We start from the raw sequence: 60,948 nt of genomic DNA, 5'->3' as shown, positions 1-60,948 counted from the left end.
GGCAGTGCTACCCACTGCACCATCCGTGCCGCCCCCTAGACTTGTATATAAGTTTATTTGTTTGTGTGTGTTAGTACAAAATAAAACATTTGAGATTTCCAAATATTCATTTTCCAAAAAATTTAATTTTAAGATGAGACATTTTTGTATTTCATTTTTAAAAGTAACATATTACTGTGAGCAATTGGCAATTTTTTTTTACATAAAAACTTGATCGAGGCTGTCTGAGATCAGAAGCAAGGAGCCAACCGAAGTCAAACATGCATGGAACAACCTCCCTGCTGATTGTCTTATAGAACTGCGGGACAGCGTTGGCAATCTCAGAGAAGTGATTCAGTTTTGACGCCTAAGGGTGGTCACAAGAAATATTGATCTCATTTAATTATTTTTGAAATAATCTTATCTATACAGAATGTCATACAGGTGCCTGAGACTTTTGCACAGTACTGTCTAGCTATCATGACAACATACACACAATCTGCCACCTACCTACTATTTCAATACCTGATACCCTTCTCATGCATCTCATAAAGACAAGGGTTCATTATTTGTTTGTTTATTTTGGTAGTTTGTGAGGGTTACCTGCTGTGGCATGTACAGTACATGTGAGAACAGAATTTACATATGACTGATAACAATTTCAGTGATTTTGATACAGACGCCATTTTATAATACTGTCAAATGCAATGATGTGTACACTACATGGCAAATAATCATTGTTAGTACATTTCATATACCTCAAGAAATTCTTCAAACAGAAAGTGAAGACTATCACAAAGAAGACAAATTATGAAATGCCAAATTCTTAGAGTACAAAGTCAACTCTACAAAAAGTGATATTATGTACAGAATCCAACAAGGTTGCTACATTCAAACTGCAATATCTGACATCTCTTAGCTTAGTTTGCAGAAATGTATGTCTTTCAAAAAGTGCATCTTGACAAAAAGGTAACGCATGGTGGAACGCGAATAGGCTTTTAAGAGACACAATACAGTCAAAATAGTACCAGCAAAATGTTCTCCAATGATTTACCATTGAGGCAGAAACCTTAGCCCAAGCAGGGGAGAAATAATTGATTTTCTTAAATTAACAGTAAAATAAAATGCACATAGAGCCACATCTGTCCTATGCATGGAGGATACAGGACACGCACATGGACAAAGACACATGCACACACACAGATACAATCAAACACACAGACACACACACCAATAACGGCGGCAGAAAAGTAGCTTCTTGACAGGATACAAAAAGAGGCCTCTCTCATTAACCTAATGTCCACATCATTTATGTTTAATAACAGGTAAAAATGAGCTGTAGAGCTACTGTGGCACTGAGCACTAATGGTTTAGGGCATCTCTTATTATAATCTCCAATGCAATACTCATCAAAACAAGATTCATTGCCTGATCAGTTGAGGTGTAATATATCCATTTAATTATGTATGCCAATTTGTATCAAATTTAAACATATGTTGGTATTCACATCTATTAAAATCAGTTACATATGCATTCCTATGGAAACGGCTGTATAAATGCATGTTATTGAAATCATACCGTTTATCATCACTGCATCTTAGATTCAGTCTAAAATCTGACTGAAATTCGACATCTGCTATTGGCTTGGAATCACTCGATAAATTACGTGCCAAAGAAAGCCTTTTGTCCCAAGAGCCATCTCTTCTTCCTGCTGAAACCTTGAAGTAGTAATGATTTTTATTTGACCCAGAATTGCCTTATGTAATCTGACAACACATACACTGTAGTTTATTGACATTGACATTTGCAGATTCAAGATCAGCAGAAAAGTCTTTGGTAGTGTATTTTTTGGGCTAGGCAAGTGACTGTGACACAATTATATGCCCACAAGCTGACGTTCACAGCAGATGAACGTAACAGAAATATCAAAACAATGACATCACGCTCCAGCATGTACATATGCTGTCCAGTCAGAAATATCCAAAACATATGGCTTGCTTCAGTGTGACCCCAAAGGCCTCAATCCAATCCTCCCACATTGATATATAGGCTAACCCTAGCTAGCTGTAAACACAAGGGAAGATATTCTTTAATGCTGAGATCTTTCTCAATTTCACTGTTGCACATTTGCATTCGTGGTCTTTAAGAAGGACGCTAGCTACTGTTTAGAGGGCTCAACCCATTTCCCAATAAACTGCTAAGCTGCTAACTATCTGCCAAAACACCCCCACATCCAAGCATTGGGAATATATGAAGCCTGATACTTTAATGAGCTAATATTGCTAATCAATGTACTCGGCTGGACTGCTCAAATCCCCCCCATTTCCCATGAAAACTTAAAAACGGATGAAGATCAGAAGTTTTGTCACATTATTGAACCAAATTTTACAAATGTGGCAGACTGTATGGAGTTGTATACTTGTCTGTTTTCTGTTTTATTCCCCCATTACTTCCCAATGTGTGATAGCTAATACTATAATTCCACAATAAAAAAATAATTCTCTCTTTTTTAAAGTTGTTAGGGGGTAAAAATGTTTAATGTCTTTTTTTTCTTTTCAGGGTGCCGTGGAGACTTGTCTGGAAAAGAGGACCGATCAATTTTAGCAACTCTTGATTTAAAATTCTAAAGTAGTCCTAGATATTAAAATTCCCTTGGTCATTTGTTCTCATTAAAATTTTACAAGCACACTCAGAGCCAACCTATAATCTTAAAAACTGTCTCATGACTTTCAGGAAATGTCCAGGTGCAAAAGTCAGGTGAAGGATTAAACTTCTTTGCAGATTACTTGGACCCTTGCTGCTATACATGTCAATGTCTCTTCAATAACCTGTGTTAGCCACATTATGGGTCAATTAGTATGTGCCAGGAGTGCAGTGTGGACCACAGCTTCTCTGAAAATGCACATTACACATACGTTAAGTTATGCTCTGTGCTATAAATCTGTTTGCAGAAATAGATAGAGTTTAAGTACATAAAAAAATATACAAATCGTGAAAGTTAGATAACACCATATAGACAAAATAAGATGCTCTTTTTTTTTTTACCATTGGAATTAGTTACAGGTGCAAATCCATTAAGAAGAAATACCGTCATATTATGTGCACAAGGGAATATATAAAGCCATTTTCTGAACTGAACACCTTACAGTAAAAGGAAATAGGATTGGTGGCTTAATCCTGAATTGTGATTGGACAAATAGTGGTCCAGTCCGTTGTTCAGAAACAGTCAGGATGGCCTCATTTCAATGGCCGCCCCTTTTTCCGGTGCGTCTTTTATTTCACCCGAAATGGAGTAAAATCTGTGGAAAACAAATAAATACACAACATTAACATACCATACCGCACAATGACAAATGCAACAAGTAGATACACTCAGTGAACACTTTTTTTTAAAGATATTTATTAGACTTGTCTTTTACACTTATTAAGTCTTATGCTGCTGTAGCCTATGCACTCAGAGGTTTGAAATGTTGTGTGTTCAGCGATGCTCTTCTGCATACCACTGTGGTAACATGTGGATAATCGCGTTAGTGTCACCTTTCTGTCAGCTTTGGCCAGTCTAGCCCTCTGACCTCTCTCATTAACTACTCGTTTTTGCCCACAGAACTGCTGCTCACCGGATGTTTATAATTTTTCACACCATTCTCTGCAAACCCTAGAAACGATTGTGTGTAAAAGAGATCAGCAGTTTCTGAGATGCTCAAACAACAATCATTCCACGGTCAAAGTCACTTTTCTTCCCCATTCTGATGGTTGATGTGAACATTAACTGAAGCTCACAAATTATGTGTGCATGGATCTTTCAGCTATGGAAATGAGAACAGCATAAATTTATTTTTGGTGTTTGCCCAAAAATGTAAATGCTAAACACTTGCCATAGCCAGACCCTTAACATGTTAATGCATCTACATACAGGGTAGAATGCAATCTATATGTAAAGTTGCTAAGCTAATGTTGAATAATTCATTTGATTTTTTTTCCGGTTATTTTGATATTTATAGTCTCATATTAGTTTCATTGACTGCTGAGCTCTCTGAAGGTATATAAGGATATACAGTATGTAACAGCATCTCCAAAATTCTAATAATTAGTGGAATATCATTTGATTTTCATATTTTGCTGCCGTTCACAATAACTGATGAGATTCCTCAAGGCCCAGATCTATTAATATCACATTGGAACAGCAATTAAGACTTTGCACAGGATGTTGACCTTTTGGCCTTGTCAACGTGTATTGTAAGGACAACGGACAAAATGTGGTTTAAATTAGCCGGAATGTTGTTCCGTTCGTACAGTGGCGGAATTGTTTTGAAATGTCTGCGTGAACTGCATTCTCAATGGAGAACCAGCCATATGTAAATACAGCATTCCCTTTTCATGCTAGCGTCAAAACAGCTACAGTAAATATGCATTAAAGATTAATAGTTCTTGGTGTAGACTTGTTTCAGACGCCAGTGTACAGTGCAAAGCAGATTTAACTATATATATCCTACAGGACACGTCTACAAGAATATAACTTAAAAGTAATAAGTTAATAAGCTTGAACCAGTATAATAGCACATTTTCCCGTCTTTTTTATCCCTACATACAAATGGCATTTAATCGTACTGTAATTTACCTTAATGTTTACTTTAGCACTTTAGAAAGCTTAGCACTTCGGGAAATAGCAGATACTGAGCGTGACTGAACGCGGTACCTTGAACTGTTGTAGTGCTTCCGTTTCTCCAAAGCTTTGAAACAGGAGGTTTTCATACACGAGTTTTTGCAGTCGGTGACCTGGTATATGATGGGGTTGTACATGGCGGAGGACTTGGCCAACAGGGTGGGTATTACAGACACCGGAATCGGGACCGAGTCGTGCTCCCCAAACGCAGACCACACCGACACCACCGCGTACGGGATCCAGGCTATTAAAAACCCAGCACATATCAACATTGTCACCTGCAGGACAGAATGAGAATTACACCATGAGAAACACAGCATTACTGTAATGCATCTTTGACACCTCGTATTGCACTGTATCTATTATTAAATACAGACAATGAAATACACACCGAATCATTGTTTAAACAATGTGTGTATTTGAAATGCTTTTTGTTCAGAACATTTCTGCTTAAGTTCGAAGAATACTGTACGTTGGGCCAGTTTCACAGTCCCAGACTAAATTAGATTTTAAATGGAGATTGTGCATATAAAACTGAATTTAGTCCAGGTCCATGCTTAATCTGCATCTGTAAAACTGTGCCATTGTGCTCTCATATCAGCCCACGATTTTGGTCATAATCCTAGTATCGGGCCGAGAGCAATATGGTTGTCGTAAGCCATTATCGATCGATTCAGCCTCGAAAGTATCATGCACCCATGATATATAGATCATGGATTGTTTTAGAACAAACACTGAACAATACAACAGACAATTTCCAGCCATTCATAGTTGTACTTATTGGAGGAATATTCTGTCTGCGCCTTAAAGTCTGTATAGATCTCCCTTTCATACCCAGCAGGACATATTGATCAAGTAAAGACAGATTAAACTGTCTAAATGCTCTTTAAAACACCATTTCTTTTGGAACAGATCTGTTTGGCCTGTCACGCTCAAAACCTGGGGATGTGCAAGTGATTGGCTCGCCTGTGAACTTTTGAATATTTAATTTATTCCATAAAAAACGGACTAATGGCTTAATCGATTTTAAAATTGAACCGAGTTTCTTCAGTTCTGCAAGACGGCTTGAAGGGGAAAAAAATGCTGCCACGCGAAATACAATTCAGAGGAAGGGAATTACCTGTCAGTGCGTAATTAGCCCGCTAATTAGCATGCTTGTTAATCAGGTAGTAAACACAAACAGTCTGAGGGCAACATTCAGTTTAAGGGCAAGGCTTCAGACTGCTTTATATCCAGCTCACAAACTGCCAACACACACACACATGCATGCACTCACACACACTCACACACACACCCTCACATACTGTACACACACACACACTCACATACCTTCACACGCACACACTCACACACTCACACATACTGTACACACACACACACTCACATACCTTCACACGCATACACACTCACACACGCGCAAACACACACACACACTCACTCACACACACAGATGCACACTCACACACTCTCACTCACACACTCACACACACACTCACATGCCTTCACACGCATACACACACACTCACACACACACAGATGCACACTCACATACTCTCACTCACACACTCACACACACTCACATGCCTTCACACGCATACACGCACTCACACACACTCACAAACACACTCACAAACACACACAGATACACACTCTCACACATACAGACACACACTCACACACTCTCACACAGACGCACACTCAAACAATCACACACACACAGATGCACACTCACACTCACAAATACTCACACACACTCACACACACGTACACTCACACACACACTCACACAGATGCACACTCACACACTCTCACTCACAAATACTCACACACTCACACCCACACACTCACACACACGTACACTCACTCACACACACACACACGTACACTCACACACATACACACACACTCACACACACGTACACTCATACACACACTCACACAGATGCACACTCACACACTCTCACTCACAAATACTCACACACACTCACAAACACACACAGATACACACTCTCACACATACAGACACACACTCTCACACAAATGCACACTCAAACAATCACACACACACACAGATGCACACTCACACTCTCACTCACAAATACTCACGCACACTCACACCCACACACACACACTCACACACACATACACTCACACACACACTCATACAGATGCACACTCACACACTCTCACTCACAAATACTCACACACTCACACCCACACACTCACAAACACGTACACTCACACACACACACACGTACACTCACACACATACACACACTCACACACACGTACACTCACACACACACTCACACAGATGCACACTCACACACTCTCACTCACAAATACCCACATACTCACACACACGTACACTCACACACACACTCACACAGATGCACACTCACACGCACTCACACACACACACACACACTCACACACACATTTACAAAAATGCAGTTATACACACACCTTGGTTAATTTCATCTCCAGACTATGGCTGCATTTCCTGGTATCGTAGTGGGAGACCTCCTTGGCAGAGGACTTGACCTTGCAGATGATCTTGACGTAGGAGAAGACGATGATGATGGTGGGGAAGACGAGGCAGAAGAAGAGGATGCTCAGGACGAAGGACTGCCCTGACACGGACGCCTGCGCCAGCCACCAGTCCAAAGTGCAGGAGGTGCCGAACGGCTCTGGGGCGTAGTTACCCCAGCCCACCAGGGGCATGGTGGCCCAAAAGGCTGCATACAGCCAGACGAACACCATGGCCAGGAACGTGTGATGCCTCTTCAGCCAAGTCCCTGCAACAACCGGTCCGAGAATCCCAAAATTACTCCTGAGCTTTCAGTATTTCAGGACTTCAAACTTTCAACCTTTCAAGAACAACATCCTATCAGGAATAATGTATCACCCTCTAGTGGTCAAATAATGCTACTGCCATTACTTTAGAGGAGAAAGATAATATAACACACACATTAGAAATTCGCTACAGAAGTATACATATTGCACTCATTTTTTGGCATTAGAACCAACTAATTTCCATGTATTATACATGAACAGCCGAAATCCTATTCACAGTAATTAGAAATGATTCTGCCACATCTGCTAGCTTAATTACGAGTTCTGCGGTACTTATGTCCAATTCTCATTTCTCCCGGAAGTTGAGAAATTGTGCCACCCCACAGTCCCACAGCATGTGATGACTGAAAGCACATGTTTGTTTTAAGTGTCACCACAGAGCTCATTACATTAGACTACATGTTACTTAGCAAACGCTTGTATCCAAAGGGACTTACAGTTGATTTGACTAAGCAGGGGACAATCTCCCCAGGAGCAATGTGGGGTTAAGGGCCTAACAGCCGTGCAGATTTTATCATGGCTACACCGGGGCTTGAACCACAAACCTTGTTGTCCACTACACTACAGGCTGCCCCACTGTCTCACGTCTGAAAGAACAGTCTAAGGTTTAGCAGAGGAATACAGTGGTGTGCAGTGGCTTCACAGAAAGGTAATCCTGGGTTTGAATCCGGGCCTGGGCCTTTCTGTATGGAGTTAGCATGTTCTCCCCGTGTCCATGTGGGTTTCCTCTGGGTACTCCAGTTTCCTCCCACAGTCCAAAGACTTGCAGGTTAGGTTAATCGGCGGATGTAAATTCCCCCGAGGTATGAGTGTGTGAGTGTGTGTGCCCTGCAATGGAGCGGCGACCTGTACAGGATACATTCCTACCTCTCGCCCCAATGCATGCTGGGATAGCCTCCCCCCCAGGTAGGACCCAGGCAGGTGAGATAATTGACGGGCGGCTGGACATGGCAAGCTCACCGTATCTCAGGTGGCAGATCTTCAGGTAGCGGTCCAGGCTCACGAGGGTCATGGTGATCAGGCTGCCACACCCGAAGAAGAAGCCTGCCCAGCCGTAAAAGCGACAGCCCTCCCAGCCAAAGAGCCATCTGTGGGAGAAGCTGGAGATCACGAAGAAGGGCTTCCCCGTGACTGCACAGACAGAGGGACATGACCGTTCAGTTCAGACCTCCCGGCACGCCATTTCACGCGAGATTCCTGTTTCACAGCTCTCAAAACTTTAGTTCTAAGCAGAGACGGCTAAAAGGGATTCCCTTACTTCAAGATTTACACGTATGTGAAAGGGTCCTCTCCCTGGTGTAAAATCCAACTAAGACCAGCTCGAAAAACCAGCTGCCAGTTATTTCAAAACATAGCTTGAGCTGGTCAAACCATATTGAGTATAGAGCTAGTCTAACTGGTCAACCAGTTACAAGTTATTTTGTCCAGCAGGGTTGTGCAGTGGTTCATGACTTGGGAGGACTGAAAATAAAAACTGGAAGACCAGACTGGCCTTGCCATGTTTGCACCACGGATGTACACAGCAAAATGTTCAGTGTTAAATCAACCCGTACAGTGCATATGGTCCTGCTCTGGTCCCTATTGGACTCTGTTAGATTTGAAGTTGTACCCAATTTGCTGCACTCCAAACAAGTGAACAAATCAAAGAACTGGGCCTAGTTTAGCTCTGATAGAAAAGTGCACTGGGAAACATCTGGGTGACACCATCAAACGGACTTTCTGAGTCTCACGGAAATCTCGACTCCTGGCCATTTCCCAAAGCAATGATGAAAGATAACGATTTCTACCATGCCGCAAAAACAAGCTTTGATTCACGCCCAGAGACTAATTTGGTGCAGTCTCACCCTCACTGATAATAAATGCAATGTGCCAGTTTTACAAATACAAAAATCTCATAGAATGCGAAAACAGCAATGGCCCAATAGGACTAGCTTCCAATTAGGGACTAATAAAGTGCTGTAGGGTACCAGTCCGATTGGGCTACAAAGGATAATTGCTACACCCCCTGATGGTTCGATCCTGAAAGAATCTTCTGGCCCTGCAATTACAGGAAAATGCATTTCCACACCGTTAGACCTCCAGTCATGGCAGCGTGGAGAATAGTGCCTGGAGAGCTGATATCGAACTGGTAAAGTGACAAAAGGCCATTTTCTAAAGCAAAAAAAATAAAAAATAAACAACAAAAAAACAAACAAATTGCGAATGAGACTGTGACCTTTTGAAACCTTCTGAAGTTCTGAAGTTCTGAAATGAGCACCCTCTTTCCCTTTCTCTCTGATCCAGTGTTTCAGAAGAGTCATGGAGTTCAATTACTCATAGACTTGCTGGATTTCCAGAACTCATATACAAAGAGAGAGAGAGAGAGAGAGAGAGAGAGAGAGAGAGAGAGAGAGAGAGAGAGAGAGAGAGAGAGAGAAAATGTGTATGTGGTAAAGTATGAAGACAATTACATACATACTTGGTAAATGGCAGGTATATATTAGGTAACTATTTTGATTTCAGATGTAAGTACTATGACGAATGTATACAATACAATGTATTTGCAAAGGTACATAGTACCTATGATAGTACAAAGGATCATAGTACTTGAAATCAAAGTGGTCATCTAATAATTACACAAGTACCTGTGTATTTACTCAGTAAGCACTAGGTAATTAATGGGCTGTAAAATAAAGTGCTGCCGACAAATTTGATTACATGAATGTGCACTTATTATTAACACCTTCTGACGAAAAGGGCCACCTCTTCCCCATAGTTCTCTGGGTAAGCCTCAATCCATCCACTAGGTGGCAGCACAGTACAAGATGGACTGTGAAACGGTGTAAAGAGTGGGAGTGCTTACTTAAAATGGGCTTTCCTCTGTCCAAAGCCTAACCTTCCTCTGTGAGCTAAGAGTTACAGCTCATCCTAAATTAGCACTCCAACTCTGAGATACTTTATGACCACTGAGTCAGATTTAAAGAAAGAGAAAGGAAAATGATGAACAAATGCAAACATCTGCATTCTCGGTGTAAATAAATTACAACAATATCTGCATTCCAGTTTCAGACAAAAACTTTAGGCAACGGACGAGCCTTAGTATACATTTTTCATCCAATTCTCCAATGATACTTTTTAAGAAGCTGACACAGCTAACAAAATAGATTTTTAAAAACGGTCTTACCTGTGATGCCAAAGTCAAAGAGGGCCAAATTCACTGTCATGAGTTCAGGGGGCTTTAGCTTGGTCTTCCGTTTGAAGGACGTGTAAAGGACAAACCCATTCCCGGTGGCGGACAAGACCCCTACGAGACACAAGGCACGTAAAAGCAATAAGAGATGAGTGAATGCTGACACAGGCTGAATGCCGCTAAAGGTTTTACAGTGACTTAGCTATGTAACCGCAAACATTTTATTTAGCAGACGCTTTTATCCAAAGCGACGTACAAAACAGTGCATAACAAGGTCATATGACAAACAACCGCCAGATAAAGTACAATTAATTTAGAATCAGTTGTAAGGCCATGAACATATGTCCAGTGCACAAGGTAGAGAGGCCAAGTCAGACTACCAAACCAAGACAACTGCAACTTGGGGAACTACAGTACCAAGACAAAAGTCCTAGATTAAGGTATAAAGTACAAGGGGGTAAAGATAGACATGTGAAAAACAAGTGACAATAGGTTAGGGTACTCCTGCCGAGGAAAGTCTGACCTTCATGAGTTTGTGTGTGATTTTCTATAGCATGTGAGGCTTGGGTTAGTCAGGTTGAATTGTATGGCAGCGGGGTGAATAGATTAATCCCCCTACCCATTGAACTCCAGACTCTACATCCCTCCATATGGGCTTTCTAGTTTACCTACTAGTTTAATACATCAAAGATACATCTCAACCTATAGGCCAGCGGAGGATGGGCAGCCCCCTATAGCCGAGCTACTCCTGCGATTTCTCGCCACTGAGGGAGTTTCCCCCCATTAGGGGGAGAGTTTACCTGATGCGCTATTTGGGGGCTTAGGCTGGGGGCTGATATTTCTTATTCTCTGTAACTATGTAAAGGGAGTGGCTTCTGCGAAAAGTGCTATACAAATTACATTAATGGCATTTGGCAGATGCTCTTATCCAGACATCACAAGATATCAGGCATGACTCATAGCATACGATGTCGATGAACTGATTAAACCTATGTCAGTCTGTAAGAACAAGATAAGACCTCACAGATAAGATGTGCATATGCATCAATGCCTCCGATGGTGTTTAAGCTAAGCCATACGCCCAGTGTGTGGAAGGTTGCTGTTCTGCAGACTTGTTTTGTTTCAGTGATCTGCCTGCTGGGCTGGTGTGACATTCAATAAACTTTTACTTTTCTCCAATAAAGTGTTGGGTGAGTTCCTGCATTGGCCTTGACTTTGATTCCAACTGAGAGAAGCTGGGTCCTTACAGAAGGTGCGAAAGTAATCCCCAAATTCACTCCAGTGGTTTGGCATTGTTGTCACAGTACCTTCAGAAGGGATCGTCATCTAGCATCGTCAGGTGAATGCTCAATAATGCGCGTGAGATGAATACAAAATGGTGTACGGAAGGGTTCTGACACTGCAGACCACGGCCTGGAACCATGACAGAAGGGCTAGACTACATACATCTCACTGAGTCAACAGTTATTTCCATACATAGTGCAGCTCATTTTTAAGCTTATGGGATGTATAAATATCTCATATATACTTGTAAGGGAATATTTCCTATTCATATGGCACTTAAATATTCCATGAAAAGAAAAGATATTGCTTTCCTAATAATTTTGAGCTTTTGAGAACATAAAACATTCATCAGCCAACATCTAACAAGTCCACACTGTACCCCGACAAGATCTCAAACCGTCCACCTTCTGGTTAGAAAAATTCAGTTCTCATGACAACAACGTACATATTTCTAGAGATGTTATCACTTGGGCATTAACTAGATGGGGTTTTATAGTGCTTAGCAAATGCAGTGAGTCCTCTAGGCTCTTAGAAACTATACATTTGTGCAAAGAATATCGATGTGTACAAAAATGACTGTGGATGGGGTCAGGAGTTCATATTATTGATTTCTCACATACTGCTCACTTTTAATCTAGGGTTCTCAAAGTGCGGCCAACTCAGTTTCCATAAATTCAGGGGGATTTTGCCAGATAAACTAGACTTTTAACATTGGAAATGGTGGTACATTGGTGCATGAGTACAGCACTGCATCTGCAAAGCAAGTGACAGGATGTATTTATCATTGATGGACCAGAAACTACAGTAATCTTTTTGACAAGGACAGAAAATGGATGGTTTCAGGGTGCATGATGCATGGGATTCAATCTGTTTAGCAAGCAACCAATACTAAAATGGTAATTTCATCTGAATCCCAGCATAGTTTTAGGTTCTTCCTTAGTACATCTCTCTGTTCTATTCTGGATCTACTCAAGGTTATTCATGACCATTGGAGTGAAACTGTAATCTTTTTTCTTTAATATTATTCGTATATAACTGTCACATTATCAAAAGAGCCACTCTACATTCAAAACCAGTCTGTATTTGACTTTTTTTTTTTTTTCAGAGCAGGTATATACCAACAGTAATGCTGTATTCAGAATTATGTACATTTTTGCAAACTCATCATAATCTTCCTGTTGCATTATAAAGGAATGCAAAGAGATGGCCTCTTTGCACTGATGCCATTTCATGCTGGCTTGCATTCAAAGAATAAAACACATTCTGAGCTTACATTTAAAATTGAAGTATTCATTACACATGCTTTTATGACAGAGCTTGCAAATCATCCCCATCATCTACATATGAATCCACCTGTCTGTCTTTGCCTCATGAATATTTAAATATTTAAATATGCAGGCATGAAAGCACGCAGAGCCTCCATAACCCATAACAAGACAGGATTACAGGTATACATATGATAGACATACATATGACGCAAATGTAACCTGAATTGTGTTATACATGGATGGTTTCAGTTCAGTACTGTCATCTGCTAAGAACCAGAAATAGCATCTCTCATTTGCAACTGCAGATATGACTCATTTTTAACACAATTAATGAACAAAGAGCAGATAGTTAAAAGGAAAATAAAGAAATCGGGCAAATTAAACCATAATCGAATAATGATGACTCTGTGCATGTGGCTAATTACATATTTCCTTTTTAAAATATATCTTTTTTACGTTAAAGAGCTGCAGTTATAGACTGCACATTTTTTCTAGTGAAAAAAAAATCTGCATATTTCTCAAGATACGTATGTGCACTTTAACCCCATTCAACAAAATATGGGCTCTCCTTCCTCCTCCCATGCTAAACACCTGTAATGGATATGCATATGAATATCTTCAAATAATGGCCACAGTCATTTCCAGTGAACTGTCAATAAGTTGTGTTAATGTGCATCATGTATTTTGGAGGACTGAGGGCCCTGACACTGTCATTCCCATATTTCACTAAAGGGGTTAAAGACTGTGCACATTTCTTTCAGTGAATAAAAACTACCTGCATATTTCTCAAGATATGTTTTTTACTCACAATCATAGTATTAAATACAACAAACACACTGTACCTGTTCTGACAAGCTAAAACTGTGGATATAACGTTCTACCCTGAGAAGTGAGAAGGAAGAGGAAAAGTTAAAATGAATGATGATAGAAATGAAAATAAAATGAAATTGCTCAGCGGTCACCTGCCATGTTAAAACATGGTGAATACACGAGACTGCAGCAGGATGTCGAATCTCTATGTCTATTTCAAAACCACAGGTGCCTTCCTGTCAGATCAAATCTCTCTGCCACAGGTTAATTCAAACAGACCCGTGCTTCCTCTCTCTTCTCTGCCATTTTAATAGATCAATTTAATATATCTGTCAGATGTGAAGCTTTATTTTACACAGGATTTTGCCTAAATAAACACGAATGGAACTGAAGTTGATTCGAGGACTTCCATGTCTGCCAGGTAGATCAATATGAACACAATTTTTAAAAATGTTTCCTGATTGAGTCCAACTGAGTAATTTGCACTGACATCTACACTATCACATATAATTACAATGAACACCTATTCTTTATGTCTTCTTCTTTGTTACAGAGCATACATTTGAGGCTTTTCAAAATAATGCTCTTATTATATACACTTTTCCTGCTTTTCTTTGAAATAATATCCTCTGGAAGGTCTCAAACCAGTCCAACGTTCTGCCGATTTGAGGCAGTGAATAACAGTCTAATGGAGTTGCACCCCATCTCTAGAGTGACCCCGGGTAAACAGCAATGCTTACATTATTGTTGTCATGCTCTACTTTTTTTTGCTTTGTGGGTAATTCTCCCAAGCTAGCCAAGCACAGCTTTCCAAATGGCATTATTCAAGCACTCAGTAGGAACCAGCAATGCATCAACCAATGCATCAAGGGTCTGTCTTATTTTGCTTTTGCAAATTCTGGTTTATTTCTGAGTTTGTGTGTGGCGATGGATATGTTATATCTTTACAGAAGTCTCTGATGGCCAGCTGGCTTCAGAAGAATGGTTGATATAAGGGCAGGCACAGTTTTGTAGTAAAAAAGGAAACACTTTATGTAACACAAGAGTAGTCTATAGAGCAATGTTAATCATTGCTAAAACATAGCTGAACATCCTGCCTGATTTCATGCCCTAGAAGTCACTACGGTCAAATGGTAACCTAGCAAGCAATACGAAGGTTAAGAGGCCAGGTTGTCCAGTCTAGCCAAGGAGTATCCTATCCAAAATTGGTGGTAAGAAAATTGCACCCACATCAGCCATTTTTGGTGAGGATTAGATACCCCTGGTGAAGGAAATTATAGTATAGTCTACCACCCAGAGGCAACTTTTATCAAACTCCCCTTTGGCGGAACTGGACTGAAAATCTCAGCTTTCACCCCACTGCCACTGCTGAAGTTTATTCATCTGGACTCACAGTACATTAAATCTCACGACCTCCAGGATGCCAGATTGGTATTGTTGCTCCAGAGGTTGTGTACAAGACTCAACATAAGTGACTCACTCCAGTGTAGCTTGTGCATGAGGTCTCACGTAGATGTGTAGTATAGTCAGCTGTCGGAAAAGACAGAAACATAATCTACCAGTACCTGTTATTGTAGCAAACCGTATACCCTACACAACTATGGGTTATCCTTTCTTAGCAAAGGAAAATATAGACAGAGATGCCAAATTGACAGATGTATTTAAATAACATTGAATGACTGCAAAAACATACAATAACAACAGCATTAGAATACTTGAAAGAGTATAGAGTGTATATTGCTATGGTCTCATTTATAGCTATAGCATGTTGTCAAACATCTGTGCTGATACCTTGATGGAAAGCAGGCTGATGTTAGCATTAGGGCTGATCAATTTAACTTCAGCAAATGCAAACATTTTATTTAAAACATTTTTTGTGATTAATACAATGTATTCCACATTGAAACTAAAATCAGATCACATTAAATACACCCACAAGGTGAAGTAATTAAAATAATGCATCCAGATTATTAGAAAGAAAACAATTCTGTGGACTTCATGTCGGACTAAATTGTACTTCGGGGCCTGGGTTTTCATCCAGTGTTCCATGGACCCCTGTGGATCTGTGAAGGTACTGTCGGAGGTCAGCAAACTCACTCTAAAAACCCCTTCCCCATTTTACAATCACAATAACCCTTCTTAACTTATAATTGGGCTCCCCACGATGCCTTTGTCCCTCAGCTGGCTGAAAACCCATGCTTAAGGGATGAAGGGGAAAATTTCCCATTCATATTCATGACCAGTGACACCACAGGCAAGAAAAACGAGTACACAATTAGTCCATGTGAGACGCATAATTAAGACGTGTACAGGCGGGATTAAATCGCGGAATGACTGGAAGTTTACACAGATGATACTGTTCCACTCAGAAATCGATTCCATCTGGTCCTCTGTTGATTAGGACATTGGCTATCCTACAAAACTAATGCTCCAAAGCTGTTCTAATTCCTAGATCCAGACGCATACCTGCGAGATCTGAGAGGAGAAGATTTAAAACCAGCGTGGGCCATAATTCTCAAAATGTAAACCACACTGAAGCCAGATAACAATTGGCAATCATTTCCATGAAATGACCTCGGTGTACAAAGAGCCACAACCTGTAACTTGCTGCTGTGAGCTTACAGGAAATCGGAAAATTATCTGCCCCCCACTGCTCAAACAAGTGCCCCAGTATAAGAGCACGTGAGGTAACGGGCTGCATTGTGATTGCAGTGGTGGCTCATTGATTTTTAGGCAGGCTTTCCAGTTTCATGTGGTCCTGTGGTCTGTTGTCTTAGGCCTGGGGTTTTCAACGCTCCCACTAAGCTCACTGAAATGGACTTGCAATGATTAGATGTTTTGCTCATGTCTGGCTACACAAGAAATGTAATGCTGTTGTACAAGTACATCTATCAATCAACCGCTGATTCCCATGGCAGAATTATCCATCCCCTATTGCTTACCACTTTCAAAGGCACATCAATATTATCTATTTAAAGAACATCTAATTGATACTGATAGACTCTCACTCATTTGTAGACACATTATGATAAAAAAATCAACTCTAAACAAAGCAAGCGTTGATTGGATTCAGGGCTTTGACTCACAGATAGAGTTGTTCTTTTTCTGGACACAGTTTGGTGAGTGAATCAATCAACACGATGAAGTAGCTGAACTACATTTCCCATGAGCCCAAGAAAGAAGCAGCGGTGTTCACCAATAAGCCATGAAGCTAGCGCTCAGTAAATTGACTGCGCCTAAACACTTCAGTTCGGCAGGTCCGATTCCAAATCAAATTTGTCTTGGTCCTGCCAAAGCCGAGTTTCGCCGGCACACAAGGGAGCGGCATAATTGGCTCGCAGCTTCGAGGGTGGAGGGTGGGACTTGGCAGGGTCTGTAGGATCGGCGTCACAATGCGGCTTGCAGAAGGCTAGATCTCCTGGGTCACAAAGCAACGAGCTGGAGTGGTGTATCCACAGCAAACAAAGGTTAATTAGAATAGATTAGCTACCAAATTGGGAAAAATCAGAACCAAAAATAAAGAAAATGACTTACGACTGCCGTCTATTTGCAATTCTTAAATATCTCCAATTCCGCTTCTTTCAGCTTGCCACCTAATCATCCCCTTATTTCATAAATGGTTCTCTCTCTATCCAACTGTGATGTGTAGTAAGCATTCTGGTACAAAATGGCTGCCGTTGCATCACCCAGGTGGGTGGTTGAGGATGTGGTTGAGGTGAGTTTCCTTCTCACCCTCTGAAGTGCTTCGAGTGTGAGAAAAAGTGTGAAATAAATCTATCTATCTATCCATGAACAACCTGCATGCTGCTTACCTATAATGCAGATGTAAACGGCAGCTACAATGTCCGCGTCTTTTGACAGTTTGGAGGCGAAAGGGTCGCCCTGGAGGAGGTAGTGAGGGACATAACCGGAGCCTGAAGTTCCATTCTCAGTCAGGACCATACTGAGGGGTGACGAGTGACCTGTTGAGAAAGAATACAATTACTTCCGCTGTCTGTGCCTCAACAAGGACACAGTGGCATTGATGTGAAGGACCCGTGCTAATCCTCTCTTCAGGCAGATAAGCACGACTGTGTGCGTGTGTGTGTGTGTACGTGTGTGTTTTGATCGCAACAGATATAGAGCTCACTATATAGTACCCATTAGAGCACTATGCAGAACATACTTCAGCTATATAATCCATTGTCAGATTAATCTGTAGGGTCTCATCTTTGTAGTATTTTTAGCACTCGAAACTGTCCTTCCCTCTAGGATCTTTCAGCGCACTTGTCCCTGGTTATGGGTATGCACTTTGTTGTATGTCGCTCAGGATAAGAGCATCTGCAAAAATGCCTATAATGTCATGTTAAAAGGTAAATGGTAAGTGGTTGGCATTTATACAGTGCTTCTATCCAAAGAGCTGTACAACTGATGCTTCTCATTCACTCATTCATACACACACTCACACTCATACACCAACGCCGATTGGCTACCATGTAAGGTACCAACCTGCTCATCAGGAGCATTTGGGGGTTAGGTGTTTTGCTCAGGGATACTCAACACAAAAGGACAACATAAAATATCATCCCTGCAGCACCAGGGCAGGAGCTTGGTGAGGCTGCAATATGTTAACTGCACTGTGGCCAATTAACATCCTAACATTCCCACAAATCTAGATTTGAAATGATAGCCGCAATGTCATCCGCAATGGAAAACCATAACTGATGATAATTTTCAGGAAGCCTCACATTCCTGGCATTTTAGCAGACACTCTTAACCAGAACTACATTCACAAAATTTAACCAGTAGCTATTTATGAAGCAATTAGGTTAGATATCTCAATCTAGGGCACAGTATATCACCAGTATCCTACCTGGGAATTGAACCTGCAACATTTAGGTTACCAGTCAAGCTCCCTAGTCATCATACTACACTGCCTCATGATAACAGTGTATCGTGTTGGTGCAGTGAATTACATGGGTTCAAGCCATCTGCCAAAAATCCTGCATGTGATTCTTAAACCATTGCATTATAGTCAAAACACTACTGTAATTCACATAGCGACAGAATTACTGCTTTGACTTCCTGAATCGGTTCATAACATTCGAGACTCTCCCAGGGACTGCGAGGGATAAACGGCTATGGGAATCGATGCAGAACATTGAAGTATGCTGAGAATACCAGCTAACGTGCACATCGATGTCAATACACCACTGATGTTTTTCCCAATCATGGAAAACAGAGTCTAAGGATCATCAGCTCAGCGCAACAAAATAAATTACCACAGTACTGGCCACCCAAAGGATTTCAGCTCATTTCCCATTCGCAGAGATCCAATTTCTTCACAAAGTGATGGCATATGCAGTAAATAAATACAGTATCATATCAATATACATCAAATAAACCTTCTGCATCTCAACGTCGACAACGCATGCTCATGTCATCAAATTGTGCATTTACTGCTTCATAGCACTAACAAATAGGCCTTTCTTGCATACCAAAATCATTGAACTGGAGATGGAAGAAGTCAATAACTGTCAGGGCGTAATGCAAAACATCTCAATAACGGAACGTGACATAAATGGTAATGAAAAAAAACAGGCAGTACAAAAACCTGTTTAAAAATGTTCAATATAAAAATAAAATAAAATAAAAAAACAGTAGGTTTGACACTGTTGTCAGAGCATTTAATTTGTACCAGGGGCAGATGCTCCAGTAAAAATGTTCTGTTCCTCAACAAAATGAGCATGAAGAAAATAGTGACCATTATCACTGTCAGGCAAGCAGCGAGATGACTAAGGGGGTGGGGGGGCTTGTCAGCTATCAGCCTGCTTATGAGTGTGAGGCTGGGAGGGAATGAGAAGCAGATTTATGAGAATTTTCAAGTGCTTTTTATGTGACTTTCAGTGATATGAATGTTGGGGGTCCGTTTCACATTAGTGCTTTCAATCTAGCCATGACCCGGATCTGAACTGCTTGTTCTGTGGAGGTCCGAACGAGGGCCACTAACTAACCTTACTTTGGCCTTGGCATTAGCACATTAGTTTCTTGCTAAATTGCTGTATATCTGTAAATGCATTCGCTGCTAAGATAAAGTGAACGTGATGCTCAGTAGCTGGTCGGCACGTGTGGGAGCGATTAATTGGCTTGCCGCTTTGAGGGTTGGGGCAGGGACTCGACAGGGGGCTGTAGGATCACTGCATACAAAAGTGCCCAGATTGCACTTTGGCATAACTGGTGTTAGCATAGTTTCTTGCTGCATTGCTGTATATCTGTAAATGCATTCACTGCTAAGATAAAGTGAACTTGACGCTCAGTAGCCAATGTCACACTCCCTGAAAACAAAGGTAGATGCGGTCACTCAACTGGGGAGAAAACAAAAAAAACTAAACAACCAAATGGGTTTCAAACTGTCTCAAAACGTGCCCTAGAACAGACAAACTAAATTATTAAAACCAAAACAACCTTGCGTAAAGGCGTAACAAAGCAGGAAACTAAAGAGGATCACAAAACCAAACATTGTTTTGCTCTTTCCAGCAGCTCTTGCTAGCATAAGTTGTGACGCACAAAGCATTGCACCCAAACAGAGCTGGGCCAGCACACGTGAAACACACTCACTCACGATGTGGTTCCAATCAGGGAACACAACGCCTAAGCGAAATCGATGTCAATCTCACAGGGAGGAAATCTGAAGCCTGTAAAACTGATGGGTTATCCGGCAGTTAGCAGTAACACTGTAAATAAGCTGATATCACTTAAAATGATTTAAAATCTACCTTATTTAAGTCATTATTTGTTTTATAATATACAGCTCTTCATGAGAATTAGCTCATTAGCTAACCCTGGCACATTTACAGTGATGTGTAAACTGAAAATGTTGATTAATGTGCACTGTCCCTGACAAATAATTGAAATAAATAAATGTGCATACCCTGTTTCTGTGAGGGTATTTGCGTCAGATTCTGTAAACAGGAAACGTAATCACACCATGACTAAGGCAAATTCGACAAAGCTAATGACAAAGCTAAAGACCATGAAGTTGTGCTTCGCAATTTGGTTTTGTGTGATAGATATGCTAAATGGGTTTTATTTCCTGCAGTAACTGACTGATAACAGTCACGCATGGGTGAACTGATTTCCCAAACATAATTAGAAATGAAAAATAGATATGAATAAACAGAAAGAAGAACACATGGCGAGGCAACTGCTAGCCCACAAGCTGCTCAAATTAATTTTAAACCTATTTCGGAAACTGAGAGATACACCATCTAGCAGTCTGGGATCAAGCTTGTGTAACAGGTTTGAATGCATGCAGTGACCGTAAAGATATCCCAGCAGACACTGGGGTGAGTATGGATTATTCCTCCATCTGAGGACAAAATGGTTCAATCTGGGAGCTTTAGCACTTTTCACACCTACCATAGAGGGCTCCATAAAGAACTGAAATGGCTTCCCCTATGAAGACAAGCCAAAGAACCTATCTTCCGGGAATGTACTGTAAGAACAGTAAATAATAACAGCTTCAGGTGGAGTGACCCGGAAAAGAACAGGGCTTCAGGGCACCACTGCATCCTGCTCATAACATGTTCTGTGTGCAGTCTTCCAACTTCAACAAGCAGCAAGCTTCAGAATAGGGTACAACAAGCTTCGGAATAGAGCACAACAGGCTTCAGAATAGGGTAAAACAGGCCATAAAATACTTCATACAATTATTAATATCTTTTTTCATGTAAATTAGGGTTAATTACAGTAATTGTCAGCAGTTGATTTACACATGAATAAGGATGTATCCATGAATTGTAAGTCAAAATAGATGCAAGCAATTACAATTTACATAATCACAATAAAAGCTTTGTTGATCAGTTTCAAGGCGGCATGGATGGTGCAGTGGGTAGCACTGCCGCCTCACAGCAAGGAGGTCCTGGGTTCGAATCCCCGTCGGCCGGGGCCTCTCTGTGCGGAGTTTGCATGTTCTCCCCGTGTCTGCGTGGGTTTCAGGTTTCCTCCCACAGTCCAAAGTCATGCAGGTCATGCAGGTTAGGCTGATTGGGGAGTCTAAATTGCCCGTAGGTATGAGTGTGTGAGTGAATGCTGTGTGTGCCCTATGATGGACTGGCGACCTGTCCAGGGTGTATTCCTGCCTTTCGCCCAATGTATGCTGGGATAGGCTCCAGACCCCCTGTGACCCTGTTCAGGATAAGTGGGTTAGGATAATGAATGAATGAATGAATGAATGATCAGTTTCATGCTCTAGAAATGTGACTATGATCGGGTCACCACATACTGGGTTTCAAATACAGTAAGGCGGGTGGGGGGGATGAGGAACAGGCTATTCACCTTTGTCTGTACAGTGTGGGGTCTATGGGACAAGCAAAGGTTCACTGGGATGGATTTTTTCAGTCCCAATCTGAAGAAATGGTTTTATTCCTGGATTTCACCCTGGTATTACACAAATGGACACAACATGGAGTTTGCTATTGAGTGCCAATGGTAATCCATGACCATTGACTCTATGTCTGTGTTCATTTGCACTTATCTGTATTAAAAGAAAAATCTTTTGCCAGCGCTATGCCGTGTGCAGACGTTATGCATAATATTTCTTCATATAAGGTGCTATATAAGTGCAGTAATTGTTTTCTTGGCCTGTGAGTCTGGTTTTGTTAAGAATACAAACAAGTCAAACCCCCCTTTTATCATTGAAATGCTGTCCAGTAGCATGTCCAAGGTGTAAGAAATCTGTCTCTGATGCCAGTATATCTTCTGGCGTCACACATGTCCTGGACTTATCAGTATTCCAATCAGACGGTTCAATGGTAGAAAAGCAGCAGGGAGTGAGAGATGAGGAGCTGCTGAAGTCAACAGACAGGCTAATTCAATCACAACAGGATTTAATACACATCAGCCTACATAATAGGTGTTGCAGATCCACTACATCCTTCCTATTATGTGTATGGGACATTCCTGATCAAGGCCTGGGATTAAAAGTCATCACCACACAGGTTCTCAGTTCAGTCAGAATAGGTTTCAGGTAGGACTGTAGCATAGCGGTTAAGGTACATGACTGGGACACGCAACTGTACGTCGCTCTGGATAAGAGTATCTGACAAATGCCATTAATGTAATGTAATGTTTCATGTATTTCTGACAACTTGCTGCTCCCGTAAATAAATACCATTTTCATCAAGTTCAACAGACCTTCCTGTTTTTTTTCACAAATGAATCACCAGATGGCAGAACACAAGGCCTTTCCCTGAAGCTGACAAACTTATGGGAGTCGGTAAAACATTTTGTATTATTGTCAAAGCACAACATTACAATACACAGCACTTCTAAGCAATAACAGAGCAAGGTTCAGACCTACCGATAAAACTCCCACCTAGGCTATTCAAAACCAGATGTGCCAGTTGGTACCAGCACCTCATTTCTATTGCAGAATTATGGATCTGGAGACAGGCCTTTCAACAAGTAGTGCTGAAGCACAGCTCAGGGAGTTTTATCAAACATAGGTTTGCACTCCAGTCTGTCTAAGAAAGTGTTTTGGTCTTGTAATGAGTCCTAAAACCTTTTTCTCTCCAGGAGAAAAAGAAAAAGCTTGTTCTAAGTTTCTGTTTGCTTGGGTAACTTTTCTTACCCAATTGGCAAATCTTGACGGAGTCCAACCTCATTGGCAACACTTTCGTCTTATTTCACAAAATAGTAATAGAAATCAGATTTTAAGTCTAAATATAAGACCAAGATCCTTGTTGAGACCTATTTATGTTTTGGGTTTTTGCAGTGTGGGGACACGCCGACCATATGAATACCAGCGTTGCCTGGCTGGCTCACAGAAACAACGAACACAACACACATAACACAGCCTCCCTGTGAATGAAATAACAGAGCCTTTTTCTGTTACTTCAATATTCCTGTATCATCCCAGGCCCTTTTGGCTCTGGTAAGAGTTTGTTTTTATTCATTTAAGTCAGAGGACTGCAACTCATGTCGTACTATTGCCCCAACAAAAACTAAATACTGTTTTTGTCTGTATAATGTGCATATTGTGCACAGTACGTTGTGCAACACACAAATCAACAGATGCTGTAAAATTGATATAATCCCTTAACATAGCTATCCATTTACTGAAGCAATTCAGGTCAGATATTAGCTCAAATGCATGACACTGCAGATGCTAGCTGAAGATGTGTGCGTGTGTGCATGTGTGTACTTAATTTACTCTGAGAACTTTCCAATTCTGTCGTGTTTTTCATCTCTCTTAAAAAGTTGAAGGTTTCCAGACCAATTCAAATGGGCCAGTCATTCCAGTCGTTCCCGACTACAGACCCATCTCTATTCTCCCAAGCCTTGCCAAGGTGCTTGAAAGAATGATGTATAATAGAGTCACTTAGTTATTTTCTGTGTATGGCCTTCTCTATTCCCGCCAATATGGGTTTAGAGGAAAACTTGACTGCAATGGCTTTGGTCCAACTGATTTTTAGTAAATGTTATGACAGTTGTTATATCACATGTTGACATGACAGTTTACTGTATGGGACTTCCCAAACTGAAGTACTTGCACTAGCTGAAGTAAATGGTAAATGGCAGGCATTTATATAGGGTCTTTATCCAAAGCGCTGTACAATTGATACTTCTCCATTCACCCATTCATACACACACTCACATACCGACAGCGATTGGCTGCTATGCAAGGCACCGACCAGCTCGTCAGAAGCATTTGGGGGTTAGGTGTCTTGCTCAGGGACACTTCGACACAGCCCGTGCGGGGGATCGAACCGGCAACCCTCCGACAGCCAGACAACCGCTCTTACTGCCTGAGCCACGTCGCCCCCATCAAAGTGTTATGACGGCTGCCATGACAGAGGCTTCATCAGCTCTTATGTCATCTTGGGACTGCTGTTATGTCATGTGTATGGCAGGTTTATGTCAGCCTTACAGTATGTAGAAGGCCTCAAGTAAAGTGTTACCGAAAACTCAGTAAATCTGATTATGCAGTGATCAGGCTGAAGGGTCAACTAGCCAATCATGAGCTCCAGAAATATGTCTGGGTAGCACAAACACCTTATCATTCATCTCTATTTCTTTTTTCATTATCAAAATTACCTACTCAACATTTCCTTTTTCTTGGTTTTTTACCTCTCCAGTTTTTTTCATTACATGAAAGTGAGAATGTACATGTGTATGCTGTTATCTTCATTTTCTTCCCTTGTTTTTGATCCCAGAGTTCATGCCCGGATGCGAATGAGAATTTCATGTCAACGCCGATCACAGAAGAACTTCTTTCAACTTAGAGTGTCATGCATACACGTCATGTTAAGAGCAGACACGATACGTTAAATGGCAAATGGCTGGCATTTATATAGCGCCTTTATCCAAAGCGCTGTACAATTGATGCTTCTCATTCACCAATTCACACACGCTCACACACCAACGGTGATTGGCTGCTATGCAAGGCACCAACCAGCTCGTCAGGAGCATTTAGGGGTTATGTGTCTTGCTCAGGGACACTTTGACACAGCCCGGGCAGGGGATCGAACTGGCAACCCTCCGACTGCCAGACAATGTCGCCCTCGACATTGATTGGCTGGTGCTGGACCAAGACCAGCACCATACCGCATAAGATCCACAGCGAATGTTTTAGGAAGACAAAAACAGAAGATGCTGCTGTCCTAGACCCATGTAAAAAAGAATACAAAGAAAGTACTGACATATATGTGCAATGGCATCTCCAATCAACAAAATGTTCCTATGTGAGAAATAATAATGAAGTATCCTTGAAGTATCAGGTTTTTAATAAATTAGATTTTGTTTCCATAATAAAATGGCAAAGATTTCACATTTCTGTCAGCCAGTATTTCAGTTAGGAAGTGTGTGGAAGCCAAAACAAATTGATTTGTTTTCCATCACTGTCGCAAGTTATTGACAGACCTTGGCAGTAATAATTATATTATTCCACTGCCTGTCTGTCAAGACCTGTCAACATCTGTCAACCTTTATATACATATATATATATATATTTGTTTTGGTAACACTTTACAAGGCTTGATGAATTGGCATGAACTAATGTAGTTATTAACTAACTACTACTGAGAAGTTCAGCTCTGTTTTCGTTATAAGTATCTAATTATAAGTTCATCCTGTGGTTTGCTAATGTATAAATATCATGTAACGAATATGTAAGTTAGTTGATAACAAATGCATTAACTAATGTTGTGCTTTCACAATTATTGGCACCCCTGGTTTAATACTTTATGCAACCACCCCTGGCAAAGATGATGTAAAATGGCACCTCCATAACAGAGGTATGGAATGGTGGCACAAATACAGCCCTTACTGAGCACAATAAACAAAAACCAAGCACCTTGGAATTATGACTGGATATTTAGCTGTGCTAAAATGAGACCAAAATGGAACGCTTTGACCATACCCACAATCAACATGTTTGGAGGAATGCTCACAAGGAGATGTGCCTCATATCTACTGGAGATGGGTTATTGATGTTTTGGAGATTTAAAATCGATAGCATAATGAATTCAACCAAGTACCATGATATTTCGGCAGAAAATCTGGTTGTTTCTGAGACTTGGTCATAGGTAGATTGTCCAGCAGGACAATGACAGTGAAATGACATCCATGTCCTGCAATGGCCATCTCAGTCTCTAGACTTAAACCCCATCAAAAACCTGTGCTCTTAACTGTAGGTCTATAAGTGCAAAACCCAAGGACAAAAAAAAAAGAAAAAGAAAGAAAGACTGAAAAGTTCTGCATGAGGGAATGGTCAAAAATCCCTCTAGGTGTGGTCAAAAAATCAATTGCATCTTTAATAAATCACACTACTATATACATGTTGGAAAATAATCTTGATATCAATAACTGCGTTAGTTTATAGCATTTTTTGTGCATATTTATCAAGAGTGCCATTAATTCGGGAGCCCACTGTATATTATATTAATAATAATGTATACTACACGCTGCTGTAAATATCACCCCTCAATGCCGTAAACATACGACACAGATTATAACTAATTTAGCATGGCTGGCCAGTGTGATTCTCGCATGCAGTTGAAGTGACCGGTTCAAATAAATCATAGTAGAGTAGACTACAACCGTTTTGAAACAATCGCTCCAATCGTGTGCTGTCATTTGGGAAATCCATACCTTTCTATGCGCCTTGAAACATCCTGTGAGCCTCGCCGTGTTTTCTTCAGTGTGGTTACTCCTCCAAGGGATCCAAATTCCAAGTTACCAAGTGTTTCTATTGATACATTTGAAAGGGCTTGATGCGTCTCTGCATAAAGCTCTTGCGCACGAGTTTTCATAGTCACTGTGCGTAACAGCCGTTCTTCTTCAGCTCCCTAGTGGGTATTCTTGGCAGGCTATCTTCACGCGCTGGGTGTCGCTGCCCGGTCATAACTGTTCGCGCAAAGAGTTTTCGCACACTGCGTTTTTAACTCGTAATACTAACTCTCGCTTTCTTCGTTGTACTGTAACACATCCCAGCAGTGTGGTCTTAAGTGCGCGACGATCGTTCACACAGAAAAGGAGACTACGACGTCCAGATGGGCGTGCGTAAATACAGAAGGATACAATGGAGCAAACGAGACTCAAATAATCACAATAGACGTTTTATAAAACTGAATTAATTAATGCATTAATAGAATAACTTGAATAACGATATTATTTTCCACTGGTTGTATACACTATACGTTTGTATTTACTGTATGGAGATCAATAATTTACATAATTCAAAGTAATAGTGAGTTATTACCAGCAACTGGCATATTATGGCCTGAATTATGGTCTTGTGGATCATTATCAATGCAATCCTTATTTATTTTCTGAATTTAAATTATACATTATAATTAATAAACCCATTCTCTCAGACTTTCACATAGCACTTTTCTTTGAGTGGCAGAAACATAGTCTGTAGAACTGCAGGCCCATTTTGATATTTCAGCAATCTGTTCAGTTCTTTGTAAAATGTGCTACTTTGCCTAAGAGCAGTCGTCTTGCAGTTGGAGGGTTGCTGGTTCAATCCCACCCTGGGTGTGTCGAAGTGTCCCTGAGCAAGACAACTAACCTCCAAATGCTCCTGATGAGCTGGTTGGTGCCTTGCATGGCATCCAATCGCCATTGGTGTGTGTGAGTGTGTGTAAATGGGTGAATATGAAGCATCCATTGTACAGTGCTTTGGATTAAGGCACTATATCAGGGGTCGGCAACCCTGGTCCTGGAGAGCCGCAGGGTGTGCTGGTTTTTGTTTTCGCCTTAATACCAGCAACTGAGTTAACTGTGTAATCCACTGCTTTAATCAATCAATTAAGTGCTGAGTAAGGACAAAAGCCAGCACACCCTGCGGCTCACCAGGACCAGGGTTGCCGACCCCTGCACTATATAAATGCCAAACCAAATTTACCATTTAAAATCAGTATTTTGTAAGTATACAGTATTTTAACCATGCCCTGCTGACTCTTTCTAATGGCATAGACCAGGGATTTTCACCCTTTTCTGATCCAGGGACCCCCGTCAGGTTCAAAGGCACCCAGGGGGCTCCAAAGGCTTATGTTCTAAAAAGTATATTTTATATTTTTAAATATGTACTATAAATTAGTGCATATCAAGTCAGGCCAGGGACATGTAACAGCACCCTGGAGGACCCGCTGTTGCGGGGATGGACTTCTGAGGGAGATTTAACCCTTTGAAGTCTAATCTAGACTTTTGTCAAAAGGCGCTCCCTTTAATCTCCGTCAAAGAACTATCAAATTTCTGAACATAGGATTTTTTTCTTTTTTTGTTATGCAAAAAAGAAAGGTTTTATTTGAACCTATCAATTCTCTCAGCATATTTCAGCCAGCTGATATTTCTATATATTATAAAGCAATGGCATGTCCTATTGACATTACTCTATAACGTGGTTACTCCATACAACCTACTCTTGTATTCTTTCTCCGCTGTAATACCTCATGTGAATTGCCCATGGCAAGTTCCATCGAAGGCCAGAAAATCTCCCATCCCCTCCTAGAGAGGGGGCGACATGGCTCAGGCAGTAAGAGCAGTCGTCTAGCAGTCAGAGGGTTGCTGGTTCGATCCCCCGCCCGGGCTGTGTCGAAGTGTACCTGAGCAAGACACCTAACCCCCAAATGCTCCTGATGAGCTGGTCGGGGCCTTGCATGGCAGCTGATCGCCGTGAGTGTGTGGGTGAATGGAGAAGCATCAATTGTACAGCGCTTTGGATTAAGGTGCTATATAAATGCCTGCCATTTACCATTTAGAGTCTCCTTGTCTCACTGGGAATGATGCATTCATTCAGAAAGGCTAGCCTTTAAACAGCGCTCCCTGACTCATTGCCCTAATTGCCTGTGTGAGTGTGTGTGTGAGCTCTGAAGTAATTCCAGACAACGAATGAGTGACAGGTTTTATTTTTCATATGGTGGCGTATAAATAGAATAGCATTTAACAATAACCGTTATGCCACTGGAGACGTTTAGAGATGCAGTCCTACTAGAACATATAGTACTGATCACAGAGCTTACAAAGAGTGCCATTGATGCAAAACATTGCTCTCACCCATTTCAGCTACTTGAGTGCTAATACCTTCTTCAGCTTGCTATACAATTTAGAAATTATAGCATCACAGAACAATACATGAACACAGCCCCCCAACAGTAAACATATGAAGGTGTAATTAGGAGTCAGTAAATTACACAGTACTATAGCCTGTCACAGAGAATCTTCCTACATGGTGCTACATGGAGAAAAGGTGAAGGTAACTACAATACATTACATTTAAAGTCAGATATACTTATCCAGAGTGATTTATGCAGCTCAATTGATTATAATAATGACAGTCTTGTTATTTAGCTGATGCCTTTATCTTAAGTGACATACAGTTGATTAGACTGTACAATCCCCCCTGGAGCAATGTGGGGTTAAGGGCCTTGCTCAAGGGCCCAATGGCTGTGCAGATCGTATTGTGCCTACACCAATCACAGAATATGTTTATACCTTTGAATAAACACATTCCAAATTTGAATATCGCCGGGTACTGGAATTCATGTGGAGTTGGTGTTATTAATGCCTTGGGATAATGACATGGCGATGTGTATCCAACACGTGTGGTTTTAACGTAACCTTAGATTTGAAGCCCAGGGAATTAATTAGGCTTCCATGTCTTCAGGAGGCTAAATGTGTATGCATGATAATAATTTGCATGTGAAAATTGCCCAGATCCCAGCCTCAGGATGAGAGTGAGGAGAAACCTCTTTAGGAAAATGTGACCATACATAGGCTACTGCAGTACTGTGCTGGTGTCGTGGGAATCGGTAAAGGTGAGGCAGTGCTTCCAAAAGGCTTTATTTTGCCATCATGGGTACATTTCTCAAGAGGGTGAAAAGCAAGTGCAAATGAATCACATTCACACAAACACTGTAACAAGCATAAAGTTCCCAGAATGAGTGACTTTTAGTGCAGCTGTTGCCCGCCATATGTTATGTCATCTCAGTCAAATGTTAACCAGCAAAGTCAACTCAGAGACCTACAGATAGAGACAGAGAGAGATGGCTACTGTGGGGCGACGTGGCTCAGGCAGTAAGAGCAGTTGTCTGGCAGTCGGAGGGTTGCCGGTTCGACCCCCCGCCCGGGCCCGAGGTGTCCCTGAGCAAGACACCTAACCCCCAAATGCTCCTGACGAGCTGGTTGGGGCCTTGCATGGCAGCCAATCGCCGTCGGTGTTGGTGTGTGTGTGTGTGTGAGTGTGTGTATGAATGGGTAAATGGAGAAGCATCAATTGTACAGCTTTGGATAAAGGCACTATATAAATGCCTGCCATATACCATTTACGCTCATATGGCAATAGAAAGCTAGGCTATCGACTGACTTCTAAAGATATGCCTGCTCTATGTTCTTCCTTAAGCAAACCCTGTTAAATTTCTGTCAGGTCGGAAACAAAAGGATATTACATTAACGGCATTTGGCAGACGCTCTTATCCAGAGCGACGTACAGTTGATTAGACTAAGCAGGAGACAATCCTCCCCTGGAGCAATGCAGGGTTAAGGGCCCTGTTCAAGGGCCCGACGGCTGTGCGGTTTTTACTGTGGCTACAACAGGATTAGAACCACCGACCTTGCGTATCCCAGTCCTTTACCTTACCTTTACCTTAACCACTACGCTACAGGATATGCTGTGATTTCAAGGTAGTCACACTTCGGTAGCCTAGCTCTGTAGTTACAATGTAATCACACAGGCACTAGAGGCATTTAATCGAAAGTAAATAGAAAGGAGAATCATCTGTGTAGATGGACTGGTCGAGCATACAGCTTTCAAAGCCCTTTTATCCTTGGCATTCCTCGGGTCCTGCTGTGATCTCAAACACTCATATGCGGCACTGGCAGCACAAGGTGAGAGACGCATGTGTGGCGAATGCAGTTATGCCTTTGAAACGAACGCAACGCGTATTTATTTGCTTGACAAACACTCGTCCCGAGTGGCTTTTGGAGCCTAGGCATTATCTATGTACGCAGCTGCGTATCCGCAGTGAAGGTTATCACGCCAGGTTCAGTGCGAGAGCACAGCTGGACATCACAATAGCGAGCTCCAGGTTTGAACTGCTGTCCTTGTTCCGATAAAGACATTATTGTTACATCTGTTAAACTGCTGGTTTACTCAAGGCTGGTGGGATGTTTGACTAATGTGCGTGACCCGCAGTGCTTAAGCCATCTTGAAGTTATAGTGCCAGTTACACCCTGGACCTAGGAGCCGATTCACCCTAGTGCAAACCAATGCAATATAAAACTATAACTATAAAAACAGCAGCAATCAAATGCTCATATAAGATAACTGGAGGGGAGATAATTTAAGTATTATTTTGAATTTAAATCGAATTGTAAGGCCACTAAATGGGTTGAACGGATTAACTCACAAAAGCTCAGGGGCAGACCTTAGAGTTGATTCCTGTGTAGCTTAGCCGCACACATTGAAACCAATGCAACGCAGAGCATTTAATTATAAAAACAGCAGCAATCAAATGCTCATATAAAATGAACCGGAGGGGAAGCGGTTTAAGTTATAGTTTGGATTTAAATCAGATTGGGAGGTCAGCAAATGGGTTGGACGGATTAACAATGCCTCGGGGAAGTCTCTTTGATTCGTAGACTAACGGCGGTCTGTTTATGTGCACTGTCGATGTTGCGAATATCTGTGGATTCTTCCCCGCTGAGCGCAGGGGGTGGAAACATCTCTGAAGGATTACTTCGCCCCATATGGATGTAATGCAGTTAGCTGCATAACTTGGCTTTGTTGTTGTTTCCATCTCAAGATGAAGTTCACTTCCCTTTCTCACGGGTCACGCGTGATTTCAATCGTACGGTTCCGAGGCCGTACGGATACTGTGCGCGGTCGGACACGGAGCGTGTTCCCGCAGAGCACGGGGAACGTCAATAAGACAATAAGACATTACATGACTTTCATTTAGCAGACGGTCTTACCCAGAGCCATGTACGGTGTAGGAGAAACATAAGTATGAATAAGTATCACCTGTTTAATACGAACGTAGTACCTGATCTTGCTAACTCTGACCCTTAAGAGAGTATAAAGTGAATTGGAATGGACTGAGATTTCTGTATAACATAAAGTTCTTAGGATTGGTAAAAGGATATATTATGAAATGTATATCTTGAGAGTAAGACGAAGATACTTTATTGAACCCCATGGGATAATTTGTCATAGGTATTTGACCCATCCTTGCTGCCTAGGAGCACAGGGCAGCCACAGTGCAGTGCCCGGGGACCAACTCCAATTCTGAGGCCAGCGCCTTTGTCAAGAGCAACAGCAGAATTGCACCTAACCTGACACGCATGTCTTCAGTAACGTATTCTGGAAAGGTAATCAATAAAGTTATTTAAAAACCATAACATCACAGACTAGTGAGTGTTGGTACACAATACTGACCATGTTTCAGAGTTTCACATCATTAGTACACTTTGATCTTCCGGTTTGTTTTTAATCCTGAAACACACGGGAGCACATCGGTTGCATGTAGTTGTCATAAAACACAGTCAAGTTTAACTGAGCTCCTGTTTTTTTACTCAATGTCTCCAGTAAAACAATGAAAAATGCCACCATATACTCCACTGAGGCCTGCAACTGAGAGATTGAATCGGACCATAATTATTTAAGAACAAATCAGAATAATTTAAACAAAACTATAGTTTTATTTTTTGATGACACATTTATAGTAATGACACTGGACATGTATTGTCTGCAGTCCTGGTTAATGTGGATGTGTGGCATCAGTGTTAGATGATAAAACGCAGTTCTCTTTACCCAGCAGAGGGACGATGTGACTGCAAGGTGCAGCTGTAGGGGACAGATTTTGTGCTTCTGGCAGATGTTGCAAATTAGCATGATTGATTTGTTGCTGCATCAGTGGCAGGGTCGGTATACCTTTAAAGATATATTAAGATCTTAAAGCAGATGGAAGATCTGTCTTCCACTGACACCTCTGGAAAGTTAGTATATTGTAAAAAAAACGAAATGAAATGCACCCTCTCTCTCTCTCTCTCTCTCTCTCTCTCTCTCTCTCTCTCTCTTTCTCTCTGTTGCTCTCTCTCTTTCTCTCTCAGCTGACCCCCCCCCCCCCCCACACACACACACCTTGCGCTCTGGCACTTCTAATGGGTGTTTGTGCAAAGTTTTTCAAATGTGTTTTCTTCTAAGCCACAAAACAGCATTAACAGTCTCAACCCCACCCCCCATCCAATGGAAGTGTATACAGCAAATAACATGAGAGGTGCAAATTGGCTATCACACCCTGGGTAGTTAAATGAGCAAAAACGTAATAAAAATAATAATAATAATGGACGCCCATGCAGAGCAATTAAGCTGACTCTTAGCTTATTATTACTGTACTTGTGATTTTCATGCCATGTCATGTGTTTTTCTTTCCCAGGATGTTTAGGTATCTCAGGGATATGGGACTAGAATGAAATATTGACCACTGATCAGCTCAATGTGATCATACACCATTCAGTCACAATGCGCTGAATCAATATTTTTACAAACTGACCATATATACAGCTCAAAGGTTTTGCCAGACCTAAAAGAGTGCTGAAATAAGTGATGTGTCTTGAATTTGCAGTGAATCAGTTCGCTACATGTACTGTAAAATGCCATCTTGACACTTTTATAATCATTATAAATGTCTTGTAAAGTGGTGTTACAGGTAGCATTATCATCTGGCTGAGACTATTTGTGTTGGGTGTTGGGTGTTAAACACAACTAAAATACCTGTTGGTAATTTACTATAATACTATTTCTTCTCTTGTGAAATGTGAGAAATGTTCATTTTTGAATGCATATACATTAAATATCATTATAATTCAGCAGTACAAATGTAGTTTAACTGTTGAAAATGTGTTCAGGGAGAGATTAGAATGGTTATGGCAGTTTAGCAGTTAAAAACACACAATAAAATCATTATTCAAGTGCCAGAGCTGTAAGTAATTCTCTTTAATTTCTTAATTGCACCTAATGTTATTGCATACCAAATATATATTAATAATCTATGCATATTTCATAGTTTTATAGTGTAATGAGAATCAAATCAGTATATCATATTTAAATTCCATTAAGTACATGCAGCTAGTTGTTATGTTCCTGTGTTCTGTGTGTTAGTGTATCATTGTTCAGTATTATTTATTCTTGTAATTTATTATTTTTCACATTCATGTCTGGCGTTCTGTTTATATTCGTTAGTCTTTGCACTTGTCTTCCCCTGTGATGTCTGAGTCTGAATGTTTACTAGCCCAGTCACTCCCTTGTCTGCGTGCCTCACTATTCGGGTGTTTGCGGTAGTTCCGGGGTTCAGTCTTCCTTCCAATCTTACATTCCTTACTTCCTGCTTTCTCTCCATTTCATGTTTGTACATAGCACTAATATACTAATCCCAACTAACATAGAATTTGTACAGTACTAATTATTCTAACACACTAATATGTTTGTCAAACTAACAAACTAACATTCGCTAGTTTTGGGTATTTGTAATTTAAATCACTTAACTAACTTACTAACGCATCTCCAGTTCAATTCTGTTCTGTAACTCCGCCTCCCTATTCTATCACTGATGACTTGCTTAGTTTCAGCGAAGTATTCGCACCTGTCTCTCTCTATGCAATTGTCTACTCTCTAGTCCGGAGCCATTTGCATTACGTGTATCATTGTGAATCCAGTCCGCGTTTTCATTTCCCCCTCGTTATTGTCCTATTACCCTTTCATGTGTCTCACCTGATGTTTATTTATTAGACTGCCCTCACTCCCATGCCCCGCCTAGTTTGTCTCATTCCCCTGTGTATTTATACCTGTCCTTTTCAGTTGCACGCTGCTAGTTCGTCTTGTCCTGTTCTGTTCCTGAGCCCTTGTATTCCGTCCCCCAGTTCTAGCCTCCTTGTTTTCCCTGCCCCTGCCCCTGCCCCTGCCCCTGCCCCTGCCCCTGCCCCTGCCCCTGCCCCTGCCCCTGCCCCTGCCCCTGCCCCTGCCCCTGCCCCTGCCCCTGCCCCTGCCCCTGCCCCTGCCCCTGCCCCTGCCCCTGCCCCTGCCCTTGCCCTTGTTCCTGAGTCCTTTCCCTTTCCCTTTCCCTTGGTTATCTGGTTTTCTGGTTTTGACCCCTGCCTGCTTCCTTGGACTCTTCTTTGTGTTTTGGATTTTTGTACCTCTGCCTGTTTGGACTGACCCCCTGGATTTGGACCTTGGCTTGTTTTTTGACTACGCTCTGTCTGCCCCTGCTGTATTAAAACCTGCCATTTTTCTGCACCCCTGTCTGCTACTGGTTCCTCTGTTCCCCCCGGCATAACAGCTAGTGCCTTCAAGTCTTTACTTTACTTCATAGATAATCAGATTCTATCATTCTGATTATAAAAACAGTTTTCTCATTTAGTGCACACAGTTGCTGCAATTACTGCAATTATATTATACATAGAGTAAAAAGCACTTTTCATCCATTACCATCTAGGATCGCTAGCTCATAGCTGCGTGAATCTTTTTATCTTCATCTGTTTGAAGTCTGTTTGAATGTGTCTTGTTCTTGTACATCAAATGCTCAACTTCAAAAAGCAGAATTACAGCAACATTTGATACTACTGAAATAGTATAGTATGTCATCCTTTTTTCTGTGAAATAATAATATTGAGTAATCTCTTTGCTCTCTTTACTTTCTTTTATGAATTATGTTATATTGATTAAAAAACCTTTCGGAGCACATAATGATAATGTATTTTTTATTATCCTGTCCCTTTGTAAAAATACAGAATAAAAATGCTTTTAACATGCAAATGTCAAAGTAAATGTATAATATGTAGTAAATGGTGCTGCATGTAATATGTATTGCGAACCGCCTTCAATCTCACAACACAAAACGACCACACCTGTGAGACCCAAACCACAATTTAAGACAAGATAAGATAAACCTCTATTGTCTCAAATAGAAATTTGACTTCCATTTAAGAAGAAACAACAATCCACGCAGATGACATGCTCCTTTCCTACCATTTCATACCCATTTCATACATATTCCCCACAAGATATTGCACATTTCCTGCAATTTCATACACTTCACACATACTACACTGCAGAATATTGCACACTCCCCACAAAATATGGCAACTTTCATACACACATCCACATCCATACATTCCACACAAAGCGTGAGTTTTAATCTAATAGCAGAAGATACATTTTCTTTACTTTTTAACTCTTTACGGTGCAATAGGCACATTTCTTTGTGTCTCCTCCTCCTGTGGAGCCTTTGTTCTCCTCCTCCTGTGGAGCCTTTGTTCTCCTCCATGTTTGAGCAAGGTGTGAAGAATGGCCCTATACACATAGGTACATTGAAGATGGCATTCCATTCATCGGCATCTAAACCCACACACTTCCTGTTGATCTCTTTCCATTCGGTACGGATTTTGCACTCTCTGCGCTACACTCGGTGCGTGACAACAAACAGACAAGCTTTCTACATCTCTGATCTTACCCCACGGCCACAATCTTAAAAAAAAACAAAATGGCAGGTTATCATAGGATCCAGAATCCCACGGCAATAGCTAAAACACAATGTTAGGCACTACTGGATCCATGTAGACCTACATCACGGTGAGGCATCATGGGTAAAACTCCCTTTTGGACGCTGCTCACTTACCTGCACACCACGGTCAGCTCCAACATAATACCAATATTATCTATAGCTCAGTGCACTATTTCTGTGATAGATTTCCTGTCTATTTTGTGGTGGTGCTGGATAAACTTGAAAAACTATTTGGTAGTCCAGCTACCTACATTAGGGGTGGTGAAGACATTTTCTAGAATCTTTAACTTCAATGTGAAGGCAGGTTGTGTAGTGCAGTGTCGGGACATTGCTTTATTATTCTATACTTCATTTGCAAAAGGAGAGTGATGACAGTATACAGTGAGACTGTTTGATCTAACCAGTTATTTTATGTCTTGTGACAACCATCACCTGTGTGCATCACGTGAAGAACACGTGAAGAACACGTGAAATGTTAAGTAAAAGCCCCAGAAACTCCAGGATTGTGAAAAGTGCAGCTCCGGGGAGTATGAAGTCCTCAGATCATCCCTCCCACTCCATTTGGCACAGGAAATGAACAAGGCATCACAAGACATGACCAAGCCTTCAGCTTCCACATGGCTTAGGGCAGCGGCCGGGTCAAATGCAACACAGGCCTCCAGGAATTCGGGTTACAGACGATGAACAGACGCGGCACTAACACAAACAAAACCCGTGATGTTATACATGTGAAGTTCATGCATTTTGTTTAGATGGCTGAATTAAAAATATTTATGTCTATTGTCACCCCACAGTGCCAAAGGTCCACAATACTCACACTGGTGGTGCATGCAGGCAGACTGCAGACATCCAGTCAATCGGAGGAGTAGCTTTTGCATGGCGAGGCAGTGATCAGACAGCTTAGTTTTAGATCCATCCATCCATTATCTAACTCACTTATTCCTGTTCTGAATCACAGGGGGATGCGGGAGCCTATCCCAGCATGCATTGAGCGCAATGCACCCAGGACAGGTCGCTAATCTATCACAGGGCACTCACACGATTCACTCGCACACTCACATTAAGGGACATACTTAGCCTGCATGTCTTTGGATTGTGGCAGGAAACGGAACCGAGTCCTCGAAGGAAACTCACGCAGACGCAGGGATAACACGCTAGCTCCACACAGAAAGGCCCCGGCCGGGTTAGCTTTCAAATCAGAATGCTCATAGACACGCATAGAAGTGCCGGCTGCAATAAGACGTCCGAGAACATTACCTATTAGCCGCGTCGGTGAATTTCGCCGGTTCGATTTCCTCGCCTCCCTTCAAGAGGTAAGTTATGAAAACGCCACGCAGCCAGTGCCCATTGCATGTGAAAACTCGGTGGGGTTGCGCCCCCGTGGAGAATAGCACTGAGCTGTTGATTATTATCGACAATTATAATAATGTTTGCCTTTGTGCACACGTGTACAGCCTCGGTTGTAGACAGTAGTCACACAATTTAGAACAAGCAGGGGTTGACATAAGTGGTACCAAAGTAGGCATTTATGGGATTGTATATATTTTTTGGTACGCATCTATTTGGACGTAGGTATGATGCTCGTGAAGACGTAAAACTGCAACGCATTTTAATCACACCGCTTTTTGCGTACCACCATATGTCAACCTCTGAATATATTACTTTCTGCATTTTAATGAAACCCTTTGAGTTCTCCACAGATTACTCAAAGCTTAAAAAGCCAATATTTTTCTGACATTCCAAAGCCTCTCCCTACTCGAGGCAATATGGAGACACACAGAAGATTGAGCCACCCAGGGAATTGGGAGGTTGTGAGAGGCGGGGGAATCACCAAGCAAAGGCAGCCGTTCCCCTGGTGTGAGCACACCAAGGGACGGGTCTTCAACCACCTGAACCGATCAAGAGATTTGCTGAAAAGGCGAACACTCTCACATACGGAGGCCAAGGCTGAGTTTGACATCTTCTGGGTTACTTGGCTGTGCTTACTGTTAATTATCACAACGCAAGCTCTTGCATACGTTCAGAGATATTTTACAAGCTTATCAAAGACCACGAATCTCCTTATGATGGTTTAAAAATATTTTTTGGGGGGTTGCTGGATGGCCCATTCAGTTACATGACATTATCCAGAGCAACATACAGCAAAGTGCATACCCATAACCAGGGACAAGTGTGCTGAAAGACCCGAGAGGGAAGTACTGCACAGGCTGTTAAACTTCCAAAACCTGCTGAAACCATGAAGGCTGTTTTTAAGTGGGCCATGGTGCCATGGAAGAGCCACCCATATTGTTATGATTACGTGTGTGCTGCGGGCGTCTTAATCTACATAATTAATACTTTTTTTAAAGTCCGCCCTTGAACATGACCAGAGGTGGTTCAGCCATTATGATGTATAATGCCCAACTTAGCATAAAGATCTCTAGAAAAATATATTTGCTTTCTAGCCTGGAAGTAAACAAAATTTTCTGTGCATACATACAATGCATTAAGATAGCTAGCATAGAAGCTAAGCTAAGAAGCTTCCCCATGGTAACAAAACAGTAGACTGTAGACACACCTGTGCCAACAAATCCATTTTTTTTCATGTTTTTGGTGCATAGCTTTGACCCAGTAACGATGCAATTGTCCCCACCAGACCATCCTGCACCGTCGTACCTCAATTTAAATAATCCAGCCTGGACTAAAATTATAATCTATTATTTATTATTTAAAAGTGGTTATTTATGGGTTGTCACATCACACTATTTTATGGTCACAGTTAAAAGGATCGCTTCTGACATGTTTTGCCATCCGTCACATAGTTTTAGGTGGTGCGGTTGTCATGTTCTGATCTCCCGGAGGACGGCCGTGACAGGGGCTATAACCCTGCTCAGAGGCCATCCCTGAAGCTGCATCAGTGTCCCTCCACTCTCGTCAACTCGACTCCCAGCAATCCCGAGATTGACACATCCTGGCCGCTTTTCTTTTGAGACAATTTTAGGGGGAATGTGTGGGTGACGTCGGCTCATGCGGTGAGAGCAGTCGGAGGGTTGTCGATTCGATCCCGCCCTGGGTGTGTCGGAAGTGTCCCCCGAGCAAGACACCTAACCCCCAAATGCTCCCGACGAGCTGGTTGGCGCCTCGCATGGCAGCCAATCGCCGTTGGTGTGCGAGTGTGTTTATGAATGGGTGAATGAGAAGCTTTGGATAAAGGCGCTATATATATGCCAACCATTACAAGTATTTAATACTAACATATCCCAAGACCATCATGTCTGTTCCATGCCTGATGAACAGTACTTATGTGTGTTTATGAACTACCTGAAATATGTACTTGGGACAAATTAACAAAAAAACATCGAGCTTTTTTCTAAAAATGTAAAATACAGGTCCCTCACAGGGAAACCCTGGGATAGTATTATAAAGAGGGCTAATTTTAGCAAGGCTTGTGAGTGACATCACAGCTGCAGAGAGGAAACATCACGAAGATGAGTCTTAGTGAATAATGCATTTCAGTCTTTATTCATTTCTTCACAAATGCGTTTTCGAGGGCCACCTTCACTCCAGCTTTAGAGGTAAGGCAAAGGTTATAGTAACTGATAATTCAAAGAAATATAGTTCACATTCCAGGTTCTTGTTATTAAACGGCGTTTTGTGCGACACTACTGCTGACGCAATCAAAGCGGTGCTGTTATGAAATACTAATTACAGAACTGCAGGCTGATGCCACTTTGTCAGTCTGCCTTCAAAGCCCAGCCAATTCCCGATTCAATCGAGCGTATCTGTTGGTTTGAAGCAGTTATGAAGGCTTCAGTTAAGCTTGGGGAAGCCAGTACGCCTTAAAATAGTTTGAAAAATAAAGTCTAAAAATATTTTGAGCCTTCAATTTATTCTCACTTTCGAGAGGAGACCCCAGAGCAGAACATGCCAAAACCACACGGTCTGTGACAGGTTCACCAGCCACCCCACATTAACAGCTGCGAGTACTCCTGGGTTACCACGGTGACACGTGCCTTTCTCTTCTTCTGCAAACATACTTGTGTCAATTTCTATACATTTTTATGTTAATATTTACCTTGAAGTTGAATGGCAAGTTAGGAAATCATCATATCAAATATAAAATAAAACAAATAAATGGTTTCTGAATTGAGCAAAAAAATAACGTTCGACATCAGATACATTTACTTTGGTCGTGTCTGACCACAAGATGCCATATACGTTGGTCTCAGCAGACTACTGAGCAGTTAATCCAAGCAAATATTGCATTTCTTTATCACTTCATTTTATCACTGAACTTCACTGACCTTCACTGACCTTAATCAGAAACTTAAACTTAATATCTTACTCTAATTTTCGGATTTCTTCCATTAGCGACAGAAGCGGCTGCTATCTCCGGCAGACTGTCTGACCTCAGTGTGGCGGGTGCTTGTTCAAAGTCCCCATCTGCTTTTGTTTTACGTGGATTTCGCCCGATATCCCCCCAAATGTTTTGATTATCCGTGCGACTTTGTGTGAGGTCTTTGAGGTGTCCAGCGCAGGTTTAAGCAGTGCTAACCCCTGCTTTGGTCCCCCATCTGTCTTCACTGTGGTGAGCAAATCCAACCTGATGTCACTTCCTGGGGGCTGTCATGCCCATTTAGATTTCCCAGCGGTCCCTGCCAAATGTTGTTTTCCACCCAAGAACTGGTCAGAAACATAATTTTTCCTGGTAATACAAGAATCGCACAGCTTTAGGGTTTGGGCGCACAGCTTAGTGGATCAGTACACTGAATGGAAATCAGAATGTGATGGAACTTAATCCACGTGAATATCGACCGCACAAATAGAGGTAAAGCCCCTTGGAGCGGATGAAGGATCAGAAGAACAGCAGTCCAAAAAGCTTTGAATGTGAAAAGGCCAACTTTGCCTTAGATCGTTTCCTTTCTGTGGCATCCAGTTTTCATGCACACAGACACTTGAAGGAGTTATTTATTTATTTTTGGTGGATATTTAGATATATGTATATATTCTGTAGACATCTATAGCTAAAATATCCTTCATTGCATGCAAAACCTGTGCAATGGAAAAAAAAAAAGAAAATCATTAAAACTGTTCCGTTGGTCTCAGCAGACTACTGAGCAATTAATCCAAGCAAATATTGCATTTCTTTATCACTTCATTTTATCACTGAACTTCACTGACCTTAATTCACTGACATTCTCAATGAATTTGAGCCAGAAACAAACTACGCCTTTGTTTAGACCATCACCACTCTCACAAGTTCTCCAGACTCCAGTCCGTTTTTTTTTTTTAGTTACGGAATAAAAATAAATACGGAAACATGCTTGACCAGGGAGCATCCTCTTGGCAGGGGGTCAGTCGGGGATTATCATGCTTCTTTGGTTTCGACCATGAAGAAGGGAACAGCTTATCTGGAACCGGCTGGAGGAAGCAGCCCCTGGAGAGGCCAAACTGGCGTGATGGCCCCGCTCTGCCCCTTTAAAGGTCACAAGGTAATTAGCAGCCAGGACGGGGACCTGGTGACCTGGTGACGCGAAACTCTGCCAATTCACACCTCAGTGCTCGCGCTCCAGATGAGGAACATGACCCGAGTGTCTCGGCCGGGTCATGTGACCGCCAGGGCAGGCCGGGTCACGTGACCGCCAGGGCAGGCCGGGTCAGGTTCGGCGCACAGCAGCAGTGCTGCCAGGTATGCGGTTCTCCCCGGAGAATTGGGCAACTTTTGAAGCGGAGCTGCGGGATTGATTAACAATTAATGTAGCAACCAACCGGCAACCTGAAAATACCCCAAATTCTGTGGGAAAGGAAGACCAATTAAATTCTGAGGGAAAGTAGCCCAATTCTGAGGGAAAGTGGCCCAATTCTGAGGGAAAGTGGCCCAATTCTGAGGGAAAGTGGCCCAATTCTGAGGGAAAGTGGCCCAAATCTGAGGGAAAGTAGCCCAAATCTGAGGGAAAGTAGCCCAATTCTGAGGGAAAGTGGCCCAATTCTGAGGGAAAGTAGCCCAATTCCGAGGGAAAGTAGCCCAATTCCGAGGGAAAGTAGCCCAATTCTGAGGGAAAGTGGCCCAATTCTGAGGGAAAGTGGCCCAACTGTGGCAGCCTAATCCTGCCAAGGGTCCCGAGGTTCCCACTATATTAACACACACCGATGCCTGTGTGGCACGTTAGCTTTCAATCAGGCCCTGACTCACAGGAGCACAAGAGCATTTCATGCGTTTCAGCTGCAAGGCACCTTGCGGACATGAAAAAGAAAAAAGGAAAAATTAAGAGAAAAAATAAAATAAGATAAAACTGTAAATAAAGCAGATATTTATTCATTTTTGAAAAAAAAAAAAAAAATCTCAGTTCATGCAATTTTACAGCACATGTAAACAAGATCATTGGGAAGAGATGTTAAATATGCATACTGTAGAGTTCCTAACTTGTTTTTATAAAATGGAATGTGTTCAACCAAAGGTCCCCCAATACACAGCTCCCCAAAAATAATATCCCACCCACCCCACTTTCCATATACACCATGCTGAATGTACATCCATACAGAACAACTGAACACTGCAGCAAACTTGCCAATTATGTGGACAGGGAAATATGCGGTCTAAATTGAGACAGTAAATGAGTTTATTGCTTTGGGTTTATTGCATTCATTCTCCCCGAAGATTAAGGTTGCACTCTCAATCTTGGCATCCACCCCCCCCACCCCAATACACTTGGTCCCTCAGGAGTGCCTTACATCTCCTGTGGATTAGACACACAGCTCCTGATCAATGTACACTTCCTTGTGTACCCGTGTGAACAATATTCAACTTCCTAGAAGCGCGTTACATTTGTGGAAAATGAACATATATTGTACAAATATAAACGAGTCAACGCATTAAATGTATGAGATGTTTGGAGTGGGCTGTAGAATCACTATATACCTTAACCATGATGCATCACAGGCCGTCTCTCAGCACAATAATTGGTGGGGGGGGGGGGGTGTTGCCTGTAAAAAAAACTTTTATTTTTTGTAATGAGACGGCTCAGACCGAACATAACCAATATGCTGCTCTGTCCTGAATTTGGAACACAAATATAACTTATTCTAGGCTTATACTATAGATAACATGACAAATTTGTTTTCAACTCAAATGGCCGAATAGTTTAAGAACTTCAAAAATGTAATACTTAAATTCATCAGACAAGATTTAGGACAAAGTGGCGAGGTTGGGCTGTATGTTCAGATCTATCGCCGAGATTGAATAGGGGCTACAGGTATTAGAGGGGCCATATATTCTCTCCAGCAAGACCAACTATATATAAAAATATGCCATCTGCTAAACTCCATTTCAAGTACGTTCCCTTGTGTTTCACCCCACTCTTAAGGCCAACTCATCAGACAGCGTGTTCCAGAACTCTCCATACCCTCTCGCGTCGTCAAAGACATTTCACGCAGTTACAGTATCTCAACAGATATAACGGTTGTTCATAATTTACAGTACATCACTTATATAGTACTCTCCGCTAAAACCATATAGGCCTCGATTATGACCATCCCGTCGTGGTTTGCAGGGCCGGGAATCCGTTTTATTTCAACCCAGTCAGAACTGAAGTTCAATTCGCTCGTTTACAAATACCCACAGAACATCAGCAGTTTCAACTCGTATCCCGAACTGAAATCGAAATCTCGAAATCGATGTGAACCACAGCCCAGAAGCTCCATCTGATGTCAACGCAAGGCAAAAACAGTACAGTTTCCTAGTTATATATAGTACTTTAAAAAAATAAAGTTGCACTTTTTCCAAATATTAAGACCGTTTCCCTGACTGAGAGGCACTGACCCGCAGCCAGGAGGGCGTGGCCGGGGCCGGACCTCTCAGGACCTCGCCGAAAGACGACCTTTCAGAAGGCGACCAGGTCACGTCGCGTTACGTTTCGGAAACAACTGGTGTGGAACGTTTGGCAGCCAACACTCCGGAACCGTGCACGTTGAACCCACTCTTCCAGGAAGCCATGCCTTCTCCCACGGGCCTCAGAACATACAGGTTTATTTCATAAACCCTTCATTTCAAGTAGGGCTGTTTTTTTTTGCTATATTGTATTACAACTGAATATATACGCCCTAGATAATATACACTGATACCAATTCAGATCCGTTTTCTGACTGTAATAAAAACAAAACAAGAAACAAAAGATTGTTTTCCTAATAATAAGCACAACAGAAGACCGTAAAAAATATACCATGCTGTAACTATGTTTTTTTAGTTTTTTTGATATACAAGCTCCAAATATGAACATTTGTTGAACTTAAACAGGCACAATAGTGTTACCCAGGATAGGAATGTTAGAAAACTAAAGCATTTCCCCCGTTTGACATAGCGGTCGAATACGTCACCGCGACAGCAAAGCGTGGGTTATCTAATCAATATTGTTTGAAGAGGCTAATAAGGACAGTTCTAACTGTGCAGTTATACCATAAATGCAATTTTTTAAGGAACTACCTGCATGTCATAAAAAGAAAGATTCCCCAATCCCTTTATACCGATTCAGTAGTATCGAAAGCAAGCCTGGAACATTCTTCAGAGAATGTAGACCGCAGGTCCAGTACAGTAGTACAGAAGGCCTCAATTACTTATGTTGGCAAAAAAAAAAAAAACTCCAAAAGAAAAACAAAACAAAAAAAAAAGAACATATACATCTGTATTTAATTACACCTTTCTATAGCTAGAAAACCTCATTATGTGCAAAAAAGAAATTGAAATCTAACAAAAACGTGGAATAGGTCGATTATTACTAAAAGAATTACACAAGTGAGATTTTCATCCTGTTTTTCGGCGAAGTTCGGGGGGGGGACTGGACGACGCAGCCGTCCTCCAGGTCGGACTTCATGTGGCCAGGACAGCCTTCTTTATTTTCTCTATCTCCATCTGAAGAAGGGGGAAAAAAAAAACAAAACACAAAGCGCTTCTTAGTGGGCCGGGCCTGTACCGCCCCCCCGCGCTTCGATTGATCGACCGGCTCCAATTACCCAGCTGCCCGGGTGGGAATCGATAAGTCATCTGAGCCCTGCTCATCGGACAGAGGCTCCGCAGAGCTTCCCCACGCACCCCTGGGTTATCACAGAGCCCAGCGGGTGCGAAACCTGGCCTGGCCTGGGGGGAAGAACCCAGCCCGGAGGCTACACTGCCACGCCGTGCCCTTTCAAATCACTCGGGCTGCTGTACTGGCATTAAATACTCATGTTTCACCCATGTCCTCAATAACGCCCCTGACTATGCCTATTGTACACTTTATTGCTTTATTAGGGAGATCTGTACACCGGAATTTTAATGCAAGTACTTTGATCAGCCAATCGTGTGGCGATCGTGTGGGAGCAACTCGATGCGTGAAAGCGTGCAGACGTGGTCAAGAGGTTCAGTCGTTGTTCAGAGCAAGTGATTTAAGTGACTTTGACCGTGGAATAATGGTTGGTGCCAGATGGTTGGTTTGAGTGGATCAGAAACTGCTGATCTCCTGGGACGTTTATGCACCGTAGTGTCTAGAGTTTGCAGACAGTGGTGTGGAAAAAAAACATCCAGTGAGCAGAAGTTCTGTGGGGGAAAAAAGGTGTTGCTAATCAAAGGTCAGAGGAGAACAGCCAGACTGGTCAAAGTCGACAGGAAGGTGACTCCGACAGGAAGGCATCTCTGAATACGCAACACGTCAAACATCTAAGTGGCTACAGCAGCAGAAGACTTAAGCCTAAAAAATAAATCTAATAAATACCTAATAAAGTGCTCACTGAGTGCATTCCTAATGAAGTGGTCACCGAGTGCATGTCTAAGCAGGAATTAAACGATTCTACAAGTCAAGGGTGCTAAATGGGGCAGCGGGTTGTGATCAAAACTAGCCGGGATTGTACAGGCTGGTTTTCAGTTATTAGTGTAGGGTCTTTAGCTGAAGGCGTTTAGCTGAAGGTTCTGGTAATGCTCGCCTCCAGCCAGTCTCCTGTTGGGAATCTGAGCGCACTTGGAAAAGAAAACAAACCCTGAAGCAATGTTCAACATCACTACATAGTGTGTCTTCACACCAGAAGCTCCTTTCATGTCGCATTATCATCTTTGTGTTGATGACGTGCTCCCACTAATATCACAAATTCTCACCTAGACGACGTGCGCTAAATGTGCGTGTGGAAAATAAAAAGTGCCACTTTGGTCTGAACACAAGCAGGTGTAAATTAATCTGAAACCTGCATTCCTGCATTCGCAATCCGCAGGTCGGGTCTCCAATGTCCCTGTAATTCCACAGCTTAAAAAAAAGCATTTGGGAAAGGACTGCTCGTGGTACGCAAAGCCTGGATGTTTCCGGAAAAGCAGATGGAAACCGCAGCGGCGTGGATTATCGGTCGAGGAACGCAGAGGAGGCCGTGGTTGTGTTCTACCAGACCCAGCAGTGCGGGAGACAGGGTCCGAACTCTGGAGCAACGGGCAGAATGGGGCCCCACCTAATAATTAATAATAATATTTTGTTATTTAGCAGAGTCTTTTATCCAAAGCGATTTAGAGTTGATCAGACTAAGCAGGGGACAATCCCCCCTGGAGCAATGTGGGGTTAAGGGCCTTGCTCAACAGCTGTGCTGGATCTTATTGTGGCTACACCGGGGCCGCCAACCACCACCAACCGTCCGGGCCCCAGTCAGTCCTGCCCCAGCCCTCTGCCCCCACCCTCTGCCCCAGCCCTCTGCCCCCTGCCCTGGCCCCTGGGCCCTCTGCCCCGGCCCTCTCCCAGGGAGTGAGAGCGTAGAATGGGGATGCCTGTGGACCAGGGCAGACCAACATCCCGCCGTCACAAACCCTGCACCCCGCCGTTACAAACCCTGCACCCCGCCCAACAGCACGGGAGTCCAGCTAAGTCGCATCGACACGCATCGATTTACCTGCAAGGCAAGTCTTTTTGATCTCTCTTCATCCAGCTCGCTTCTCAGGTCACTGATTTCTCTCCTGACAGAGACAAAAGTTGTTTTATTGTTTTTTTCCGTTACTGCCAGATGAACCGATCGACTGACATCCCGTAAACCAAACTTTCGCCCATGCAAATAAAAATTTAAATAACTTCATTAGGGACCCCCCTGTGGAGTAGAAATTACACCAGCAAGTGACTCACCCCTACTTACAAAACCTAAGACTCTAAATCCCAAGGCAATTATGCAAATAAGCAATTAGTTCATATCACCACATAGTCCTTCATCCTCTCCCCCGTACAGTTCATCAGTGCTTACACTGCAAAAAATTTGACTTTAGTCTCAATTAGATTTCAGTTACAGTTTGCTTGACAAGTGACATTTTCTTACACCACTGGCAAACCTTGAAATGAGTCAAACTCTCTTGCCTCGTTGCCAATATTTTTATCTTATCTAGCAAAAAAAGTATTAAGAGATTTTCTGTCTTAATATAAGACTGACTTGTTTTTTTGACTGCCTATGAAAACCGTAAAGCGGACTTACATTTGTTGTGTCTTCAGTAGCTCCACAGAGAGGAGTAGCTCGTTCATCTGAGACCTGAGTTCCTGGAGCTCGGAGGCCTGGTCCTCGTCTTCCTCGGCTTTGGGCTTGGGCGGGGTGGCGGCGGGGCTGGGCACACTCGGTTTGGTCGCGGGGGCGGAGGAGATGAACGACGCGGATGGCTAGGGAGAGACGGGACAGGGAGGCCATGTAAACAGCGCCTTCCCGTGGGAAAACATCCTGGAACAAGGCGCCGTGCTGAGGATCGTGATAAAAAGAAAAACCTGCAAAATCAAACTCCAACATTTATTGGTGGTAAGCCCGCGTGAAAGACAAGAGAATGTTTCGCTCCCGAGAGCTGAGTAAGATCCAGACATGACTGAAAGATTTCACAACACAGAGGAAAATAAAGAAGCTTCCTCTTTGCAATATCGCTAAATATATATTTAGATATACAGTATAGGAATGCAGGGATCAGGAATGCAGCTATAAATAAAGGTCCCACGGGCTGGACAGCTCTTCCGTCCTGGCCCCTCTGAGGGGGAAAACCACACAGCCTCAAAAACGATCCCTGTTTTATCCTGCCCCCTCAGACCCGGAGGCCAAAACACAAGGCGTCTAGGTCAAGACCAAAAAATGAAAAGCTTTCTGAAAGTATTTGAAGGTTACATGGAATGCATAAAAACAGTGGTTCCTGACCCTGCTGTCCACGAGGATCTCGTTCCAACCCTGACCTGACGCCCCTGATTTTACTGATAATTAGCAAAATCTTTTGCTATTGAATAAGGTGTGATTGTCCTCTCACTCCTACAGAATGCAATTATTATGCAATGATACACAAGGAGTGACTCACCATTGTCGGCACAGCAGTGACAATATATCACGGTCAGTCACTCATTCTTACGTATCATTGAAATTATACAACAGTTTTACCAACACAATCAAACACTTTTAATAAATTAAAAGACCAAGTCGCAATTCCAACGTTCTACAGAACTGTATTTATACAGCACAACACAATAAAATGATATGCACTTCCAATATGAACAATAAACCGCTTACCTGGCCAGACAAAACTGGCCAAAATATCACCCAAGTGAAAAAGTTCTAACACGAGTAATGACACTAGTGAGAACTGAAGAAAAACAACAACAGTGCTGAGGGCTAATGCGGACTCATTACATTACATTATTGGCATTTGGCAGACGCTCTTATCCAGAGCGACGTACAGTTAATTAGACTAAGCAGGAGACAATCCTCCCCTGGAGCAATGCAGGGTTAAGGGCCTTGCTCAAGGGCCCAACGGCTGTGCGGATCTTATTGTGGCTACCCCGGGATTAGAACCACCGACCTTGCATGTCCCAGTCATTTACCTTAACCACTACGCTACAGGAGGAGACTCGCCAGAGGAGATTGCTGGAGATTGTTTTAAACCCAGTGACTGTAAAAGGGCCAACAGCTAGCGAGCAGTGGGCAGAACACAGCAGATGCTTTTTTTTGACCCCGGTCCCGGACTTGATGAGAGAGACGAACGGCACGTCAACAAGTTTGTTTTATGCACAAAGGTAGCCTACAAATACAACAGCATGCCCACCTTCTGCACATAGTTCAAGATAATTTGTGAGTAAATTGTACAGCACTTTGGATTACGGCAGCCATTTTAAATGCGCTTTAGATAAAAACTTGACTTCACTTGCTTTGTTAAGGTTGGAGTGAAAACCTACAGGCCGGTAGATCTCCAGGACCAGGGCTTTTGTTTTAGGCACGGAGGCTGTGATGACGGCCTCTTCAGAAGAACATCCTTTGATGCCTTTGAGGGCTGTGGCACAGGCTGGACTGGGATCCAAACCGAGAGCCCTACGCTTTGATACAGCCTTCAATTCCCCTTTAACTAGAAACACCTGGCTCTGTAAGCCAGTCTTGTCAACAGCATGATTCTGGCGAGCTCATTCTAAGTCTTGAATACATAAAAGGATAACATGTTGCGCCATCAGCATCATTAGTTGGAATGATAAATGCAAAGCCATCCACTCTCAAGAATAACTTAAAAATAAAAAACACAAAACATTGTGAACATTCAGAGGTACACTACACCTCTCAAAACTCTCAAAATACGCAAGCCACCAAACCAACAGACCAATTAACTGAACGTTGAAACTATAAATAGCTAATATACTGAGCAAAAAAATTAGAGAGCAGTTATGGTGAGTTTGTATCCAGAAAAGGGCTGCTTTTGTGCCAGATCAGCACTCAGTTTCGAGACTTCTGGAGCTCAAACGCTGGCAAATATATGATTTAAAAACAAGTTTGCATCTCTTTCATATAGACACAGCCTCATAATGGAATTTCCCCTGCTGAGCGGAAACTGATTCCAGCACCATTTAAACATGCACAAAGGAGCCCTCATGCTTAAAAAGCCTCATCTGCCCTCAGGCAAATATGGAAACTTCACACAAACATGTCACAGGCCATTCATAGCTACAATTTTAGCAGGTCTTGACTGCGGGGATACACTGTACAGCATATGCATGCCGCAGCTGTCCTGCGCCGCATGGATGCAGTCTATCACAGTGCATTATGGTGTATTGCAGGTGATTGGTTTCATAATTCATCACTGCCTTCTGTACCATGCAGCCAGCAACAACAAATCACAGCAAGCACTTCCACAAAGAAGAAAGCAACATTGCTTCTTACTTATATACAAAGCCCTCCTCGCAAACCTGCATTTTAATAATACCGCACTTTTACCTTAGAAACTCAAACCAGAAGATCCCATTATTGGATTATCCTAGAAACACCACGATTCACAACTGAATTAGGAAGAATCTGCTTTGAAAGTATTTGCAGCACACATGTGGAAGAAATTTCAGGAGTGACTTAAACTTGACCTCTTGGAGGCCTTCAGGTGGTTTAAGGCTTTAATGGCTAATCTGAGCACTGAAGAAGGTGTATGCAATTGTTGGCCATAATTTAGCTGTACTCATTGTACGTGTTTGTTCATGTGTATAAACCTCTATATTTTAAATGTTTGCTATTGGAGAGTACAGGGTCATTTTCTCATATGCATGCTATGTTCAGGCACTTGTATGTACAGTATAAGGTCTTTGTATAATGCTTTAATGCATGAAATTGTATGTTCCACAGAGCTAGTCTGAAAAGGAGAGTCCTGATCCGAGTAGGACACTGCTGAAATGAAGGTTAAATAAAATAAAATAAAAATAACCTCCGTACGTCAGCAGAGGCTGGGGCACCAGGTCTGCTGGGGGTCTATGAGTGGGCTTTTATCCAGAACGTACCTTCTTCAGGTCTGTCAGCTTTGGCTTGGGAACGTCGTCTTCCTCCACCCGCTGGTTTCTCTCAACACTGGTCTCCTTCTTGGGCTGGAAAGGAGGGGGGGGGGTGGAAAGAGACACTTCTATTCAACCTGCATCACGGGCAGAGTCAGGAGGGCGAATGTAAACGAGGCCGCAGGCCCAAGGACGCCCGAATTCGCCACGGGAAGAAGCTCTTCTGCCGTGCGGTGAATACGCGATTCAGTCTGCGGTGATTAAACCTGACACGACTCGCACGGGAGGGGAAAAAAGGGCCGTTTGTAGCGCTGAGGTTGCGGGATTGTTTCTGCTCGTCTTGCTCAGCCCTCCTGTGTATACACGTAATAGTTCTTTTTCTGCCCCGTTTATCATTTAAATGCAGCAAACCATATCTGCTGGCCTTTCTCCCCTTCTGAAAGTAGAGAGCAGTGCTACGTATCCTCCAGACGCCCGGCTCAGACAAACAACTCATGTTCCCCAGACATGCTTCATTTCACAGCTTCCCACCCGCCTATGAGCAGAGGCTTCACCACATGTAAGGTCTTGTCATACTGCCAGCAAAGAAAACCAATACCTGGACCCTTAGTACAGAGTTTGCGGAACTGTGTCCTATAATATGCTGAGAAGTTTGATATTTTGCTGATGATGTAGGGATGAACAAAGTGGACTACGGAGGATTCTTCAGGTTGAATTCAGTTAGCAGAAGGAGGGGCCATAAATGGAAATTGGTGAAGGATAAATTGAGCACAGACATTATGAAGTATTTTCCCCCACACAGAGAGTGGACACTGTGTGGAATAGGCTTGTAGTAGAGGCAGAACGCTGAGGGTTTTCAAGACCAGGCTCGATAAAGTGCTAGATACTATTAGTAAACTAAACATTAGCCACAGTTTAGTGGTATAGGAATAGACGAGCATTGCTGGGCTGAATGGCCTGTTCTCGTTATGTCATGTTATTAGTACGAAACAAACAAATGTTCTGCTTAAAGAATTGCACTGTTCACTGCCCACTATTCCCACACCTGCACAGTAGTGAGGTGTGTGTATGCAGTTTGTTCCATCATCTACAGCACTGGAGAATGAACAGTAACTAGGCGCTGAACCCCCTACAATAGCACAGCGTTTCTGCATGTTTAGGCTGAACGTCTGCGCTTATCGTGCTCCATACCTTCACGCAGTAAATGATCGGTTTGAGTTTGTAGTGTTAGTGCCCCGTGTGGCAGTCTTGTGATTACTCCAGTTCAGATCCTCCAGGTTTCACACGTCAAAGTGTGTGTGTGGGGGAGTGTGTATGTGTGTGTGTGTGTGTGTGTGTGGGCGTGTGTATATGCGTCTGTGTGTGGGCGTGTGTATATGCGTCTGTGTGTGTGTGTGTGTGTGTGTGTGTGTGTGTGTGTGTGTAAGCATCTGTGTGTGGGTGTGTATGTGTGCGTATGTATATGTGTGTGTGTGTGTGTGTGTGTGTGTGTGTGCGTGCGTGCGTGTGTATATGCGTCTGTGTGTGTGTGTGTGTGTGTGTGTGCGCGCGTAAGCGTCTGTGTGTGGGTGTGTATGCGCTTGTGAATGTGTGCGTATGCATATGCGTATGCATATGTGTGTGTGTGTGTGTGTGTGTGTGTGTATATATGTGTCTATATGCGTCTATACTCACAGAGTGGCCTGGCAGCCTCCTCCCGGGCATCTTTGGTCTGCTGGTGGTGAGGTGAGACAGCTTTTCTGAGGTAGAGGAGAGCTCGTCGAAGCTCATGAGATCTGTAGGACAGGTGAACTTTCAGTCATAACACTGCGTCAAACCATCAATAACACGACTTGTATAGTCCACTACCGTCTGACATCTCTGCATGAAAACGCACAATGAAAATAAAACAATTACTATAAGGAACCGACTGAAGGCAATAGCGGCAAGGGCTTCATGCTTGTAGCGACTCTGGCATACCACACCGCCAAAAGGAAGTCTTTCAACTGTGTGTTATATATCCTAATAAAAGCCAAATAAGAGAAGGTCTAGTGTATGCTAACATTATTATGTCCTGAGAAGCAGGTAGAAATGGCAGTAAAAAAATAAAAAAATAAATAAAATAATGTAGCAATGCAAGTGACTTGATGCGTGCAGAACTTATCCTTGCTTTTGTGACCAAAGACATCTCTGCTCACAGGTGGCGTCTCAAGACCGTCAATAAACCGTTTCACCCTCACGTTTCCCACCGCCCTTCTCAGGGTCTTACGGGACGTCGATTTTGTCCGAGCGCACGTTCCTGATCAAGAGAGCCAATCTTTGGGTCCAGCTGCTAAAACGCGATTAAAATCCAGAGCACGGTGTGCCGTTCGTTCAACAACATCTGAGCCCGTGGAAGACGGTGAGTCAGAGATAAAACTCCTCGTTTTAAAGATTTGGCTGAACAACGGAACGGGCATTGGCGCTCCCTCCATCCCTTGCAGAAGGAGTTTCAGCTCGTTTTAGGGTGTCTGGCAGGAGGACCCAGATATCCCAGGTCTCCTTCGTATCCATGGTAATCGACAGGCTCCATATTAAACAGCTCATCATGGCCACTCTCTCTGCCCCTTCTGCACTCATACAAAATACACTGTTTTTACCTCACTTCTGACAATATAGTGTTTCTTTTTTTTAAATTGTCGGTTTTTATTATTTTTATTTGTTTATTGTCTTATTGTTTCACTGTCCCCTGGTGTGCTTGTGGTAAACCCTGCGGTAAAGCCATGTTTTAAACCCCGACTGCACCTCCAGAAATGTACTGAAATCAGATTTCCCCAGGTGTGGCAGTACAGACTGATGCAGATGGTAGGCATTCCAGCACTGGGACAGAGACGGGCGAGGCAGAGATTAAACGCGTGATCAAGCTGGAAAAGCAGCTTTTGGGCAGATAATCTCTCCAGCTCCCGGGGGGGAAAATGCCAGTTTGAGTCAGAGGCAAAGCTCAAAGCTCACACTGCACTGAAGCGTGTGGCTAACCTTTGGCAATGGCTGTTTTTAACACCTTTTCTATCGCTTTTACTTTGTTTTTTTTCCCCCATAAACACTTAAGAGGAAGACTGTGGTTTCAGAGAGATAGTGTCAGACTATGTAGTTTCATTTTATCACCCTGATAAGAAATAAAAGTTCAAAAATTGCTTCACCTACTCCGACCCTAAATACCATAAACACAGAAAAAAGAAGAAAAAAAAAACTGTTAAAGATTACGGTTAATCTGTCCACCACCTGGTGATAACCTGACTTCTAATAATGTAAAGAGGTTGTGCAAAACTGTCAAAACAAATTTGAATTGCTTCAGTTTAATTAGACATTACACACCTATTAAGGCAGCACAGCAGTTTATGCATGCCATGATATTTTCTCATTTATCATACTGTATAACCGCTTGGGGCCAGGCCAACCAAACAACAATTACACCCATCAGGTCATTATATAAACAGGCACTGAAAGTAATGGATAAGAAACCAGTTAGTTGGCCACCATTGCCTAAATTTTACAGAAACATAACATGCTAATTTTTTTACAGTTTTGTAAATTTATCATTTATTACACTTATTTTTAAGTGTGTAAACAACCTTGCCCCAGAAATACTGTCAACTGGTAAACAAACAAAACAGTGGAATCAGAAACAGAGGTGTAACAAGTGGAAATTGCAGAGCAGCAAAACGCAGAACCATCTGAAAAAAAACAAAAAAACTGACAGAGCTCAAGGTTCTTAACACACATGCAAAACAACGGCTAAAACTGAAGCAAGTCTGTGAACACTGATTTTATGTATTATTAACATTTTTATTTTTTGTCCGTGCCGTTATTTTAGTGTTTGTCGCTATTTTAGTCTTTTATCTGTCCTGCTTTTAATGTTTTGGTATTATTTTAAGTTAAATGCTTCTGTACTTCCTGTTTTAACTTTTAAAAAGCCTGGCCCGGGACAGGGGTTGCAAATTAGCCATGGCTAGAAACCTGTATGCATGGCATCTACTCTGTATTTTATATATACACCAATGTTGTATGCATTTGTCCCTGTTAAATAAACAAATTAAGTAAGTACATTTTTCTTTCTTTCTTTATGCTCTTTCTTATGTTCTTTATGTTCCTTCTCTCTGTATGGTCCACACCGCAAACACGGTTTTGTCAGCTTCCTGTTTTGATGCTCTGCGGCCGTGTGCTTGGGAAGTTTGTGAGCCTGCGTTGGCGCGGTTCTAAATGACTCTGGGCTAAAAAAAAAAACTAAAAAAAAACACAGCTTCTAAAAGGCTTGGGGCTAAAAAACCACAGCTTCTAATGGACACAAACGGAGATGCTGGACACAGATTGACTGCGATAGAAGGGTTAAGTTTCAGCCTTCTTTCAGGATTCTCTACATGTTTGACTGTACCTGTGTCACCGACTTTGTCTCCCCAGTCACCAGACAGCGTTTTTGGTTTGCTGGGTACCGTTGGCTCGAACTCTGACTTTGGTCGAGTGGCGACCACCTCTCCATTGGACCTGCTGAGCAGAGAAATCGGCACGTGAGCCAAGCGCACGGGCACAGAAAAGCCACACGGATCACATCTTCACAGTCATCGCCAAGCAGCCCAGTCTCAATCAATATTGCACTTTTAACCTGACTCACAACCTTTATAGCCCCCCTGGCTCTACAGTGCCCTCATTTCATTCATGTGAGCCAACTGAACAAAAGACATTACATTACAGGCATTTGGCAGACATTCTTATCCAGAGCGACATACAACAAAGAGCATACCCAAAACCAGGGATGAGTGCACTGAAAGTGCTAGGAATGAGCACAAAGATAGGGACTTGGGCCTTGCAGATTAATCTGATGACAAAGGATTATATCACACTCATGCAGTACATTGCTACTTACATAGTATACACAATTGGGTGCGACAAAAACAGCTAACAGTCAATTAGAAACTACTCCTAATAATTCAAGAACTATATTTACAAATCGGGATGCATTAGCATTAGCGTTAGCGTGCAGGTTTCCCCACCTGGGTCCTGAGGACGACGTTAGCATTAGCGCGCAGGTTTGCTAACCTGGGTCCTCAGGACGGCGTTAGCATTAGCGCGCAGGTTTGCTAACCTGGGTCCTCAGGACGGCGTTAGCATTAGCTTGCAGGTTTCCTCACCTGGGTCCTGAGGACGGCGTTAGCATTAGCGCGCAGGTTTGCTAACCTGGGTCCTCAGGACGATGTTAGCATTAGCGCGCAGGTTTGCTAACCTGGGTCCTCAGGACGGCGTTAGCATTAGCGTGCAGGTTTCCTCACCTGGGTCCTGAGGACGGCGTTAGCGGCTTGTCCGGCCTTTTCGGGAGGGCCACCCCGGGCCTGTGCAGGATGCTCCCCTTGCCTGGGAGGGGAACAGGCTTTTTGTGTGGGACGATGGGGGCTGCGGGCTTGTGTTTGTGGTCCACCGGTGGCTTGTCACCTGCGAAAGACACGAGAAAAATGTACATGTACATTTCTGCAGTCATATTTTTCCTATATCATATATACGGCCCTATAAATTAGGCTGTATTATTATTCAATTGCGAGTTTTTTGTCTTCCACAACAAATCATTATTCAACTACTTCACGTAACTGAAACAAAAGGTTTAGTTAAAAGATATAGTCAGTGAGCAATTTATTAGGTAGACCTGTACTCCAGCTTGTTAATACAAATATTTAAATCAGCCAATCGTGTGGCAGCCACTAAATGCATAAAAGCATGGTCAAGAGGTTCAGCTGTGGTTCAGACCAAATGTCAGAATGGGGAAGTGATCCGAGTGACTTTGACTGTGAAACGATTGTTGGTGCCACACAGGCAGTTTAAGTATCTCAGAAACTCAGAATCTCGTGGGATTTTCACCCACCAAAGTCTCTAGAGTTTCTAGAGAATAGAGCGAAAAACCAAAAAACATCCAGTGAGCAGCAGTTCCGTGGGGAAAAAGCACAACACGTAAAACCTCTACGTGGGTAGGCTGCAGCAGCAGAAGACCAATAAGTCTAAAAAAACATGTCTAATAAATACCTAAGTGCTCACTCAGTGTAAGTGTAAGGTGACGGACCCATATTGACACCATCTATAAACACTAGCACAGGGGTGGCCAATCTCACGCTGGCCTCTTTTTGGAAAAGACTGTACCCCCACACTCACAAGTTACTTGGGCAGACGCGTAAGAAGACAATAGTGTTATTATGAGCGAGTAAATTAGGAAACTCCTGTAAAGGACAGAGGCATTTTGGAATAACGAAACTGTGGCAGAAGCCCTTTGGTTTTCACGCAGACGTGTCTAAGAGCATCCCGTCATTCTGAGACAGGCGCATACAGATGAAAAGGTCACACGGACGTGGGAGAAATGCAAGTTTTCCGCCCAACATTTAGTCAAACAGTACAGCTGAAGATGGGAGATAAAGGTACTGAAGATGTCGACTCCTTGTAGTCGAAAGGCAAAGTGACTACAGAAGAGACGTTTTACAACAATGTGTTTTAATCGGATCCTCCCAAGCTCTTAATCTCACGCTTACTCTGCGGAAACAGACACTACAAGGAACACTCAAACATTAATTTATTAAAAATAAAAGAAAATTTCAAAAATATTTCCATGGCAATATGCAATACATCAAAATGTTAACGCTTTTTTTCTCCATGCTTATGGAGCGTGCTGTAAACACACTCCGCACACTGAGAGATGGAGGTCCTCGCTGATTTTTTATGACATCGATTGATTGATTGACTGATTGATTGATTGAATCACGAGTCATGCACCTTACAGTGCCAATCATGAGATGGCCGACAAGAAATGACACACTAAACCAAACATGTTCCTGGAGATCTACCATCCTGTTGGCTTTATTTCAATTAATAATTTGGCAAACCCTAATACATAGCAGTTCAGCAAGATCTCTAGTTGTTGACCGAGATGCGCTTTGTTAGGGTTGGAGTGAAAAGCTACAGGACAGTAGATCTCCAAGAACAGGGTTGGGCAGCCCTGCTCTAGCTGTTGAATGAGACATGCTTCGTTAGGGTTGGAGAGAAAACCTAAAGGACGGTAGACCTCCAGGAACAGGGTCGGTTACCCTGTACTGTACTCTACATGGGCTACACTGTTACACTCAGCAGACAGGCAGGGAGAGAAGATGAAAGACTTCTTCAGACGCAGCAGCAGAAGTAGGTCAGCAGTTGAAGTGGCAGGATGCTTGCACCGAATGCACGGTGCTGGCTTTCCTGTGCGTGACTCACAGACGCCAACCTGCCGCCAACCTTCTCTCTTTCTCATGGGTACCTCAGTTCCAGGGAACACAGCCCAAAAAAAAAAGGCTGTCTGAGCAAGTGTATTAGTCTTGTAATACACGTTAAAGAGAAAATATTAGCTTGTTTCACTGACACTTTTGTTGCGGTTTGTTTGTGAAGTGAAAAACTCTCACCCCACCATTTGATATGGCAATACTTTTGTCATATTTAGCGAAAACAGTACAATATAAAATGACGTTTTTGCGATTTACTTATTTTTTTTGTTTTTTGGCAATGTAAACGGGACCTTCAAAAAGGTGGGTGCCAGCTCGTCCTGTGGATGCGGAGTCCCACCGAGGGGGCTCAGCGTGAACGATCACGCACACAGAAGACTTTCTTCAAAACAGAACGTGTGAAACTGCCTCGATACAGCAGGAAGGCACCACAGTAAAGAGGAAGTGTAAAAATCAGCAAAACAGAAGCGTCAAAAATAAAATGACTGTAACTGTACCAATCTGAAAATGACTGCACCAAAGAAGCTGTCGAATACAAAAATCACCCTAATCGGCACACAAGCTGACCCTGGGGACCTGGCCGAATTACGGCAGTGAAGTTATAACCGTTTTAATAACTGTAATAATCAGAGTGAAACGGTGTCGGTGATTAAGCCTGACATTGTGCAGTTAGGAATGTCAGCGCAGCCAAGGTAAGTTTGAGTGTCGGCATAGCAACCATGTAAGTCATTGAGAACATACGCGGCGGCCCGTCACAAGAAACTGCCACTGTGGGCAGTTTCTGCACAGCACACGGGGGGTAACGTTCTTCCATTAAAAACCGGAGCGTTAACCGATCCGGACTGTGGGAAGTTTCGAACGTAACAGGCGTGAGGAACAGACGGCAAGCAGGGCTGCCTCTCCCCCAAAGCGGGACGGGGCTCCAGCTCTGTTCGGGGGGGGGGGGGAACGGGACCTTACCTCTGTCCTCCGGTCGGGGCTTCTTGTCCGCGCTCGGGACCTCCGGCTTGGGCCCTGAGAATCGAGAGAACATGTTGAGTCAGCCCGGCGCGTATCTCCCTCCCGACTCCCGTCTGCAGGCGACAGACTCAAACAGACATCAATCTGTGAGCCGGCAGCGGGGAGAGCAGACGCGCTCTGGTACTTCCTGTGTAGGCAGGTGAGGGAAAACCGCAGAAGTCCCCGCGCGACGCCGCAAGCCAAACGGTCACCCGCCCCCCTCAGCCAGACTAAACGCTCGCTTCTCCACGCTGTGAAAACGTCCACGCAAAACGTCCAATATCCTGAATGACGTCCAAACTATTTTTGTTTCAGATAGTTACAGAGTAGTTGCGTTTTTAAAGCACGGAGTGACAGGTCAAAAATACAGGAAGGAACTTTTAACCAGCTGATGGGACATTTTCTGCACTTTGCTAACTGCCACTCCGTCACGACAGAATGTTCCTCGACCATGGAGAAAAAAAAAAGACTGTTTTGCAAATAAAATTCAAAAGCATGCCTTTGAACCCCGATGTGACTGCTAGCAGGACAGTTATAATAAACAGGCTTAAACATCTGACTCGGAGGTATGGTTCTCTAAACACTAGGAGAGATAAGCAGGTGAAGTATTGTTTGCATGATGAAGTTCATAAGCGATAATGAAGCGATATGGATCTGAAAGATTGCCTTCTGGCTGGTTATTTCAGACATAAGCACATGCCTGATTACATCCAACTGCCAACAGAATCACTCCACGATAAGTGCCAATATACACTCACCAAGCACTTTATTAGGTATGTTAGACTTTGTTTTTAGACTTCTGCTGCTGTAGCCTATACTTACGATGTGTTGGGTGTTTAGAGATGCTCTTCTGCATACCACTGTAGTGTGTTACCGTCACCTTCCTGACACCATTTTTGCACCATTCTTTG

The 60,948-nt window shown here is 42.6% G+C and overlaps 2 protein-coding genes across 5 annotated transcripts in view; both read right to left on the bottom strand.

Annotated features, from left to right (window-relative positions):
* Positions 1–577: 577 nt before the first annotated feature.
* On the bottom strand, positions 578–27,276 carry opn5 (opsin 5). 2 transcript variants are annotated; one of them, XM_061243580.1, is made up of 7 exons: positions 27,161–27,276; positions 17,842–17,991; positions 10,662–10,781; positions 8,459–8,629; positions 7,109–7,440; positions 4,676–4,920; positions 578–3,278 (listed from the first exon to the last, which is right to left on the bottom strand). In XM_061243580.1, the coding sequence occupies exons 2-7, from the start codon at positions 17,969–17,971 to the stop codon at positions 3,206–3,208; spliced, it is 1,071 nt and encodes a 356-aa protein (XP_061099564.1). In that variant the 5' UTR covers positions 17,972–17,991; positions 27,161–27,276; the 3' UTR covers positions 578–3,205. The 2 variants fall into 2 exon arrangements, with proteins under 2 accessions (XP_061099564.1, XP_061099563.1); XM_061243579.1 differs by lacking the exons at positions 10,662–10,781; positions 17,842–17,991; positions 27,161–27,276 and adding an exon at positions 9,714–9,846.
* A 16,071-nt stretch (positions 27,277–43,347) lies between these two features.
* Positions 43,348–60,948, bottom strand: part of cd2ap (CD2-associated protein) — a 52,980-nt gene continuing 35,379 nt past the window's right edge. For 2 of the 3 annotated variants that reach the window (XM_061243328.1, XM_061243326.1), the window contains exons 12-19: positions 59,999–60,052; positions 57,080–57,239; positions 56,188–56,300; positions 53,472–53,572; positions 51,807–51,890; positions 48,514–48,692; positions 47,947–48,010; positions 43,348–45,958 (exon numbers count right to left, since the gene is read on the bottom strand). In XM_061243328.1, coding sequence (XP_061099312.1) covers positions 45,917–45,958; positions 47,947–48,010; positions 48,514–48,692; positions 51,807–51,890; positions 53,472–53,572; positions 56,188–56,300; positions 57,080–57,239; positions 59,999–60,052 — 797 coding nt within the window. In that variant the 3' untranslated portion in view covers positions 43,348–45,916. The remainder of the gene's footprint in view (positions 45,959–47,946; positions 48,011–48,513; positions 48,693–51,806; positions 51,891–53,471; positions 53,573–56,187; positions 56,301–57,079; positions 57,240–59,998; positions 60,053–60,948) is intronic. The other variant, XM_061243327.1, reaches the window with a different exon arrangement.

The sequence above is a fragment of the Conger conger genome, chromosome 5 (genome assembly GCF_963514075.1).
Source record: "Conger conger chromosome 5, fConCon1.1, whole genome shotgun sequence".
NCBI classification, from domain to species: domain Eukaryota; kingdom Metazoa; phylum Chordata; class Actinopteri; order Anguilliformes; family Congridae; genus Conger; species Conger conger.
The sequence above is the reverse complement of the archived record's forward strand: the minus strand, read 5'-3'. Positions and strand labels throughout refer to the sequence as shown.

Coding starts and splice junctions, on each gene's coding strand:
- opn5 (XM_061243580.1), bottom strand. CDS start 17,971: ATGGTCCTGACTGAGAATGGAACTTCAGGCTCCGGTTATGTCCCTCAC. Junction 8,630..10,661: donor CTTTGACTTTGGCATCACAG/GTAAGACCGTTT, acceptor CTGTCTGTGCAG/TCACGGGGAAGCCCTTCTTC. Junction 4,921..7,108: donor TGGAGATGAAATTAACCAAG/GTGTGTGTATAA, acceptor TCTGTCCTGCAG/GTGACAATGTTGATATGTGC.